The sequence below is a fragment of the Tauraco erythrolophus genome, chromosome 1 (assembly GCF_009769465.1).
Source record: "Tauraco erythrolophus isolate bTauEry1 chromosome 1, bTauEry1.pri, whole genome shotgun sequence".
Classification (NCBI taxonomy): Eukaryota; Metazoa; Chordata; class Aves; order Musophagiformes; family Musophagidae; genus Tauraco; species Tauraco erythrolophus.
The window spans coordinates 2,367,605-2,439,518 of record NC_141465.1 but is presented as its reverse complement, the minus strand read 5'-3'; the positions used below and the strand labels follow the sequence as shown (position 1 = coordinate 2,439,518).

Genomic DNA, 71,914 nt, shown 5'->3' with positions numbered 1-71,914 from the left:
ACTTGCTCCATTTTTAGTGTAATTCTTTGGTTTTGAAGTTGGACGTGGTGTTAACAAGAGCAGTTGAGCCCCAGCATCCATGCTGAGCTATAAATAAGCCATTGAGACACAGAGGAGACAGGATGAGCTGATGTTTATATGTTATTGCTATCATCTCTGGCACAAAAAATAATACAAACATGCATTAGAAAATGTCTTTTTACTGTAACCTGCTTGGCCTTCCCTTTTAAGACACTTTCTGTTCTGCTGAAGTGTTAGCAGCACATAATGTTCTTATTTCCTGAGAGTGGAAACAATGAACTGGAAATGCAGAGTGGAGGAGGAGGGAAGGACCTGAGAACGGAACTGGATGCTCTGCAGGCTCTGCCAGTGGCAATTTCAAATTTTTGGTGGGGCCCCTTAACCCTTTTTCACTACACATGGGCTCCCCATGATACTGCACTGAACTCAGCTAATTGTTCCACCCAGTTACTCCCTTCCAGGTCATCTCTCTCTTCTTTGCAGCCTTGATCTCACTTCTCTTCTTCAAGCTGCCGTTTCTGCCTCATTGCTCTCTCAACTGTCTCCTAGAGAAGAGCCAGTTTTGGGCAATCTGTTTCTCAAAATCAAAGTGAGAGCCTGGTCTAAGCCTTGAGCCAGCATGAATCATTAATGTTGTCCTCTAAATAAATATCTATATATCATAGACAAAAGGTAAAAGGAAATTAGTGTTAAAGACCAAGTCAGATGTTTCTGAGTTTAATAGGACCCTTATAGTCTCTGTTTTTGTCGCTCAGTTCAGCCATTTTAACAGTGAGACCAAGGTACTATGAGGGAAGGAGGCTGAGCCTGAATGAAAATTACAGATTTGGAGACTGGAACTGAAGAGAGGAAAACTGGAGAAATCATCTATTTTCTTAAAGTTTTCCCAGAATAAGTGCTAGGTCTCATAATTCCTGTCTCCGAGTTCTTACTGTGCCTGGAGAGGTCGCTAGCGAGGTAGCTCCCTAGTTGCTTGTTACTGCACAGTGCAGTAACATCTCCTGCAAAAATGCTTATAGGCAAACTATGATTAGTGTTGGTGTGCAATTTTGCAGAGTATTATCAGTGCAGGATTATTTCGTAGTGTTTTAGTGCCTAATGGGAATCTGAGGCTCAAACTCAGGGTGGAACAAATGGAATTCCCATCTAGACGAACAGTGGTCCTATAAGGATGAGAACTGTGTGGTAGTGATACCCGAAAAGTCGGTGAATTGAAATCGAACTTTCCAAGACTCGTTTTGGAGTTTTAGATAGTGGCAATTCTTTATCATGGGGCTGGGTGCACGGGGGATGTCTCCTCCTGGCTGCACCCCCAGTCCCTGGGCAGAACCTTAGTTGCACACTGCCATCATGCATGTTCATAACGTTCACATATTCGTTGTTTTTCTCTTAAACAATTGGTTCATTCTCTCTTGCTTTACATGGAAATTCCTTCACACACTCAGTTCTCTCCTCCGCCCCTTTCTTTTGGGTCTGGGGTATGGTCAGGGCAGGTGGTCCATGAGTCGGTGGTCGCCATCTCCCCCTGCCAGAATTCCCTTTTCCCCATGTCACTGCTGCGCGTGTTCACGGCTCAGAGAAACACGGGAACAAAGTTTATACATTTTCTGGGATGTTCCCTTCAAGGGCAGACAGTTCTGGATAAAGAGTCTCCCTTCTCATCACTCCTGGCAGCTTCAAGGATGCTGATCTCATTATGTTCCTTAGGTGTGTGCAAACCGCCTACTGAACCCTTCATGAAATTCTTACACAAAAATTTTAACCCCTTTATTGTTGGGTAGAACTCTTCTGTGAGCCATTTTCTCTCTCCCTCATAGCTTCCTAGTTCTGTGCATGTATTTCCACATCAAACGTTCTAATTTACATGCTGGAGCTAAAGCTTGTGTATTGTATAGCCTGTTGGAGCAGTTAGCAAAATGTGAGGGAATCAGCTTGACTGAAGACAATTTCTTGTTCCCACTTCCATTCAGGGAGTATGTGATGTTACAGACCACTGTTAGGGCAACCTTATGAACTCAAAACCCCAGTATTTGCAATAGGTGTGGGGGTATAATTGTATGGGAGCTCACTGGTGATGGACTGCATGGAGTGGGCTGGGGAGGAGGTTTGGGCAGGAAGGTCAGGGCAACCAACAAGTCAGTAAAGTGGTTATGCTTTGGTGCTTTTATGCCTGGTTGTTTTACAAAGAAGTGTTCTTCCCTTGCATCTCTTAACATGGATAAAACCAGTGATGATAAATAATGCTAATTACATAGTTTTAGAAATAAAATCTATCTATAAATGCATGCAGCCAACAATTTGAGAACCAAGCTCTATGACAGCCCAAGGCTTTGAAACTAATTCAAATGGAAAAAAAGTGGTTATAATTAACACTTAAATCATGAAGCACGTTCTCTGAAAACCCAGGTTGCCTCCTTGTAGCCACAAAGGAGGTTAATGAAAAGACCAGCACTGAAATGAAGATGATTTAATATTATTAATTCTTTCTGTAGTCTGTTTTGAAATGTCAGTTTCATGGAATGAAAGGCAATTTCAAAACGCAGGGAATTCCCGTAGAAGAGGAACATTATCCTTGACTGTCAGTGCTGCCACTGTCTCCTCATGGACAGTTTGGATACTGGGAATACGAATAGCACACATTTTCTGTAAAACCCTCATAAAGCAAAATTAGAGATGAAGTCAGTAAGTATACTTTTACAAAAAAAAAAAAATGAAGATTCTTTACTGCAGCTGAAGAAAATCTTAATCTCAAAGGGCGTTGCAAACTTTTGTCCACAAAGAACAGTTTAAGAAAAGTGTTCTCAGGTTGTTTTTTTTCCCTTCATTGTATGTTTTGAGTGTTTGTGCACAGATTTCGGTTAATATATTTCTGGACATGCCATGTAAGGCTACTTTCTTAATTTAAAATGGGAAACAGCATTAGTATAAAATATCTGTTTTCTTAGGTGTATCCATACCTTACTTTCATAAGCCACTTTCACTTTTCCCTCCACCTGACCTTTCAGGCCCTTGATTTCTTTTCCAGTGTTCTGACAGCTGCTCTTTTGCAGCTCTTTACTTGGTTTCTCTGTGCAGATTTGCAGATGCTCTTGCAGACTTGGTCAGCAACATCAAGGTTATTTGTCTGATTTGTGGTCTTGATTGTCTGGCTTCTCTATTGTTTTCCATCCATCAGCAATCAGAACTTGGTATCTAACGAAACTTCATTTTCAGATGAAAAAGAAGCAACATCAGCATTGCTGAGTAGATGAGAACATGATTTTGGGGACGTACTCTTAATGTCAGAAATCCTTTGTTTGTGAAAATGTTTCATTTCCCTTTGCTTTTTTAATTCCAAAACAGTATGCATGGTTTTCCTTATTTTCAAACTGGTTCTATCATAAAATTACTGGGAAATTTGAAGTGTTTACTTAAACTTAGCTATTGCCAGTTGTACTGGAGAATGAAATGTCAATTTTCAAAGAATTTTTACTACCAAAGCATTTTTTCACCTAGCAGTTAATAATGTGGCCATCTTCAGGGATACTTGAGTCAAATCCCCGAAACACAAAATTCTGTGCTTCGGATTTTGGAAATACAACCACACTGCTTGAGAAAAGTTTGCTGCTGTGCCCTAGAGCTTGCAAATAACCTTTTTTTTTTTTTTTTCCTCCCTGGAGCCTTAAGTCTTCCTTTTGTACAGTTATAAGTGTACTTGTTAAAGGTAAATCATACCGTTGAAAACTTCATATTTATGTCCACGTAGCTAAAAGTGCATTACAAAGGTCCGTGCACAGTTATACTGGGAGGAGTTTCCTGAGAAGTTAGAGTAAAACTGGTAACAGCAGAGGGAAACCATACCCAGTAGGCACAGCTGTTATCTTCTCTTTCCATCAAAGAAGACAAATGTGATGGGCAGATGCTGATTCTTTATCTCCCTCTTCTTTCTGCAATCTCCTTTATTTACTGTATGAAAATTTGAAGGGAGTAATTTCTGTATCACTCCAAATCCTATTAGTTTTTTTAGGAGAATTTCTGTCAGGCAAGTAGTGGCTAACATACACAACAATGCATTTCTTCACATTTTTCATTCTATAACGTTATTAATATTCTAGAGCTGGGATTTTGCTTCTCGGTGTTAATGTTAGAAACTTGAGTATAATTATCGGTGTTTTTCTGAAAAGTACATGAATCACTACAAAAATTGTCAATGAAGGCGAATCATCTGAGGTAGGAAGAGATTTTCTTTGGGAGCTTTGTTGTACTTAACATGCATGTAATTCAAGTACCTAATGAGTGGGTGGAAGAAAATCTGTATCTTTCATTAATTTATTATTTTTTTCTTTTATTGCAATAGTTTCAAGAGATCAGTGTCCATCTTGTTAGGCATAGCAGAAACGTGGTGGGGAAGCATTGAGAGGGTCTGCAGAAACACAGGGCAGCAGTGAAGGAATTTTGCTTGGGAAGATAAACTAGGGTCACAAGCAACACTGTGAGGCTTCTCCAGCCAAGTGTATGTGTCATGGCAGAGAAGAGAGATTTAAAGGAAAGCAGGGAGGTTCTCAAAACAGATGCTAACGTGGTCGTCTGCATGGGTTGAAATTCAGCAGAGGCTCAGAATGTCCCCAGATACCTTTAAGCTGCACCTAAGGAGTCACCTGGAGGAGGCTGTTTAGCTGGAGATAGCTCCCTTTTTTAATCAGTGCAGAACTTGGATACCTGCTGAAGATGATTCTGCTCAGTCTACTGGCTGGAGAGGTTGTTTGAGTGATTATGCTTCTAATTTGTGCACCCTATCCAAGCCTCAAGGGCTTAATAATTAATGGAATTAATGGAAATTAATGGAAACGAGCATCTCTTCCCTTTAAGGGCTATGGAAGTTCTTAACTTGGATCCCACTAGAAAACGTATAATCAGAGCATGGAAGATCAGCTTCAAGACTCCTGGTGTTTCCATGGTAAACAAGGAAATAAATCCCTTTCTTTGGAGAGCATTCAAAATCAACCTTTGGATTGTCATTGTAAACTTAAAGAATCCCAAAAGACACAGACACAATCCTAATTAGATAATCTGTAAGCAACAAATGATCAAGCCAGCTAGAGGAAGCCTTTAGGAAGTACATTGTTGAGGAAGAATTCCTTTAAGCTCAGTTATAAATTAGCCCTTAGAGCTTCTTTCTCCCAAAATTAAACTAATAAACTGAACGGACCATAAAAAAAAAAAAAAATCCACAAGACTGTGTTACAAATTCCGCGCCTCTTCAGATATTTTTAAAGTATTTTGGAGTCATTCAAAATAATCTCAAATAGTAGCAGAGGATAAAAGGATATACAGCAAGTATTGAAATTATTTATATATTTAATTAAACAGTTATCTATGCTTCTATATGTGCCCTAGTGATAAATTTTTTGAAGAAAAACACATTAACTTCATAGTATTCAACCCCTGAATGATAAATTATGTGTTGCTCCCCCTCTGTTCACTTACTGTTTGGGGTGTAGCAAGATTTCTGTGAAAAGCAGTTGTTGTAATTATTGCCTAAGAAAGAAGACAGGCAGTATGATGTCATGCTCCAAGTGTTGCATGAGCATCAGGTGCCAGCTTTTCACAACAGCGTCGTGAGATTTATCCTAGCGAGATCCATGGCTGTAGCAGCAAGGGCATCTCAGTGGCAATGCAGCAATTATAGGAGAGAATTGGAGGAAGAGGAGGGGGGAAGGCCTCTTTCTTGATGTGTAACACCATCATGGTTCTCTGTTTATCATGAATGAGAAGACATATTAATTCCACTTTTCGTACTCTGCCTAAATGGGAGGAATCAGCGTGCAGCATGAATTAATTGGAATAGTTTATTGACTCTCCCAAACGTTGTAGTCATTTATCTTTTTAATGCTTCTACTGAGAGATAATATTAAGCTGTTATGAGTCATAGTGCAAAACGTGCAAGAGGAAAAAAACCTGTGCCTGCAAAGGTACGGCATTTCTATTTCAATAGAAGTTGAAATTGCAACCATGTCAGATTCAACTTCTATTAGTAGAACAGTTTAAAATACATAAAAAAGTACTTTGTTGCACAGGGATAGATATATTTTCAAATCCGTTGCAAGTTCAAAACAGGGATTAGATAAATTCATAAGCAGATACTAGAGGGAATGGATTGGGTATACCCTCTAGCACCCCTAGTCTTGTATTTGAGGATGCTGGAGGAACCGTAGAGGAGTGGACCTCACAGAGGTCAGGCTTGCAAGCTGTCTCCAAATAGCACCTCTTCCTGGCACTGGAGACACAAGGAAAACTTGGGTTAGATGGACATTGTTCTGCTTCAGTGTTCTTTCTTATGTTTCGAAATGTAGTTTGCACTAAAGCACAAAGAATTGTTATTCTTTTGACCACACATTCAAAAATACAAGTGTTCTTCCAATAAGGGAGGCTGTCGGGGGCTCTTGCTTAAGAACTGACAAGTTTTATATTGTGTTGGCAGCCTCATTCTTTCCATTTGCCTCCGTGCTTTCCTGGGAATGAGGTACTTGGACCAATATTAGAGCTGGGATTTCTACAAAGTAGTGCAGGATGGAGCATCCTCTCTGCAGTGGATCAAGCTCCCGTCTGCTTTCAGGGAAGAGAATATTGGAACTGACCTTAGGTCTCCTGTAGGAATTGGGGACTATGGAACTAATAGTTCTTCCTGATGCCTCTGGTTTGCTCTAATTTCACAGAACTCAAAGAAGCAACTCCATTTCATTCATAGAGAGGAGGAAAGAACCTGACAGGCATTCATCTTTTCTCCAGGAGGCTTGTGCAGTGCCTGAACAATCCTAGCTTCTTAATCCTAAAAGCATGGCTGAATTCCTCTTGCAGGACCCGACAGGTGCATGGTTCAGATGAATGCTTAACTGCTGTTTGATGTCAGATTCTGCAGGTGGTACCTGTCAGAGGGGAACAGGGTCAATGTGCAGTACTTTTTGATCCGTGGCTATTCTGTACACTAAGCTAGAATTTGCTTCAGTAAAGGTCTGTCTAAAGATTTATGGGTGGAATCAAAAGGATTAGAAAATAAGGGGTTTTTTTTAAAAGCTTAGGTCCAGCAGAACTTGGGGCCAACGGAGAATTAATATGGTTTATCTAGTTGTCACTGTTCTTGATCAGTCTCAGAGTGCCAGGCAAACCCAAAAGAAAAAAAAACCAGTCCATTCTAAGGAGATCCCTCTAAAGTTTGTCGTGTGCATGACCACCTCCATCAAGACTCAAGGCATATGAGTCCTTAATGAGTATTAATTAAGAGTACTCTAAGTGACTACACAAACCTAGAAGCAAATCTGCTTCCCTTCTGATAAAACACATGTGCATTGAGGGAAGAGAATTTTGAATTGATATTGGCATGTTTAGCAACACTAGTGCCCTGTGGCTCTTCAGGTGTCATCATTTACAGTGCTTGAACTTTGAGGGAATCCTTTATTTGCGTAAGGAGACTGCTGCAGAGGTGCTGGCTGCATGAAATCCTTCATGTTTGTCACAGTGCAGATACAAGATGGGCACACAGCAGCCCCCTTTGTGACAGAAATCTAACAAGCACAGGCCTGTACAAGTGTCATTCGTCCTGGTACATATGGGACCACTATCACTGTCTGTCCTGTAGCACCTGGAGACTGTACAGAAGCGTTCCCACTTCAAGGCTGAGTTCAGAAAAAGTGAGAAATTACAGCACTGGCTCTGTCTGGTGAGAAGCTAGTTAAGCCTGGCATGCTTTGTTTCACATTCCAGGCTTTCCACATGAAATGGTTTGTGTTTGCAGTCTTATTTGGGATGATCTTTGAGATGCTGGGGAAGAGCTGACTCTCTTCTGTTGAGTTATACAACAGAAGAGAGCAAGGGAGATTCTGACTATATGTAAAGAAGAAAAATAATCCCTGGTAGTTGTTATCCCTGGAACAGCTGCCCAAAAAGCTGAGGAGTCTCCATCCTTGGTGATGTTCAAAACTCGACAAGTTTCTTGAAGCTTCTGCCTCACTGGTTGTTCAGAAACTAGGATCCTTGAAAATACTGGTGATGATGGTATTCATCTCTGTTATTGGGTTCTTGAACTTAATTAAATTTTGGTAATCCAGATACCACAGTGATGGTGCCAAAGTAAACAATCATGGTAACATTGGTGAATAACTTAAGCAGATAACCTGGAGAGTTCCATCTTCTGCCTCTTGGAGCTTGGTACTAAAGCAAAGGCAATATATAACTGGTCTTTCCTGACTGCTTGGGATCGTCACTGTTCTATAGGCTTGAATCATTGAAAGACATTTGGATCCTCAGGACCTGTCATGCTTTTCAGATGCTTTATGATTTTCAGGACTTCCAAGAGGTTAGAGATCATTCTACTAGCCAAGCAAGTATTTGCCAAAAAGAATCCTTCGTGGAGGGGTTGGCATACGACAGATTGGCAGCTGGTACGTTGGTGGCAAGTTCTACGTAGCTGGAAGAGAGAGGACACGAAGGGGTATTTAAGGAAGTTTGTTGAAGGATCCTGTGCAGGGAAGGTGTATTCCTTTGAATTTGGATTTGAAAGGGAATGGGGGATAGTGGATTCTGTAGCAAGGAGAGGTAATCTGTCTGAAAGCGGTTTTGGAAGAAGTAACAAGCTGAGAAGTCCATGGAAAGGTGCTTGTGTGGACAAGTGGAGAGGGTGGTTTAAAAGTTGGGATGGTTTGAGGTTTCTGTTTAAGTATTTTGGTGTAGGGAAGAAATAGTAGGAGAACCAAAGAAGGATGAGTGTCTTTGCATGTAGTCCAATTCTGCACACATCAAGTGCTGGGGGAAAGGGCAGGGCACTGGTTAGCAATTTAGGGGCTTGGTACTCTTTAGTTCAGAGAGGCTACTGCTTCCCTCCTACTCCCCTTTAAATGCTTCCATAATGTTCTTCTCTATCCTTCATTGTGGAGTAAGCATTTTTCATTGAGGTATGGAAGTTTGGTTGGGTTTTTTTTTTTGAACTGCTAAATCAAAACTGGCTTTTTAGCTTAGCCACAGTTTGTTTCAGGGAAAAATAATTTTCCAGTCTAACCCAGATAAAAGCTGTCTGATGCCTCATGAAGAGCAGTGCAACGTTGCTGAGACACAGGGTCTACCAGAGTAAGCTGAGCAGATGTTGCAAGAGAGATGTGCAGGTAGGGAGGGAAGAAGAAATATTATTTCCCTTGGAGCCAGAAATGATTTTGTGTCTGGTTCTTGCTAGCAGGGTTTTTTTCTTAGTTATATCTGTTTTGTGGTAGCAAACTTATTTCCTCCTTACATATTACCTAATTTCCAGACTTTGGCTGGAGATCCAGCAGCCAGAGCGTATTTGGGTTCTCTTTCCTGCTCTGCCACTCGTTAGGTTGTATGACATTGAGAAAGTCTGAGTTGTGGGCTGTTTTCCAGCCTCCTGTAACTCAATGCAATCTCATTGACTGAAGTGAAAGTTGTCTTCAGTTTATTTGACCTCTGTCTCTGCATTTATTTGCCTTCAAAATGAATGTTTAAAAGTCCCCATCTCTCAGGAGCTGACTGGCCTACAAAAAAGACTTAGATGTTCTAATGTTATAGGTTGACTGGCAGTGGGAACGATGAGTATTTATGTGTCCATGTAGAGTGGTCATGCAGACTTGATTCCAGTGTGCCCAGTCTTATTTTTTGTGGCTCAGGCAGAGTCTTCAGCCCTGTTCTTTGAGAACACTGCTGTGTGCTTGGCTGTTTATTTCTGTAAAGAAGAGTTTTCTGATCGCTCAGCCTGGATTTTTCTCCTTTTTACAGCTTCATCCAGTGGTGTTTTTCTTCTGTGGTGTATATATGCTTCCTAAGCTGACATGCAGTACCTGTATTACACCTGTCCTGCCATTTAATCTTCATTTTTCCTCGGTTATACTTATTTTTCTCTTTCCTCATAAATCATGAGTCAAAATTTTTGCTTCTTCCTGAGGTCCCTTTAGTTCCCTTAAGTTTTAGTGATGCCTTTGATTCATCTGTGTTTGGTGCTCGAAGTTCTCATTAGAGGCAACGTAAGAGAGAACTATTCCATCCCATTGTGTAATTTCTCTCCCCCTTTAGTGAAGCGAATCAGATTGCACTCCATTGCCTTTTCTCGTACTCCCCAGGATGCTTTTTCCTCTGCTATGCTGAAATTGCTCAAATACCCTATTGCTAGGTTTTCAGATAATTGCAGTGAGGCTGCCCCTTTTAATTACATACAACTCCCCTCTATTTTGGGGAAGTTATTGAGCCATTTCTCTCTATTGCCTGAGACATTTTTCTTTCTCCTTAGCTACGCTTCACTGTCTCGCTGAAGACATTGTGCACAGCATTGAAAATACTTCAAAGAGCATCTAAAGAAATAAAACATACTGGCTTTTTGCATGTAACCTACATATTGCCATGATGTTTCTCTAGTGGGCTAAGAATTGGGCAGATGGAGCCAGAAATACCTTGCTTAGCAAAATTATTGTGCTGAACTGATCTAGTGCAGTGCTGGATTAGGCTAAATGCTGCTCCCTGACTGTAAAATAAGCCTTTATGTCAGGTTCTCAATGATGGCAGTGGAGTTTTGTTTGGGTTTTTTCCCCACTGAAGATAATAAATTTGGACTTGTGTGCTTTTCCTGGCTGTAACACAGGTTTCCTATTTAACCTTAAATATCACAATGTTTGCATCCTCACCTACAACGTATTAAGGGGAAAAATACTGTCCAGCTTCAGTAGCCTTGTGCAGTCAGATGCTTAAGGGGAGAAATGCCTGCATCTGGAATGACACAAGTGTGTCAGCAGTGCGGATTTGTGTTGTCATAAATGGCAAAAACTCTCCTGTCTTGGCTTCTGCCCTGCAGAGTCCTGAAAAGGCAGAGTGGAATTATAAGAAGGAGGATTTGGAAAGCATAGAGGGGAAATGGAATGGAGACCTTCCAAGGGACATCGCCAAAGATGCAAAGGGTCAGGACTTAAGTAGGAATACAGCCTGTGTTGTAGGACAGATTAGCACTGATCTGGGATCTCACCGATGCCATGAATGTCTCAGAATCTGTGTCTGCTGTCAGTGTACAAAACAACTGGGACTGAAATCTTGAGGGGTGGGAGATGTGGGTAAATGGTAAATACTAGTTCGGTGCTGCTCTTTCTCACTCGTGTCTCGGAAGTAGTAAGTGATGGAGTGGCTGTATAAAAACTGCCAGTTCTGTGTTATTGTGACCTCATTTCTGTTTCCACCTGCTCTTTTTTCTTAAACAGTATTTCTGTGTGAAGGCCTCTGGGCTTTCATTTGGGAAGATATTAACACGCTCCAAGAAATCTCTGACCGTTTCAAGGGAGTGATGTGTGGGATTTGGAGATGATGGTATCTACAAAGAATCTTAATGGATTCTAAAGCTGGCACCAGTGCAAGAAGAATGACGGGAATGGGTTGGCTCTGGATGGTCTGCTTCTTTCATCTAGTCACCTCGCTAGAAGGTAAGAAAAGATTTTATATATTGCAACAACTTAACAAAATTTTCTCTAGGGGGAAAAAAAAGTGTACTCTCCCGTATGCTTATCCTAGTCCAGATGAGCTTTGAGTGTATGTCTTTCCATTTGATGGTTGATCACTATCTCCTGAGATGTAAAAAGATATTAGTATTGTTTCTAGTGGGACAGGCAAATCCTGTTATGAAGGGCCATTAATGGACATTTCTAGTAGCTATCTCAGAAGTGATAGTCTAAAAAAATAAACTTTTGCCTGGGGAATAAGCTCCTTGGTTTTGCTTTGCATGTATTTGATGCTTGTGTTGCTATTCTTGCACCGTGTTTGTGAAACTATCTCTCCATGTTTATTGTGTTCTACAAGGCAGCATCCAGTGGGCTGAAATTGGGAATTTTTGTCTCTGCCATCTGAACAACTTGCCTCGTGTAACAGGCACGGAGAGGATGCTTTGCATTAACAAGAAGAGGCAGTTTGTGCTGAGCCAGCAGAGGAGAGGAGGGAAAGAGTGGTGAAGACAGGAAAGAGAAAAGGTGGGATGGGGAAAAGAAAAGCCGAGAAAATGGGAGAAGAAAGAACAGATGATAGGAGGGAGGGTGAGGAGAGCAGGAGATAAGATGGGAGAGAGTTAGAGAAGGGCAGAGGTATTGTAAACATTCCTGTTGTTCGTTCCAAGAAATATCCTTGCAGCGACATGTGCTCAATGAACTGCACTGCTTTGTGATGAATGTTCATCTCTTGCTTATGTCAAAGCCTCTGAAAAAGGAGAGGAGGGAGAGAGAGAATCAAAGGGAGAGGGAGGGAAAGGAGAATTGTGTGAGATTTAAGAAAAAGTGGAGATGGGAAGAAAAAAATACTGATTTTTTTTTTTTCTTATTAATAATGAAGAGGAAAGCTTGTTAAAGCATCCCTTCTCTTAATAGGAGGGGAATGGAGTGGAAGGGAGTTCAGAGAGGAAATAATTGATGTAAGATGATAATACAAATTCTTAAATCTCTGCAACTCTGTCAATTGCTGATTTAAAAATGATTTTATAAAGTACTGTGTTATTTCTTGGTGTAACTGGGGGAGAGAAAATGTCCATATTCTCCACAAAAACTCAGTGATGCCTGTAGGAACTGGCACTTTTGGAATTCAGTGGTCACTCCTGTGAGTTTGTAGAGATAAAGGAATTTAGAAGGTGCCATGTGATACAACTTCACAGATTGCTTTGTGGAATTGCCTGGATTAAAATAGGGCAGTAAAATTCTGCCTATGGAGATGAAGCAGTAAAGGTGCCCATGAGCAATGAATTCTCAATTCAGAGTCAGGGGAGTCACCACCTTGCGTTGTGACCATACTACATGGTCCTAGGATTGCACTCCAAAGCTGATTTACACCTCAGAGGGAAGTATTTTTGGTGTGGTCAAAGTCAAAGAAAAATTATGCATTAGGGGAAGGAAAGTCTGATGATAACTCTGTAGAAAGTTTTGCTTTGCTACGGAGTTATCCATAAGGAATTTATCCGTAAGTTATCCATATGGAGTTATCCATAAGGAGGCTCCGGGGTGACCTTATAGTGGTCTTCCAGTACCTCAAGGGGGCCTACAAGAAAGATGGGGAGAGGCTGTTCAGGAGGGCCTGTTGTGATAGGACAAGGGGTAATGGTTTTAAAATAGAGGGAGGTAGATTCAGGTTGGATATTAGGAAAAAAATGTTTTACCATGAGAGTTGTAGAACACTGGAACAGGTTGCCTGGAGAGGTGGTGGATGCTCCATCCCTGGAGACATTCAAGGCCAGGCTGGACGAGGCCCTGAGCAACCTGATCTAGTTGGAGATATCCCTGTTCCTTGCAGGGGGGTTGGACTAGATGACCTTTGAAGGTCCCTTCCAGCCCTAACCATTCTATGATTCTATGAATTAAAAAGGCCCTTGGCCATTTTGTTGACTCGTTATATGTAGTAGAAACTTGAACTTTAGGTTTCAGATTTAAGGTGAAAAATATAGGTAACATCTAGTTTGGTCTTTAGTTTTTGTGAGGTTTCTTAGAAGTTTTACGTGGTGTCTAAAATACGGCTGACCTCTATCTGAAAAGGATTGACTGAGTGGAAAAATCAATCCAGGTAATTTTTCTTTGAAGTGTTCCTCAGGCATCTGAGTTAGATTTAAACAGTCGGAATGTAAATCACTTTTTTTGTCTCAAACTAAGGTTGGTTTGAAATTTCCTAACAGGGGAAAACCAATATGGATAAAACCTTAATGTAAATGGTTAAGAAAAGAAGGAGAAGCTGTAGAGAGGGGAATTAAAAGTAGCTGAAGTATTCAAACCATCTTTCTATGTGCTGTGAAGAGAGCAAATATTTTTTTATGCAGAATGCTTTTCAGATATAAGGAAGGCAGCATCTGTTTGTAGGACCTAATGAGACTTAAAACCCCTTAATGACTCAGAAGTGAAGAAGTTCTCGTAAGGAACTGAAAATCTTTTTGTTGTTATTGTTGTTAATGCATAAAAAATAACCATTAGGCTGAAATTATTTAGTACAGATCTGGTATTTGGACACACTGGTTTCACTAGGAATGAGCATGTCTGTCCAAAATTTTCCAGACACGATTTTTAGACTAGAAAAAACCTGCATGGGAAGCAGGATTGAAAAAATGTTTGGGAAACAGAAGACATTTGTAAACTTGTTATTTCAGCTTTATAAAAGGAAACAAGATTGCACAAAAGTTTCATTAGATGGCATTTATGGCCTTGTAAGAATTTTTTGAGGTTTTAGTTTGGGGAGTGTTATTTTTGACCTACATGCTGGGTGAAAAAATAGATATCTCTTTTTTTTCCATCTCAAAAACACGTAAAGAAATACATGGATTTTTTTTTTTTCTGTGAGTATGTATGTAATTACTGCCTACAGTTTCCCATTCCACGTTAACCATGTAGGTTAACCTTTCAGATTGTAAGAGTTAGTGAAGCAGAGAATTTGAGAATGCCTGATGGGCTACAGGCAACATAGCTGAGAGCAAGTGATAACTTGCTCATGAAATAGCTCTTACTAAGGCACAGAGCTGAATTTTCGGTGGAATATTTGTTTTAGTATGACTGAATTATAAATACTTGCAGCTGTAAGCACAAGTGGAGTTCATTTTTTCAGAACTCATTAAATATGTTCCAAAGGAATGATGCGTTCTGCGTGTGAGTGACTGCATTTATTTTACAACAAACTCTCCAGCCTGCAGAATGGCTGGACAGCCTTTCTAAATATCTTCTGGAAGTTCAAGATATAGAGAGGATAATTCTTCTGCTTTTTTTATTTTTGCATTAAAAGTGTCTCCTTGGCAAAAGGGAATATGCAAGGAAAAGGTGGTGAGGTTGGGAATTCTTATGTCACTTTTCCTCTACCTTTTCTATTAGCTGGTTGTCATCTTGGATTGTTGAAAATAGTGTATTGATTGCTCAAATTGGCTTGACTTTGAGTTGGAGGAAAACTATACATTCCTCAAAGGTATTCATCAGAGTAAAAAATACCATTGCCTGCCTTTTGTTGTATTATATGTATTAAAAAAATATTTAAATGGATGTTATTTTACTTCAGGGGGAAAAAAAAAGTAAAATTAATGTTTTACTTCAGTTCCTTGTGATTCACATGAGTTATTAAAATCTTAGCAAAGATTTTCTTTTATGTCCTTCCCAGTTCTTTCCTCACACTTCTCTGCATGACGTAATCTTTGCCACATGCTTGGAAAGCCCAGGGCAGAGGAATTAGAAGACAGTAGACATGAAGAAGGTGAACGGGACTGGTCTGGTGTGCAGCTTGCTTATAAGGGCAGGGGTGTCTGGGTTATCCCGTTGATCAGTCTCAGCAGCTGCTCTAGATTTTTGTTCCATAATAAATTATTCTGTAGTCCCTCTGCTAGGACATCCCTATTCCTAGGAGTGTACCGTAGCCCTGTGTTGGAACTGTTCCCAGCTGGAGGCCAGTTTTACAGTAGAGGCTATTCATGCTGCAACTAATACTGTTTATATTCGAAGCTAATTAAAGCTTCAAAGAAAAGGAACGGCATTCTTGTAGTGTATGGTATCTGGGACTTTGAGTATATGCTTCAGTGAAACCTTAGAAGACCCAAGCTCACTTTTCGATGTTTATGAAACAAAAAATAAGCAGGAAAACATAGATAAACTTGAAAAATCACACTGTACTGTCGTCAACAGTAGCCACCTTTATAGCAGTGGCAGCTGGAGAAGTTCTAGACTCAATAGTGGGTGTTTTGCAGAATGAAGCTCTTAAACTGTGGAAAAATACATATTATATTCTACTGCTAGGAAAGTTGTAGATGATAATTTCATTTGAATGCGTATGCAAAGTTGAAACTAAGCATTTAATGTGTTTTTTTTATTATTATTATTTATTTCCTGATGTCTGCATTTCCTGACGTCAGCAGAGGAATTGTGCAACGTGCTAATCCTGGCAGTTTCACTAGAGCTTTAACTAAAGAACAAGGGAGGTAAATAGAAAAATACAGAGTCATTCCTAAAGCTCAAAAGCTGTGCTACCTTGCAAATAGCTATTTCCATATCCTAGACCATTTGGCTGTCATTCCTCTTTCACAGACGGTACATAACTCCTGGTTGGAGAGAGAATTCCGCCGTGTGGATGACAACTTTGATGTTCTGGTAGTGTCAGCATTTTGCTCTGACATAGCAAGTAGTTAAAAGTATTACATGTCATGGTACTCACTAAATACATAATCCCATTGGCTCCAAATAGCTTTTTTTATTAATTGCATATGAGTGCAGAAGTAATACAGGAACATTCATTGCAGGAATGACCTCATAATATAGATTTATCCAAGAAAAAAATCAAACTAATTTGTCTCATATAGGTTGGTTTTGTGTATATTCTTTTATATTAGGAGGCATGTTTTGTAACTCTGTAGCTTGTTCTTTCACTTCAAGTCATAGCTGAACTGTAAAAAAGACATTTTTTTTGTTTAAAAAATAACAGCAATCTTTGCATGGAGTAGTTATGAACAAGTGGGATTTTTTTGGCTATTTTTGGTTTTTTTTTACTTGTTTCATCAACTCATTCTTGAAAAATAAAATACTTATTACAGTTGCACGTGTCACTAGCCATTGACATATTATTTACTCCACCACGATAGCTGTTTAGTTTTGGAAGAAGTTGTGTTGTATTTAAAGCTTCCCAAAGGTTTCACTTTATTGTGTCTCCAAGGAGTAGCCCACATATATAAATATATTTATTCAGTTGCGTGGTAAAAGGCTCGTCTCCCCACACTCAAGGGATCACAGAGGAACAGTGAAAGGCAGGAGAACCCGAATAATTTAACAGAGAAATAAGCACCGTGACCCAGCTTCTCCCAGGGCTGTCACAGGAGTGTGACCAGCCCGTTGAGTGGGAATGGAACCCGTTCAGATAAGTCAATGGAAGTGCTCTCTGGAGCACCTTGCAGATGGAGGGGGGTTACTGCCCACAGGGTTACTGTGGGGTTTTTAGTGGGAGGAACCACAGGTGGAGAAAGGTGGTTTTGAGGAGGATTAAGTGTGGGGAAAATAGGGAGATAAGGGGCCAGTGATGTGTAAACAGCCTGCTGGTCCATACAGCCAGTGTGGTGGTTTTAACCCTGCTGGCAACCAAACACCACGCAGCCACTTGCTCACCCTCCTCCACTCCAGAGGACAGGGGAGATAAGTAGAGGGGTAAAGGTAAGAAGACTCCTGGGTTGAGATAAGAACGATTTAATAATTGAAATAAATTAAAATAAATAATAATAATGATAATAGTAGAAAATACGAACGAGTGATGCACAGTGCAACTGCTCACCACCTGCTGACCAACGCCCAGCCCGGCCCCAGCTAGCAATTCCCGGAGGAGAGAAATCCCGAAACCACAATCCCAAAAGACAGAGAGAGAAAAATTCCTGGCTAACCCTCATTTATATATTGAGCAGGATGTTGCATGGTATGGAATAGCCCATTGGCCAATGGGATCAGTTGCTCTGGCTGTGTTCACTCGCAGCTTCTTGTGCACCTGCACACTAGCAAAGCACGGGAAGTCGAAAAGTCCTTAATTTCTTAGCAAAGACTGAAAACATCAGTGGATGATCAGCATTCTTCTCATACAAAATCCCATACTGTTGCTCCAAAACCTGGGATCCGTTATATGGTGTGCAATACGCCTATCCACACACAGAGTGGAGGTGTTTTCTTTTATTACATATATATGGGTGCCTCTTCCAAGACAGCACACCAAAGTTCCAAATCAGCAATTATTTATACACAGAACATTAATAGATTCATTATTATAATACATACACATTGTTATTCTATTAAATGATTGGTTAAAATTGCTTTGCCTAGGGTGCAAATTAGAACACAGGCTTGGTTTCCTACTTTTGTTGTTCTCTTTTGAGTAGGTGGTCAATGAGTCAGTGGTCATGGTCTCCCCCTGTCAGAATTACCTTCCCATTACCTTGGCAGTTTCAGTAATTTTTTCTGGTTTGCTGGCCACACTTGGTATTTATCACCCAGGGAAACTTGGTTCATTAAAGAAATCACATTGTTCAGTACAAATCACGTTGCCAGGTAGTCTGCTATCCACTTTTCTATTCTGGGTAAATCATTAGCTTGTTCTGAAGGATGGGGCTTTACAGAGGTTGATTTGAAAGGACTGGTTATTAAGAACATTTTTAACTATTTTGATTTCAGTGTTAACAATACTAAATCCAAAACACGGCGGTATTCTAGCTACTAAGAAGAAAACTGACTCTATCCCAGTTGAAACCAGGACTACCTATCAAGCCTTGACCTGCACCTGATTGCCACAGTCTATCCTATCTTCTTATCAAATTCAATTTTTCACTTAATTCCCTGGGTGAGGGGGCTTTATTTTGTGTGCCTGGGTGTATATGTGGGTGTTTAAATGCCAGCAACTGGAATTGAACCACAGGTCATAGGGGCCCATGTGTCAGTGCTGCCAGCAACTGGAGAGACTGGAATGGATGAAAATCGACTGCCAGGAACTCGAACTGGACCACAGGTCATAAGATGTGTGTCTGTGATGCCAGCAACTGGAGTGAGTGAGCTTATATGAGTAACTCTGTGATCTCTAGCAAATACCAACCCAGACTAGCTGGTTAGTAGAGTGATTGGTTTGGGAAGTCAGGGAGACACCAGAGAGGCTGGGGGATGAACGAGATACCTGTTTGTATGTGCATGTCTCTGGAGGAGCTATCTACTGAGGGAATCAGGAGGTCTAGGCCAACTGTTGGGAAGCCCATGAGTTCTGGAGGTTCTTTGGGAGTCCTGTCTGGTTGTTGTGTATCTCTGTGCAACCAGAGACAAGATGATCCAAGGGCCAGCTCCTGGGAAGACTGAGTGTCTAAGGCCAGTTACTGGAGGGGTCCATAGCATGTGTGTTTCTGCATGTGTTTGTATGTGTGTGGAGAAATCTTTTGGCTGCTGCAGCATCCTGTGAAGGTTCTTTCCCTATGCAGGTTAACTAAAACACCTGTGGCTCGTTACACTGGGAAAGTTACCTTGAAACAGGTGCTGTAGCATTCAGCCAATCACTCTGGGAGATGGATGGTCAAGTGACCAATAGCCTTGACCCATCTAGCAAACCATGTGACTCCTGACTATTTAAGGCAGGGTGTTTACTTCTAAGGGTGAGGCATTTCCTCCTGAGTCTTGGAGGAGTGTGGGCCTTCCTTAGAGTAAGCCTGAAGCCTTCGCATTAGAGCATTGGTCTACTTGGAGCCACCTGAAGCCTTCCAGCTGCGACAACTGGTGACCCCGACGTGATCCAGCCGCAACTAAGATCTGAAGGTACGTGCTTCCGTACACGGGGCTCCAAGGGACGAACTGCAAATTAGAATGATGGGACAAAGCTCCACAAAAGAAAGCATGATGTTTTCCATTCTCAAACCTGCAATGACAGTCGCAGGGGCTAAAATAAGTGATGAAGCTCTCTGTGAGCTGTTAGATTGGGCGGCAGAGCATGAATGCCTGACCGACCTCAACACCCCCTTTAGCTCTGAAGCGTGGAAGCAGCTAGGGGATAAGCTAATCTATGAAACAGTATTTGGACGAAAGAACCTGACTGGTCTGCTACGTATTTGGGGAACTGTATATGATGTAATGCAGACATGGACGTAGAAAGGAAGGAAAAAGTATTGCCAGATTCTGATGAATCCACAAGTGAAGTTTCTGAAGGGGACGATGAATTATCTGAAAGGGGACTGACCACGGGTAGTGCACCAGTTGTGCCCCCGCTGTCCTCAGATATGGAGAAAGTTGTGGGGACTGCACAGAAGCTTTACCCCTCCCTGCGAGATTATGTCCAACCCAAGTGTCCTCCTTGTGATTTTTTGCGGGAATGCTCCTCCGGACAAGACAAAGCATCGGAGCGTCCCCCACCCTTCGCCCCAACAGCCTCCCCTTCTTCTGCATCTCAACCGGCTACTTCAGCCATTACAGCAGAATGTGTTCTTCCTACTGCTCCGCCATTGGCCCCTCAACCAGACCAGGCACCACAAGGACAGTTCCCAGGCATGGCACCCTGGTTTACTGCAACCTCATGTCCTGCGGCATCACCCATAGCGCCCGGCTATCTGCCACGGGCACAAATGGAGCAACCCCGAACAACGCATTTCATAATACAGCAGGTTATGGCAGGTTTGCAAGGAATGTCGCAACAACTAACGGCATTGATGGAAATGTTGCGGCAGGTTATTGCTGCCGAATCTGTACCGGGACAACCTGGGCTGGCCGTGCCAACCGGCCCAGCAACGACCCCGGAAGTGGCGCCAAGTATGCCACTGACAACAGCAGTGGCACCTTCACAGACAGTGGTGCCGACACAAGTTTCCGCAACCCAGACTGCATCTCCATGGACTGTTCCACAACCGGCCACAGCCTCCGCCTTTACACGACCCGTTGGCCCAGCGTCTGCATCCTGTCAGAAGCCATTGGACACACCCCTGCCTGATAATGTTTCATCACTGCAGGAAGCCGTGGCGACAGTCAGACAACAACAAACATGGCCAGCCCACAACCTGTCCCTGGACGCTTCCCGAATGCAAGGTGACTGTGCGCTCCAAAAAATTCAAAACGGTTCTGGGAAGAAGTCAAGAGGCGGGCTCTGGAGGCTGGCGACTGGGATCTAATAGAAAAAGTTGGGTTGCCTGAAAAGGGGTCTGAGCAGATTGTTCAGGGAAGTAATGAACGAACAGAGGATCTTATCCAAGCCTTCCCAGTACAAAAGGCGCTTCCTAACTCAGGTCAAATTGACAAACACGAAACCATCGCCTGGAAGGTAGTCCAAGACCTGCAAACCAAGGTAGCACAATACGGTTTAGACTCTCCTCAGGTCATGCAGATCATCAGGATATTAAATACTGACCTACTCTCCCCATTCGACATTAAACATCTAGGTCAGGTATTATTTCAACCAGTACAATATACAGGTCTTCGAGGCCAACTGGAGAAGAATGGCTGAGAGAGCTGCAGCCGGAAACATGCAATTACCCCCAACTGACCCCAGATACGGAGCTCCAACAGATGCTCTACTGGGAGCCAATGCTTTTCGCTGACCCCGATTTTCAAGCTACATGGCACCCCCAAGTTCTTGAGCAAGCCCAAAAGATCGGCGTGGGAGCTCTATTAAAGGGCATAGATATGGCTGCCCCAAAAACGCGGTATGTGAAGATTTATCAGGGGCAGAAAGAACACTTTTTATCTTTCGTAGAGAAAGTTGCTGCAGCCCTCGAAAAACAGGTCGAAGATGAAAACCTGAGACAACTACTATGTAAGCAGCTGGCAAAAGACAATGCCAATGAAGAATGTAGAAAAATCATAAATTCCATGCCAGGGGAGCCTACACTAACAGAAATGATCGAAGCATGCTCTAAGCTAGAATCTGAAAGCTATAAGTCTGCTCTGGCCACAATATCCTACGTTGCCTTTGCGATGGTTAGCAAACAAACCCATCTGGCAACCCCAGTGGCCCCTACCAAAAGAAAAATTAGTCGCCCTTCATCAACTAGTTAAGGAACAATTACAACAGGGACACCTTGAACCTTCTACCAGTCCCTGGAATACACCTGTCTTCGTAATTAAGAAGAAATCAGGAAAATGGAGATTGCTACAAGATCTCCGAAAAATCAATGCAGTAATGGAAAGCATGGGGGCATTGCAGCCTGGTATGCCCTCACCCACCATGATTCCAGCAGGGTGGGAAATCTTGATCATTGACTTGAAGGACTGTTTTTTCACGATCCCCTTACATCCTAATGACAAACCAAAATTTGCCTTTACTGTACCTGCGGTTAACAACGCTGAACCTGCAAAGAGATATCAATGGAAGGTCCTACCTCAGGGCATGAAGAACAGCCCGACTATCTGTCAATGGTACGTTGCTCAAGCTTTGTCCGGAATCCGTAAGCAGTTCCCTGAAGCATACTGCTACCATTACATGGATGATATCCTGGTAGCAGCATCCACCCAGGACGAGCTGCTGAAGATACAGCCTCGGCTACTCACTGCTCTGCATTCTTATGGATTGCAAGTGGCTCCGGAGAAAGTTCAACAGCATCCTCCTTGGAGATATTTAGGAGTCAAAATTTTGGACCAAACTATACAACACCAAGAGGTGCAATTCTCGAGTTCTATTAAGACCTTGAATGACGCTCAGAAACTGTTGGGCGTCATCAATTGGTTACGTCCCTATCTAGGGCTAACCACGGCGCAACTTGCGCCGCTCTTCAATATTTTAAAGGGGGACCCTGAGTTGAATTCACCTCGAAAATTGACTCCTGAAGCGCGACGGGCACTAGAGGAGGTTCAACAGGCCATTTCTGCTCGTCAGGTTTACCGAATAGATCCCTCCATTGATATTACCGTTTTTATTACCACTCCAGATTCTCATCCAACAGGTATCATTGGCCAATGGAACAAACAGTGGTCTGACCCCTTGCATATTCTGGAATGGGTCTTTTTGCCGCACCAACCAAAAAAGACAGCATCTACATTATTTGAATTAATTGCTTGTCTGATAATCAAATGCCGTCAGCGCTGTCTACAATTGGTGGCAGCAGATCCTGCAATAATTGTTCTGCCAGTACAGCAGGAATACTTTGAGTGGAGCCTTACTAACAGTGCTCCTCTCCAAAGTGCGCTGGAAAATTTCTCAGGACAAATTGCATATCATCTGCCTAGCCATAAATTGCTGCAATTGGCAAGATCGACAAGCTTTACCTTGCGGCCAAAAAATAGCCGAGTGCCAGTACAAGGACCCACTGTCTTCACTGATGGGTCTGGGAAAACTGGGAAAGCTATTGTTACCTGGAAGGAGGAATCTGAGTGGCAGGTGCTGGAAGGCCATGAGTCAGGCTCAGCCCAGTTGGTTGAACTGAGGGCTGTTGCCATGGCCTTTCAACGGTTCTCGCAGGTACCTTTGAATTTGGTCACCGATTCTGCTTATGTGGCTGATATAACGCAACGCTTAGATTGTTCACTTCTGAAAGAAGTGAATAATGCGGCTCTGTTTTCTCTGTTAAAAACCTTATGGTGTGCAATTCAAGATCGAGTTCACCCATATTACATCCTGCATATCCATAGTCATACTAATTTGCCAGGCTTTATAACGGAAGGCAACGCCAGGGCTGACATGCTAGCTAACCCCGCATGGGTAGCACCTCAGCCCGATAAGATCGCACAAGCCAAGGCATCGCATAATTTCTTCCATCAAAGTGCACATACCCTGCAGAAGCAGTTCCACTTAACGCCCACTGAGGCTCGGGACATTGTCAGCGCTTGCGCTGACTGCCACGGACTTGCGGCACCTCTGCCATCGGGGGTAAACCCCAGAGGCCTAAAGGCCCTGCAGCTTTGGCAGACGGATGTAACGCATGTTCCTGAATTTGGCAGGTTTAAGTATGTGCACGTGTCTATTGACACTTTCTCCTCAGCTATGTGGGCAACTGCTCATACTGGGGAGAAAAGTCGCGATGCCATTGCCCATTGGAAACTCGCTTTTGCGGTCTTGGGCGTGCCTTCTTCTATAAAAACTGATAATGGCCCGGCCTACGTCTCACAGAAGACGCGGCAGTTTTTACAACTATGGGGTGTAAATCATACTTTGGGTATTCCGCATTCTCCTACTGGCCAAGCCATTGTTGAACGCGCTCATGGCACCTTGAAGCGTGTTTTAGAAAAACAAAAAGGGGGAATGCATGGAGAAACCCCACAGAGTCGCCTAGAAAAAGCGTTATACACAATTAACCATCTTACGGTGCCATCAAATTCAAATAATCCCATTATTTTGAATCACTTTCTTTCGTTGCAGTCTTCAGGCGAGACGCACCTGCCCCGAGCGAAAGTCTGGATACGGGACCTACTCACTAAGACGTGGGAAGGCCTGTATGAGCTTATTGCTTGGGGTCGTGGGTATGCTTGCGTTTCCACAGATACTGGGATACGATGGCTGCCCGCAAGATGCGTCCGCCCTGACCTGCAACATCGGAAACAGAACAGGCAACATCCGAACGATGGCCAGGACGGAGATCATCCATCAAATGACCCTCCTAATGGAAATAATGACATCGGCCATCAACCTGTTCCTTCCACGAGCAGAGACTAAATTTCAAGTCTCCGTCGGAGTCAGAATTAATAACTGAATGTACAACTGGTTTGCTAGATGTATCTCCCATGGTATTGCTGAAAAATCTCCCTGCTTGATTCAAATTAATCTTAAAACAAAAAGGGGGAATTGTGGAGAAATCTTTTGGCTGCTGCAGCATCCTGTGAAGGTTCTTTCCCTATGCAGGTTAACTAAAACACCTGTGGCTCGTTACACTGGGAAAGTTACCTTGAAACAGGTGCTGTAGCATTCAGCCAATCACTCTGGGAGATGGATGGTCAAGTGACCAATAGCCTTGACCCATCTAGCAAACCATGTGACTCCTGACTATTTAAGGCAGGGTGTTTACTTCTAAGGGTGAGGCATTTCCTCCTGAGTCTTGGAGGAGTGTGGGCCTTCCTTAGAGTAAGCCTGAAGCCTTCGCATTAGAGCATTGGTCTACTTGGAGCCACCTGAAGCCTTCCAGCTGCGACATATGTGTAAGTGGGGTTCTGTGGAGTGGGGCAGCGCTGCTGACTGTGGGCCTTGGGGGCTCACATGGAGTGCCAGCAACCTAGGAAAACAAGGATCCAGGGCCAGCTGCTGGGCCAACTGCGTGCCTAAGACCAGTTAGTAGAGGATCCATAGTGTGTCTGTGTGTGCGAAGGGATGCATCAGTGAGCGAGGGTGTCTGGATACGAGGAAGAGGAGTGAGGCTGCAAGCTTCAGGTGCGGGTGTCAGCAAATGGGGAGACCACAGATCCAGAGGTCAGCTGCTGGAGACTGGATGTTGAAGGACAGTTATTACAGAGATCCATATTGTGTATAAGTGCATATATATTTCCCACTAACAGACCTTCATCCTGACGAGGCAGAAAGGGGAACAGGATGAGGCCGTTGGTGGTGCTGTTCTTGTTTGCATGACTGCCCGTGTTGATCTCTGGGGCTGGCCATTTGTCTACGTGCAGTGCCTACATGCGTTTGTGTGTGTGCCTGTTGGGAGTACCCACTCAACCTTGACCGAACCTGGGAACATACAGCTGCAGCAGCCTTGCTTTTGTGACCTTACTCAATCTGGCAACCCCTAACAATATTTTTGTACAAGCCCAGAGAACACTTTCTCTTTCCAGCCCTCTTAGAGAGCGTGTGTAGTCTTCCTACTCGTTCATTTTCAAGGCATGGTCATACAAGGCAGAATAAGCCCAGTAATGTTTCAGTTCTTTCGAAGAAGTCTGTGAAGCCAGAGAGCTTTGCTGCTTGGAGCATTCAGCTCTGGATGCTACCTTTTACCCTACTGCACTTTGCCTTATCTACTAATGTACATGTATGTTTGGATATATTCAGAATTCTCCTGGACAAGGCCTTGAGCAACCTACTGTAATTTAGCCTGGCCTTGAGAGGGGTGTTGATGAAGATGACCTCTATACCTCCCTTCCAGCTTGTTTCATTGTGTGATTCTATAGCATGATCATTCTTAGCACCAGCTTCTAATCCCACAGGTAAAGCAATTCTTTCGCTGTCTTCTCAGGGTCAACTTTCTTCTCAGTGGCTGTAGTTTGCCTAGACTTGGGTTGTACAGTTCCCTCTTGCACCCACATAACTCCACTGTTAAGATACTGAGGACAAGTGTTCTTCAATTCAGAAAGTTGTTAGGCCACCTCTGCCTTCATGAAGGTTGTCCAAGGGTCAGCCATCCTTGAGTGAGTTCTCATCTTCTTGCATCAGGGAACTTTTTTGCCTGTAACACAAGCACTAAAGTGCCTTGCTTGAAAGTATAGGCTAACCAAAATCTGAAAATCATTAACATGCCTATTCTGAGCAGCCTGATCTGTGATAGCAACTTCCAACCTCTGCACAGTTGATCTGGATGTTGACATTATAGTGTAGTGCAGCCCAAGAGATTGGTTTGTGGCATGAGTATAGACTGGTACTAGCATAAATCTTTGGGATTTTTTTTCACCCTTTCTGACCTGCAAGAACAGAGGATGCTGAAATGATAGTGTAGTTAATTCTGAGTTTTGTTTTATGAAGAGCAAAACAAATCCATTTGACTCTGCTATAAAAGATGATGGGTTTTTTAGTTTAGGGGAGAGAAATACAGGAGAATCTCTCATCAGTTATTTTTCTCTTCTTCGAACTAGAATAACAGTCTTAATAAGAAACTGGAATCTCATTCCTCAAAATTGTAAGATTAAGCAGCAGTCCAAGAAGAATTGTCATAATTTCATATGTTTAAAAATCTCCAGATTACTCAGATACCTTGATTGTTTCTCATTTTTAATCCAGAGTGGAATATTGTTCTGTTGATACTCTGAGCTCACCTCAGTAAGTGTTGTCTCTAGCAGCAGACTGGCCTGGGCCTGGGTCTGATCTGATCTCGCAAGACCCTTGATTTGGAGCAAGATAGAAAGGGTGTAGGTCATTTTTCTTCCAGATTGTTAAACTCAGCTGAATAGATCATTGCTATCTGGGCTGAAGAGCAGTAGAATACTGGTCTGACCCAGCACACTGAGGATGTGGAATGCTACATCCGTACTAATAAAGTGGCAGAGTGAAGACTGATGTGTAATCACTCATACTGTTAATTAGCATAGTCCTGGGTTTGGCTCATGCCAAGTAACCTTCTCCTAAACTCAGGTACTCTAGGTACTCAGTGAGTTTTTTGCCTCAGTCTTCACTGGCAACAGCTTCAGCTGCACAGCCCAAGTCGCAGAAGGCAAAGGCAGGGACTGGGAGAATGAAGAACTGCCCACTGTAGGAGAAGATCAGGTTCGAGACCATCTAAGGACCCTCGTGAACCCCCCCCGGAGTACTGCGTTCAGCTCTGGGGTCCCCAACACAAGAAGGACATGAAGCTGTTGGAGTGGATCCAGAGGAGGCCACATAGATGATCCGAGGGCTGGAGCACCTCTGCTATGGAGACAGGCTGGGAGAGTTAGGGCTGATCAGCCTGGAGAAGAGAAGGCTCCGGGGAGACCTTCTAGCAGCTTTCCAGTACCTAAAGGGGCTACAAGAAAGCTGGCGAGGGACTTTTGACAAGGGCGTGTAGTGATAGGACAAGAGGTAATGGCTTTAAACTGAAAGAGGGGAGATTTGGGAGATTTCGATTAGTGGAGGGTGTCCCTGCCCATGGCAGGGGGGTTGGAACTAGATGGTCTTTGAGGTCTCTTCCAACCCAAACTATTGTATGATTCTATAAACAGTGCCTAGGCATAGGTCAGAGGTTAGGATTGACCAAGCACCGTTCCTGAGAAATGGTTTGGATGCAACCATGCACTTCTGTGGGCTTGGAGTTTTTAGCCATATCAACATGAACCGTACTGTGCCTATTGTCCTCAGAATTAGAGAGCAATCTAACAGCTCGTTAGATTTGTGAGTGTACGTGCAACTGGTGTGACTGGGGATCTGATTCGAGGCATACAGCCGGTAGGAGAAGGAAAAAAGAAGAAAAATAGTGAGGGACTTTTGACCGTATGTCACCAGATGAGATTTGTGCACACAACATTCCTGTGTACTTTTCTTCTTTTTCTAATGCTTCCTGACCTAAAATATTCACTGTGAGAAGGACAGTTCTGTCTTCTTCAGGCTGCCTGTATCTGTTTGCCTGTGAAATATTCATGTGCTTGATGAAGACTACCTTGCTCACTGGTGAGAAGCCATCTGGTGAGTATGCTTCCTGCTAGTTGTGGCCCAGGCTACTGAGCAAGTCTTCTCTATTTTCTCCCTTCTTCTTTCCTTTCTCACTTTTTATCTGGCTTTCCATGCCCTGATTAACTTTTCTCTTCTTTTATTTTCTCCTAGAGTTTCCATGGACTAGTTGCATTATACTTAGGTAAATGGGAGACTCAGGTCTGATTAGAAAATAAGTTTGTTCTTTGTCAAAAAATGACCTTGTATGTTATTCCAACATATCAAAGCCATGTTTGGGAGCCCAGTGGCAAAGTACTGACATGACAGAGTGCAACCCCTGTGCCAGACTGTGCTATTCAGACAGTGATGTAGACTGGGGAATGCCAAGTCCTTCTGCTGCCAGGACAGCCTAGGGGTAGACCATGCCTCGAGGAGGCATAAACCTTTCACAGATGTTTTTCTGCTCAGAGGAGCCATCTGACCTGAGCTATCTGTGAGTACTGAGCTGCTCAGCATTTCCTGAGGTCTGTAGGTCGTTTCAGTGGGGTTGTGCTTTAGCTGTAACCAGTAGCTCTTTGCAGTTCTGTCAAGCCAGCCCAGATGTTTTGCCCTGCTTTGGAAGCAAGGAACTGCACTGGCTCCTCAGGAAGGCCTAAGGAATATATGCTGTCCTGTAGGATCGTAGGGAACATCAGTTCAGAGACACCAGTGAAGCCTGAGGTCTGGATAAACTTGATCATGTCTGCTTCAGATGTGTCTAGTCTTTCTGTTCTGCAGATTAATGTGGAGTGAATCCCCAGGAGCACCGATAGGGATACTGACGTCAGCAATCCATAATTTGGAAATAGAAACTGTTGAGGGTCTCTCCTGCATAAAACATGGGACAATCATGTCATTAAACCTTTGCAAGGGGAATAACGTATCCTGTTTGTAAATAAGCTGGATGTTGCTGTTGGGTTTTGTTTTTTTCTCTTTGTTTTAGGGTGTGTTTTTTTAAAGAAAGCAACAAGACAGAAAAATGAAAATAAGCAAACAAAAGAGATTGACCTTCCAGAATTTAAGAAAAAGCAGTTGATTTGTACGATGTGTATTAACACATGTAAATACTTATTTGGCAGAGTTTATTCCTTGCCTGATGTCCTCACTAAATATCTACAGAAAAGCTCGCATGCTTCCATACTAGAAACTTCCAGGGTGGTCTGAGCCCTTGCTGTTCACTTCAGGAGAATACTATGTGTATAGCTTGCACTGTCACAATCTCTCATGGATTTCTTTGTGCCTGAACAGAGAAAAACATCTCCAAGAGCAGTCACATCCCATACCTGTCTCCAGTGATAGATTCAATAAGAAGGGAAATGCAGACTGGTGTGGGAATGAGCTGGGCATGTGAAGTTAAGCATGTACCCTACTCCTGAGCAGTATAATGCAAGTGAATATTTAATACTGATTTTCTGGCAAAACTGGGACTTGTGTGCAGGCTTTCGGTCTACTGCCCAGCTCCAGAACAAAGGGAATTCATGACAGGATCAACTGGATCATCATAGAATCATAGAACGGTTAGGGTTGGAAGGGACCTCAAAGATCCTCCAGTTCCAACTCCCCTGCCGTGGGCAGGGACACCCTCCACTACACCAGGTTGCCCAAAACTCATCATAAACTCCCACGGAAATTTGGCTGCGGAGCTGGAAGCAGAAGTGTCTTAGCCTTGTGACCACATTTACACCTGCAAATAAAATGGGCAGCCATGGTCCTGAGGAGACTGGCATGCATTCGTGTAACTCATCTATCTGTCCCACCCTTTCCTTTCCAGAAAGAGGGTGACCACATCTGTACTGCTCATTGTGATGACTCTGCTCCATGCTGTCAGTGTGCTTACACTTGGCCTGGGAAAGTTTTCCTCTGGCCAAAATATTGCCAGGAAACTTGCTGACCATGAATTAGCATGATTATGTGCCCTGTGCCTCTGCCCCTGTCTTGGCCCTACCCAGTTTACTTCTATGGATGTAGCCTATCATATTTAATCTCAAAACATTGATGTGTATTCTGGGTGTGTGGAAGCCCTCTACAAGATATGTCTTTTGGGTTTTTTTCAGAGACAATCTTGTGAGGGACAGATAAGATTTTAGCCAGACTTGAAAAGCATAAAATACCTTTTTTTATTTTATTTTTTAAAATATAAACAGAAATTCTTCTGGATACAACTAGAGAGACCTCAGAGATTGGCTGGACCTCCCACCCTTCTGATGGGGTAAGCATTTCCCTTGTCCTCTTCTGACTGCACCTCTGCTGGGAAGGTGTTCACACAGCTGATGAAGAAAGACGAACTGGAACCAATGAAGCTTGTTTTACAGATTTTGTACATATGAAGAATTTGAGCACAGTACATTGTGAAAAACCAGATTGTTAAGAGAGGAGGATACTGGAAGGGATACTATTGCCATCTCCTTACCCTCTTCCTTCTATCCTCCTTCAGAAATAACTCCTGAGGTCTCCAGCCATCCCTCCACACAAACTAACTAGAACAGAACAGAATATTTCAGTTGGAAGGGACCTTCAACAATTGTCTAGTTCAACTGCCTGATCACTTCAGGGCTGGCCAGAAGTTGAAACATGTCAGTAAGGGCATTGTCCAAATGCCTCTTCAACACTGACAGGCTTGGGGCATAGACCGCCTCTCTAGAAAGCCTGTTTGAGTGTTTGACCAGCCACTTGGTAAAGAAATGTTTCCTGACATGGAGTCTGAGCCTCCTCTGAGGCAGCTTTGAACCATTCCCATGCTTCCCATCACCGGATTCCAGGGAGAAGTGATCAGCACCTCTCTCTCTCTCTTTCCCTCCTCAGGAAGCTGCAGAGAGCAATGAGGTCCCTCCTCAGCCTCCTTTTCTCCAAACTAGACAAACCCAGTGTCCTTGGCTGCTCCTCACAGGACATGCCTTCCAGCCTTTTCACCAGCTTTGTTCCCTCCTCTGGATGCCTTTGAGTATCTTCACATCCTTCTTAACTTGTGGAATCCTACAGCTGCTCACAGAACTCAAGATGAGGTCGCACCAGTGCTGCGTACAAGAGGGTAATCACCTCTTTCACCCAGCTGGTTATACGGTGTTTGATGCACCCCAGGATGAGTTTGCCCTCGTGGCTGCCAGGGCACAGTGCTGACTCACACTGAGCTGCTGTTGACCAGCAACCCCAGACCCCTTTATGCAGGGCTGCTCTCTGGCCAGTCCTCTCCCATTTTATACTTGTGTCTGGCATTCCTCTGTCCCAGGTGCAGAATCCACCATTTATTTTTGCTACATTTCAGCCATTGACGATTGCCCAGTGCTCCAGTCTATCTAGACCTGTCTGCAAGGCCTCTTGTCCCTCAAGAGGGTCAACAGCACCTCCCAGTTTGGTATCATCAGCAAACTTGCTGATGATGCATTCAACTCCTGCATCCAGATAGTTGATAAATATATCGAACAGAACTGACCCTAGAGGAACGTGACTGGTCACCAGCCATATGTAGCCCCATTCACTACAACCCTTTGAGCCCTGCCATGCAACCAGCTCTTCACCCAGTGCACCGTGTACTTGCTCATCCCACAGCTGGACGACTTCTCCAGAAGGATGCTGTGAGGGACAGCATCAATAGCCTTTCTAAAATCCAGAAAATCTGCCTCCATCACTTCCTCTTCATCCACCAGGTGGGTGACCTTGTCATAGAAGGACATCAAATTAGCTAGACAGGACTTTCCCTTTGTGAACCCATGTTGACTGTTCCTGATGATTGCATTGTTCTTTAAATGCTTTTCAATAGTACCCAGTGCGATCTTCTCCATAATTTTTCCAGGTACTGAGGTTAGACTAGCAGGTGTGTAGTTTCCTGTCTCTTCCCTCATGCCCTTCTTGTAAATTGGAATAGCATTGGCTAGTTTCTAGTGAGGAGGGACCTCCTCAGACTCCCAAGACCTTTGGCAGATGATTGGGAGGGGTCCTACTGTAGCGTCCACTAGCTCCTTCAGTACTCTGGTATGAATCCCGTCAGACCCCATGGACTTAGGAACATTCAGCTGATACAACCGGTCCCTTGCAATTTCAGTGTCCACAAATGGAAAGTCACTGTTCCTGCATTTGTGGCTCTCTGACTCAGAGGACTGGGCAGCCCATGGTCTATCAGTATAATTAAAGACTAAGGCAAAAAAAGCATTGAATGCCTCCACTTTTTCTTCATCTCTGTTAGTCAGGTGACCATCTTGAACAAGTATCTGTCCAACGTTTTCTTTAGACCTCCTCTTGCTGTTCTTGTACTTAAAAAAAGCCTTTCTTGTTGTCTGACACAACACTGGCCAGTTTCAACTCAAATTGACTTTTGGCCTTTCGTGTCTTTTATGAACCACAGCTCTGTAGTCTTCCTGCAAAGCCTGACCTTGCTTCCAGAGGTGATACAATTTCTTTTTCCTCTTGAGCTCCACAAGGAGTTCCCTGTTTAGGCAAGATGGTCTTCTGCCCTGCTTGGTTGACTTCCAACATGCTGGAATTGCCTGCTCCTTTGCTTCTAAATGGTGGTTCTTAAAAACTGATCAGCACTCATGGACTCCTAAGCCCTCTGAAGTAAATTCCCAGGGGACACTGCCAAGTAGCTCCCTGAATAGCTTGAAGTTCTCTAGTTTCTAAAGGGTAGAAACTGCTGCCCATTTTTCTCATTGCACCAAAAACTTTAGACTCAACCATTTTGTGATCACTGTGGCCAAGACAGCCACCTACCATTACATCTCCCACAAGTCCTTCTCTATTCACAAATAGCAAGCCAAGGGAGCATCTTTCATATTTGGCTTACTAAGTACTTGTGGTAAGAAGTTTATTTCCCCAAACTTCAGGAATTTCCCAGACTTGCTCATCACAGAGTATGGCATTCTCAGTTGATGTCTGGGAAGTTGAAACCTCCCATAAAGACAAGGGCTACCAATCCAGAGATTCCTCCTGATTTCCTGTAGAATAACTCACCAGTGCTAACATCCTGGCTGGGTGATCAGTAGTAGACATCCACTACAACGTCCTGTTTGTTTTCCATTCCCCTAATCCTCACCCACAAGCTCTCAACCACATCCTCACTAACTGTAAGGGCTGTACAACAGAACCTTTCTCTTATGTACAAGGCAACCATTCTGCCTCCCCTGCCCTGCTTGCCCCTCCTGAATAACTTGTAGCCCTCCATCCCAGCACTCCAATTGTGGGACTCATTCCACCAAGTCTCACTAATACCAATGATATAGCTCTAGGAACTGACCAGTGCTTCCAGTTCATCCTGTTTCTTTCTCATACTGCATGTGTTGGTGTACTAGCGTTCCAGATGTGTTCCTGAGCCCTCCCTGCTCCCAGGAGCAGCATAGATGTTCCCACTAGCATTGCCACCCTCAGGTGATGCCATGACATCCCTAATGCAGGCCCCAGGGAGGCAGCAAACCTCCCTGAAAAGAGGGTCCGGTCTGCAAATGTGTGCGTCCGTTTCGTGCACGAGAGAGTCACCAAAGACCATAACTTGTTGTTTCTTCTCGGCACTGGTCTTAATGCAGGTCTTGCTGCAAGGAGTAGGTTGATCTGACCTGTGCAAAGTGCACAGGTTCCTTCTCTTCTATCTCATTATGGACTTCATCTGTCATACCCAGGGGCTTGTACCTGTTTTGTAAAGCTAGTTGAGAGGGTAAGGAGGAGTTTCTCTTACATCTCTGTGCAGTAACCTGCTTTCACCTCTTCCTGTCCCTCCCTGTGCCTTCCTCCCAGTGCAAAACAGATCCTGGTCCCATCCCCATAGTGGCCATGCAGAGTTGGCTTGTGTGTGTTGGAGATGGCAGAGCACAACGGTAACTGTGATAAAGTTGGGTAGAAGGGACTTCTGCTTTAGTGTTTCCTCCAAAGAACAGTGTCTTGTTTCTTTGTCTCATTCGTTTGTGTTGTGTATCTTGTCTCTGGAGACACGAGATGGGGAAATAGGAAGGAAGAAAGTGTGACTCTGATTTTAAGATTCTCGATGCCATGTGACAGGTTTGCCTGAATTATGTTTTCTGTCACAACAGTTCTCAATCTCAGGCTTTAACAGCTCGTCTTTACCAGGTCATACTTTGTCCTGCCTGGAGTGCTGTCCTGCACGTGCCATCAGGAGGTTCAAGTCTTGTCCTAGACATGGCAAGGAGAAGGGAGGGGAAGAAGAAAGCCTGTCTTGTGTTTTTGGTGCAGTTGAACATCGAATCTGTATTTTTTTTACTATTTTATCTTCCGTTTCTCTCCTGTATATCCATTACAGTGGGACGAGGTGAGTGTCCTGGATGACAAGAAGCGCCAGATCCGGACCTTTGAAGTCTGTAACGTGGCTGAACCAGGTCAGAACAACTGGCTGCGTACTCACTTCATAGAGCGACGCGGAGCCCACCGGGTCCATGTCCGCCTCCGTTTCTCGGTGAGAGACTGTGCCAGCATGCGCACCGTGGCCTCATCTTGCAAGGAGACTTTCACCCTCTACTACCACCAGTCGGAGGCTGACACAGCCTCTCAGGAGCTGCCAGAGTGGCGTGAGGGCCCCTGGATCAAAGTGGACACTATCGCAGCTGATGAAAGCTTTTCCCAGGTCGACAGCACTGGGAAGGTGGTAAAGATGAATGTTAAAGTACGTAGCTTTGGGCCGCTCACCAAGCATGGCTTCTACCTGGCCTTCCAGGACTCAGGAGCCTGCATGTCCCTGGTGGCAGTCCAAGTCTTTTTCTACAAATGCCCAGCTGTGGTGAAAGGATTTGCCTCCTTCCCTGAAACTTTTGCTGGAGGGGAGAGGACCTCACTGGTGGAGTCGCCAGGGACGTGTGTACCAAATGCTGAAGAAGCAAGCATGACTGGGTCTTCAGGTGTTCGGCTACACTGCAATGGAGAAGGGGAGTGGATGGTGGCTATTGGGCGATGCACCTGCAAGGCTGGGTACCAGCCTGTTGATGAACAAGCCTGCCAAGGTGAGAGACCCTTTTCCCCCACCCCCTTACGCACTCACTTCTTCGCTGGTTCTCTGTATTAGTAGTATTTAGTATTTGCCAAAAGCTCACAGAGCCAGGAGGTGAAATCATTTCTCGCAGGGAATGCTTATGAAAAAAAAACGAAAAGGGAAGTGGGGACAAGGTCATGGGACAAGGAACAGGCAGCAGGGATCTATGAGCCTGACTTGGTAAGAAAAAGCAGTCATAATGGTATTATCGTTACCCCTAATGTGCTCTCTGTTTGTTTGTTTTTTTTGTGAAATGCTTGTAGGAGGAGGTAGAATAAATTATGTATCACCCAGTAATGGTGTTGGGCCAAAATATGGCCAAGCCTGAACACTAGTCTGATGTCATGATTGTCTTCCTATCTCAAACTTAAGACACTCCATTAGACCAAACTGCTGATGCTGGTTACATAATTTTGTGTATAATATTCTGGTGCTTCCTTGGTCTGCATCTACTGAAGTTCTCTCAGCAATGTAAAATGTTGCTGCATCACACTTAGTATTCTGAAAAATTAAATGTATTGTGGAACCCAGTTTTGGCTGCAGGCACAATTTTAAAGCTGGATTGTAATTTATTCAAGTAAGAGTTTGAGTGAGACATGGAGAATACAAATACTCTGGTTAACACCAGGTGCAAATGCGATGGATAGTTAATGGTTGTCCATATGTTAACTTAAATTCCTGTTTCATGAAGTGATTGGAGTAACGCGAAATAACTTTATTAAAACGCAGTTCATTGTGCTGGAGACTTATTAAACAATTAATATTGGTAGTTTTCTTGTCTACCTCAGTAGCATGACTAGTTTATGACCCAGGTGAACTTCCAGTCAATAATTTAGTATCAGATAGTACTCGAAAAATATGGGAATTAGGCTTGGCAAATAAAAATAGGGATTTTTGAAGAACCTATGTTCCCTTTTTTGTAGCATTCAATGAAAGTTGGTACTCCCTTGCAGCCTCATTATCACAGAAGCTGGAGATAGATGAAAATGGTAAATATTTTAAGGAATAATTGAAATAACAACAGTCTGTCAAACTAAAAACCACTGTTCCCATCATTCACTTGCTGAGATTCCATGAGCAGCTTAGAATAGCCAAAGACAACCAAATAATGAACGTTAATGTTAGAAGGTATTTTTTTCTCCTCATGTTTCTCGTAAACTCCTCTGGCTTGATCACCATTCCTGATCTTTTCTCCTGCCAAGAGTATGTTGCTGTCCTGTCTGAATGGAACCATGTTCAGCTAGTGTAGTTAGTCCCTTTACTTGACGTTTGTTTGCATGGAATCCTTTCCAGGACTTCTCTGTATGTTCTTCCTTCTTCCTAAGAACAGAAGCACACTGTTGCTACGATGTTCTACATGAAATACAGAACAAAAGCAATAGCCCAAGGGCAGATTTCTACTGATGATCCTACAGAGACCTCTTCTTAATAATATCTTCTTCTTAATAATAATTAAGAATGAACCAAGGATAGGAAGGAGAAGCAAATTTCCTTCTTACACTTTAGCAGAAGAGAGTGTGTGCATTGCCTTCCCTCTCACCATATGGAAGCCTGTGGAGCTATTCCTGGACCAGCTGTTACCTCTTTATTCAGAACAAAGAATCTGACAAGAACCATTCTGAGCAGATAGATAGCAAGCCCTTTTTTTTACCCTGCCCCCTACCGTGAGCTAAGATACTTCCTTTCAGTAGTTTCATAAGACTAACTGCTGTTTCTTACTACATGGCCGATTTCTCCAGCTAAGGAGAAGAGTGAAACAACATCCTTTAGTAAGCTCTGTAGGTGATGTGGGATGTAGCATGGGGAGGGATTCATTTTCGACTTTATCCAAGTAGACTTTTTCTCACGCTGAACAGTCAGAAAAGAGAATGGCAGTTTACAAAGGAAAAAGGGAGGTTGGGTCCTTAGCTCTTGTTCTTTCTGTAGATGTATATGCATAGGAGGCCTTGCCTTGCAAGGTTTCCTGCAATTCTAGATCAACCTAGAGCCCTACTGCTTCACCATGCCTTGCTTCTCACTCTGGCTGCTCCCGTCTTACTCAGAACAAGATGCGAGATACACAGCAACAGTGGAAAATCACTTCCTATCACCATAAGCTAGTCGTAGACTTGCTTCTGGGGGAAAAAAAGGAGTGTTTTATCTAAAAGTTACTTAGATTTTTCTCTTCTGTTGTGTCTTCTGCATGCTAATTCTGCCATTTTTCTTGCATTTTAAGAGAGCAATGTCTAAATGGCGTTTCTACAATATTATTGATTATTAAATCCTTTCCATCGTCCTGCCCTCTGTAACTGCCAAACTCCATCCCTCTTTCCAGTTGATTCAGACCAGGGCTTACTGTAGCAGTGCCTCCCATTATCCAGTTAAAGCAAGTGGCATGGTCCATACCAGTTATCTTCTCTTTTAATCTCCATGCTGGTTACGCTTTGCCTAGAGTCATTCTCATTTGAAGCCCTCTGTAGATCTGCACATCCAGTGTTCCCTAGGCCTGGAATTCAGCTGTGTCCATTCATCCTTCCCAGTCTGAGTCCGATGCCAGCTTTGACACTCTGCTCATTTTTGATGCTCCCACATCTCGTACTCATTCTTGCTGCCCCGCAGTACACCTGGGAGCAGAACTCACACACAAGCAACAGACCGCTTGTCTCAGTCAAGCAGAGAGGAATTTTATGCTCTTCTAAGCATCTTCCTATGTCCCAACTCGCTTCCAAATCATAACTGGGTACAAAAAGTCAGAGCATCACCTGTATTGCATTCCCTGAAAACTCTGCTGGGGGTCCGTAAAGCTCTGTTGAAGTTTCCGACTGCCCGTCTCGGTCCCTCTCCCCTTTCCGTATTTTGTTTTGCTCTTGGAATATTTCCTCTTGTTGTCCAAGTGAGCTTTTCAATGCCTCTTTCTTTCTCTTAACCTCTTAGATTCTTGGTCTGTCCCCTCCCCATTTTCATTTTCTTTGTACCCTTCCTCCCCACTCTGTGATTCCAGCACTTCTCTATGCTGGTTTTGGTATTTGTCATTGTTAGAAGCCTGTCAGAAACTGCTCCTCTGGCCTCCTGGGTGGGACATATCTCCAGGGAGCAGTCAGGTGAAGAGGGGCAACAGAAGAGCGAGTGTTGTAGTGGGGAGCTGAGGAAAATTGGGTCAGTGTCCCTGAGATGAGCTGTGCCCCGCTGAACGGTTGTGGCACACTGGGAATGTGCCAAGATATGAAAAATGACTGAGGCAAGCTGAGAGAAAAGCACTTTTACACTCCGAACTCTGCCTTCTCCTTTCCTAGTAACCTTGACTCGATGGGAAGTGGCAGCTCGCTCCGCCCCTGGAGGTGCCAGCTCTGCAACCCTCTGTCTTTGCACTGGATATTGTGAATCAATGAGAGCTAAATCTGTGTTTTCTTGGAAAGTACTGGTGCCTGGAGGATGATCAAGTTGCACTACCCTCAGTGGCAAGGCCTGTGGATTAACTGGTGGTGGCATTTTGTGGGAAGTTGTTCTGCAGGCACACAGTGAATATGTTTCAGGAGAAGCCATGCTTGTTCAGGCTTTCTCTGGGATGGTCCCAAAATGATAATATTCACTAAAGCAAAAGATGCTCCTCCTAGTGATGGTGGGCTTGCTTCAGCTTGGGTATTTGTTATGACCGTCTCCAGTGAACACAGTTGTCAGCTGTGGAGTTTGCAGGATCACAGCAAGCGGGTACGATGCCATGATCTGCATTAAGAAGGGCAAGTAACATGAAAACTGAAAAATCTCGTGATGTGAAAAAAGGGATCCTTCAGAAAGAAATGGGAGATGGATTCTGTCTCTGTGTGGAAAGACAGCCCTGGGCTCACTGTAACTGCTGGAATAAAAGGAAGTGGCTTTTGCCTATTTAGATTGCCAGGGGATTTTTTTTCTCTTTCATCCCAACTTGACCTTAGATATACTATTTATAGAGCGAGTGGACTGAGGCAATGCCAGGAAAAGCTCCATGTCATGGGAACAATTATTGTTGCCATCTGTGGGCTGAAGTCCTGAGTGCAGTGAGCTAGGATACCTTAGGCAGTTTTGGAAAGGGATAAATGTGCTTGTGAATGTAAGCAGCGACCTGACTGGGTGCAGAGGCAGGGTTCAGGTTTTGGGTGGAAGCAGAAGGTGTGTGATAGCTGCAGGTCTCTGCCTCTGGAAGCTGTTCTTTAGCTACATGGAAGGCAGTTAGTGTCAACTGTAGTCAGTCCAGCCCTATTGGCCAAAATTGCAAATGTAAAATGTAAGTAACTGTGAATTTTAGGTCATAGTCTTTTTCTTTTCTTTCTTTTTCTCTTTTTTTGACAACTATCTTTTCATTAGGAAGGGGAGAGAGACGTGAATCATGTTTAGTTGCTGCAAATCAGCTTTTCTTACGGTGTGCTGCATGATTTTCATTCTGCTGTTTTTCTTCTGGAAGTAGAAATATCCACGGGCAGGATGGGAGTTTCAAAGCATGATCCTTTCTCTGTATCTGCATCTGCCCTGGAAACACCAGCATGAGATTGTAGGTTTATGTAGTCATTAATATCTTTTCACTAGACAATACAAAAATATGATTTCCTAAGCGTGTCTCTGCGTGCTTAGACAGTGCCTCTAAGCTCCTCCCAGGTGACCTGTCCCTGCTGCCAACTCCTCTGTGCTTCGTTTTTATGTTTGAGTGAGGTAGGAGCCCCTTGTTCAAACATGCAGGCCTCCTGGCGTTTTTACCTGAATTCCTGCTTGTTGATGTGGACCGCGTTTGCACCCGGAGGAGGTAATTCTTGCACGTTAACTATCTTTTTTGGGGCCATTCTTCCCTCTAGGGCCTTATCCCATGGGATTCCTCCAAGCAGATCCCCAAAGAGGTTGAAGTGTAGTGTTCTGAGCTTGCTTTTTTTGTTGCTCCTCCAGCAGATAGTAGAATGGTTGAAGTCCCTCTTGAGGATCAGTGCCTCCGAACGTTAGGCTACTTCTAGACGTCAGCTCTCAGCTCTGTTCAGTTTTTCATATTAAGACCATCTGAGACACCCTGGTGTAGCTGAGACGTACTCAGGGCCAGCAGATATGACATAGTAACAGTAGAAGACCCAGCACCTACTGGAATGCCATCTGGATGAGAGAGAGAATGGATACCAGGGGCCTCTCAAGTATATGGGCAACTGAATTGCTCCTTGGGTCTTTGCTTTAGAGTGAGCTGGATTGCTTATTAGGTTCCACTGATTGTATTGACTAGGGCTGGGATTCAGCTGCCTGTTGTGGATACCTGCACAGAATATGGACTATATGTCCCATGCCAGAGATGTTCCTGGTCTGCTGAGGATGGCACTTGGCTGTGCTCTGCGTAAGTGGGGATCGCCATGTGCTGTTACACTAGTCTGCTTTCATAGAATGGTTTGGGTTGGAAGGGACCTCAAAGATCATCTAGTCCAACTCCACTGCCATGGGCAGGAACAACCTCCACTACACCAGGTTGCCCAAAGCCTCATCCAACCTGGCCTGGAACACTTCCAGGGATGGAGCAGCCACAACTTCTCTGGGCAACCTGTGCCAGTGCCTCACCACCCTCAGAGTGAAAAATTTCTTCCTTAGATCCGATCTAAATCTGCTCTCTTTGAGTTTAAAGCCATTTCCCCTTGTCCTATCTTGATTTTTTTCTTACAGTGAGACTTCTTAGCTCCCTTCTCTCTGTGCTGTGGTAACTTAACATTTTAGAGGGGTTTTTTTTTGCATAGAAACCAAATTAGCTCTCACACTTGGTGCCTTTTTTGTATTTGAGTCATCTTGTAAAAATGATACATCTTAATGGAGACTTTAACTCACTGTTTGTACCCCTCTTTCATCTGTTTCTTTGGGTCGCTGAGGAGGAACGTGGTAGCCAAAGTGGCAGAAATTCCACCTCTTCTCCCAGAAGCAAGAGAGCATGTGAGGACAGAGAAATATTACTGAAATCTGTTTTGTTGCTGAAACAGCTGCAGTGGAATTTTATTTGTCCAGTTTACTCAGGTGTAGTGGAGTGCTGGTAAATGAGCCTGTGTGGCTGCTTCACACTCTGCTGATGTTGAGTACAGGACGAGGGAATATTGGACTTGGAGACATCACGAGTGTTATGAGTCTGCTACTTTGCTCTCAGTGGCAACTGTATCCCAAAATCCCTTCAGAAACAGGGCAGGTTCCCTCTGAAATGTGGTTAAAATTTTTATTTTATCTGCTGCTCGTATTGGAAGTTTTTCTCCCAAGCCTGCTGCTTTAGTTGGTGGAAGCATTCTTCTTATTTAAACCTGTTATTTGCCCTAAAGTTACCCATTTTCATGCTGACGCTGATCTTCAGCATAAATTCACAATTCTTCATTCACTGACTTTTACAGTTTGGTGGTTACATTCGAGAAGAGGTGCTGCCTCAATGAGTGGGAGGGAGAACAGGGAGCAAGAAGCCACCCAAGTGTGAGGGCATGAAAAGCCATGCTAGGGGAGATGGCAGTGACCTGCCTTTGCCTACGATGTAGGCTTGTGGTGGCAGGCACAATGCATGGATGAAGAAATCAGATTTTGTGAGGCAAATATGAAAGAATAGCTGTAAGTATTTGATCTCTAGTATTTTTCATGAGTACCTTTTCCAAAGTGTTGTCTCTGTAGTATCTGTGGTATGAGTAGGAAACACTGTTATCCATTAGGAGACGCCGTGTTCTTATACAAAGATTTTTATTCTTGCTGTGTTGGTTGGTTGGTTCATTTTTATAAGCAGCTGTTGAATGCTTCTTTTCACTTGGGGTGACCGTCCACAGCATTAATGAAATCTTGCATGACCTTTTAAGCAATAGACTTGCTCTGCCTGATACAAACTGGCTTTCTTCACTGAGGTGGTGGTGCTACTGACATGTTCACTCCGTTATGTAAAACCTACAACATTGCACTTTTGCTTGTCTAACTCATCAACAGTGTGCCATTCCTGCAGCCCTCGTCCCCGCATCCCCAGGCTCAACAGCAAAGTGCCGGGAGGCTTCAAAGCATCACGTAAAAATGTTTGTTCGTTTCAACGCAACCGTATTTATTTTAAAATAGATTTTATTTACTAAATACTGGACAAATTCTTCTTCATTCACAGCTTTGTCTAGCTTTCCATATGATTTGCAGTTGGGCTAGTCCACCTGAATTCTCTTAGCGCTATCCTTTTAGGGTAAATATGTTTTGACACTGCAGGGATAAAGTCTGGATCCTCTTCAGATTTCCTTTTAGCATCACGTAGACTGCAGGCATTACCTCTATCTGTTAGTTTTCACTACTGTGACTAGCAGCAAGATCATTGTCCCACTTGATGTCAGGCTCTAGTGAATGGAGAAATGAACGGAATGAAGAAAAAGAACCGTTCTCTAGAGATGACTTTGACAAGTGGAATGAACGTCCAATTAGTTCTAAGCCTTATAGAATCATAGAATCATAGAATGTTTTGAGTTGGAAGGGACCTCAAAGACCATCCAGTTCCAACCCCGCTGCCATGGGCAGGGACACCTTCCACTACACCAGGTTGCCCAAAGCCTCATCCAACCTGGCCTTGACAAAAGCTCGAGAAGGGGTTTGATGCAAGAAAAAATGGATGAGAGAAAATGACTTCTAATAATAAATAAAGACATTCGCATTCGGTTCAGCATTCTCAGATTTGAAATAAATGAATGAATATGGCTGAAAGTGGTAAATTTTGGTTGAATGACTATGCAGTGATTGGATGAGAACTTCCCGTTCAAAACACTCATAGTTTCAGTACTTGGCATTTGCCAAGAAATGTGAAAATTATATTCTGCATCTGTGGCTGTTAGCAGAGCCTTAAATTGAAGGAAAGGGATATAAGTCATAAAGTAGACAAAATCTTACTTTTTTGTCCATAGGAACATAGGGACAGATCTTTCCATATGACAATAGTTGGACTTTCTGATGGATAAAGGCCTGAAGGCAAAGGCAGTTGTTCTTTTCTTACTATCATCCATCATATGCAAAATTACAAGCTCTTCTTCCTTCCTTTCCATCTGGCAATGTGTTGCACACTGAATGTTGTCGTTTCCTGTGTTCTCCTATCTAATAGCTGTCAGTCAGAGTTACTGAAGTCCCTTCGATGGTCTGACCCATTCCAGGACTTACCACTTTTATCCCAGTATATGGGGAGGTTGCTTTGCAGCCAAGAAGACTTCTGACAGAAAAGAGGAAGTAGGAGCCCAGGATGCTCTTGCGGCCCAGAAGGCCAACCGCATCCTGGGCTGCATCAAGAGGAGCGTGGCCAGCAGGTCGAGGGAGGTGATTCTCCCCCTCTACTCTGCCCTCGTGAGACCTCACTTGGAGTATTGCATCCAGTTCTGGAGCCCCCAACATAAGAAGGACATGGACCAGTTGGAGAGGGTCCAGAGGAGGACCACGAAGATGATAAGAGGGCTGGAGCACCTTTCCTATGAGGACAGGCTGAAAGAGTTGGGGCTGTTCAGCCTGGAGAAGAGGAGGCTCCGGGGTGACCTTATAGCGGTCTTCCAGTACCTCAAGGGGGCCTACAAGAAAGACGGGGAGAGGCTGTTCAGGAGGGCCTGTTGTGTGATAGGACAAGGGGTAATGGTTTTAAAATAGAGGGAGGTAGATTCAGATTGGATATTAGGAAAAAATGTTTTACCATGAGAGTTGTAGAACACTGGAACAGGTTGCCCAGAGAGGTGGTGGATGCTCCCTCCCTGGAGACGTTCAAGGCCAGGTTGGACGAGACCCTGAGCAACCTGATCTAGTTGGAGATATCCCTGTTCCTTGCAGGGGGATTGGACTAGATGACCTTTGAAGGTCCCTTCCAGCCGTAACCATTCTATGATTCTATGATGGCAGTCATAAAGCTGAGGTGACTCCACAGATCTTATTGTCTGGACTGCAGCTGTAACCTTTTCAGCTTTGTAAAAGTTTGCATACCTGCAGCCACACAGTAGATATCAAAAATTCTGCAGTGGGCTTTGAAAAGCCAAAGCAAAGGGAAGTGAACACATAGGAGAAGAAGGTTATTTGCCAGGAAAGATGCATCAATGGCCACTCAGCACCTATGTGGGTCAGAAACATCTCCAAATAATTGTTATTGGAGGTGGAATCCTCTAAGTACAGTAAGTAATGGCCAGATGGAATAATTCTGCAGCTTCTACTGTGCTGTTCCATTTTGGAACATTCATTAGATACTCTAATTTCATATTAACACAATATTCTTCTCTTACACATTTTTTTATATAAGTTTTTGCTATCCACAGTCCTTGGATTGTTCTGCACTAATGGCTGGGACTAGTTCTTCTCTTGAGTGTGTCCCTTGTGTCTTTTGATATCAAACGCTCATTTGGGATCCATCTGAAAGTTTCCCATTATCTGTAAATGCTCTTTATTGTGAAGTTAACGAACCAAATGTCAGTCCACAATTGAGCTTACACCTGATCTTGTTAGTCCATAAGATCCAAAAGATCTGTACCTATAGAAAACTTACATAAAACTTACATAAAAATTGTAAAAGCTTTATCCTAGCACTTCAGTGTAAGATCCAAGCACCTTCCAGTATTTTTGCCAAACCTAGAATGTGTCATACTCTATCCATATTCTTGTTATTTTTTCATTTTCTTTTCCTGTAGAATGGATTTCGATCCTTGTTTCATCTTTTTGCATGGGCATGTTCCTGGGCATTTGCAGATTAAATTCAACTAAGTCAACAGGCTTTCATCCATTATTGGGAAGTTTCCAGACCTGCAGGAAAACAATAGAACTGCCAATCTGAGTGCCTGCTCCTAATTTGCATGCAAAATCAGCCATGGTAGCTTATATTATTTCAAGCAATGAAGCTGTTGAAGGCAGCAGAAAAGAATCCCTTTTTGGGATTGGGTGGGGAGGAGATGTGGATAATACCTGTAACTGTTATGGCTATTTCCAGATAGATCACATGACTTGTGCTCTTTGGCTTCTCCAATGCTAAAGCTCTTCGAGTGAGTGATGAAAAGACAATTATTTCAGATGGCCAAAGCTGTCTCTAGACTGGTTTTCTTTCATCTGCCAGTGAATCAATTTAAGCATCTATTGTGTAGAATAATTTGAAATGACAACTATATGTTCCATAAAGCAATAAAACCAGTAGTAGCTACTCCATGTCATAACTTCTCCCTACAGCAGCAGCATGAGTCAAATGTAAATAAGATTGCATTGTTTCTGGAGTCTGAATTAATGGGTTTCCTGGTTTTGCCTCTCTCATTTTCCTCCTCTTAGCCTGTCCCCTTGGTTTCTTTAAAGTATCTGTGGGGGATGACCCCTGCCATCTATGCCCTGCCCACAGCCACGCTCCACTGCCAGGTTCCAGTGAATGTGTGTGTCAGAACCGCTACTATCGTTCTGCTTCGGACAATTCTGATGCTCCCTGCACTGGTGAGTATTTGGATGGAGTGTTTGAAAGCAAGAATGGGAAGCAATATGCCTGAATGATTTGGGGAGTTGCCATTCACCTCTTCTCATGACCTCTGAAATAACCCAAAGCTTCCCTTTGCTCCTCCAGTCGCCTGCAGGGTATGTCGTAGATCAGAAGGCAGAATGTTCCCAAATGGTTTTTACAGTGTCTATACATCAGTGAAACTGTGTTTTGAGGATACTGGGGTGCTGCAATACTGGATGCTCAGAAATGAAAAAAATTCACATTTTAGATGACTCGTGCAACCTCAGATAAGTCCATTGCAAGTATGCATAAGGTGCAGCTTTCGATAAGAGAATAATATACTAACTTCTCACGAACTGCTAAACTCATTTCATACACGGGGTAAACACTGCTTGTTCAAGGAGTTAGCCAATACTTTCTTCCCTTTATCATTGGAAGTGTGAAGACCATATTTACTGCACAGAATTCAAATTCTGCAAATTTTATTTATGGGAAAATAATTTTTTCATTGGCTTCTTTGTGGTTCTCATCAGTCACGACTCTTCACAGTTGTTAATAGGTCAAGAAAGAATAATTAGATGCAGAAAACGAAATAGGGTGGGTGATTAGCACTCAAAAATATAGTTTAAATAATATATCAGACATCACCCTTGAACTCTGGGGAAGTGATAGGGGAAAAAAATTAACTTCCTAAAATATCTTGCAAACACTTTGTGGCTCTGAAGTTAAACACTCAGAAATTAGGAAATGGGATTGTGGTTTTTTTCTGTAATCCCTTGCTTCCTATACTGCACAGAATCCATCTTCAGCAGCATCAAGCAATCGTTACTTCACAGGGATTATTTTTCCCGAGCAGTCGTCTATCCTTTGCATTGGCTGTGATAAGAATCCTCAGGGAAAACTAGTATGTGATCATGCAATTAAAGAGTATCCCACAATGCAAATGCTGAATGGCCCAGTTAAAATCGCAAAAGAAAACTTATTTCTGACATTTCTTGATGTAGTAATGCTTCATGTTGTCAGTAATACGTTTTTTAAAGTGTCTTCTGTTTTTTCCAGCATAATTTAGTTTTTTGACAACACCGGAAATGTGGGTCCCCAGGGACATATAGCTACTGGAATACTCAGATACTCCAGCAATGAACTAGATTTCAGCTGGAGAGATGCCCCACAAAAACCTCCTCCACCTGAGCTAACAGAGGGTGTCATCCTTTATATTGGATGCATTAAACAGAGAAGAGGCTTTTCCCATAGTTTTTGCTGGGATTTGTTGACTATAGATTAATGGTGAGAATGAGGATTCTTGGATTTCATTCCAGCCTTCGGAGGGAAATGTTCTGTAAACCATGTTTACCTTGCCGTTACTGACCTCAGCCTCCCTGTCCTGCCCTTCCAGTCTTGCTTGGTGTCTATGCCCAGGTTTAGGGGTGCAACACCCCTGCCCATTTTCACCTGGCTGAACTTTTCACTTCCTAGCTCCACTGTCTTGTCCCATCCTCATCCCCGTGCCGTCTTCTTACCCTCTACATTTTCATCCTTCTCTTCGCTGAATTTGAAAGGTCAAAGGCTTGGAATTTCCCTAAACACTGATTGTTATTTTAGAGAAAAGTCAAAGTCACACCTTTGAAACAAAGACCCTTCTTGTTCATTTTGTTTCTCTAAAACGTGATGGCACGGCTGCTCCTGTATGTAAGTTGTATGTTTGACGTGGCAAAGAATATGTTTTTCTTAGACTCGTTCCGAGAAACAAGTAGAGAAGAGTAAGAACAAGAGGAAAAAGTAACTTTTTCTTTTTGTTCTTTTCCCCCTGCTTTGTCTTCTCACCCCCCCACCCCCCTCCCATTCTCTCCTGGGATTTTGATCTTTCATTCTGTCTTCTAGGCATCCCCTCTGCTCCCCGTGACCTTAGCTATGAAATTGTTGGCTCCAATGTGCTCCTGACCTGGCGCCTCCCCAAGGATCTGGGTGGCCGCAAGGACGTTTTCTTCAATGTCATCTGCAAAGTGTGCCCAGCAGGGTCCTCGGGGCCGTGCGTGCGCTGCGGGGACAGCGTGCAGTTCGAACCACGCCAGGTGGGCCTGACCGAAAGCCGCGTGCAAGTCTCCAACCTCTTGGCCCGCGTGCAGTACACCTTTGAGATCCAGGCTGTCAACTTGGTGACCGAATTGAGTTCCGAAGCGCCCCATTATGCCACCATCAATGTTAGCACCAGCCAGTCAGGTGAGAAGACCCCTGCATCTGAGTCCCAAAATTTCCAGTTCTCTCTCTCGTTTGATTTGCTTCTATCTTTTGAATCCTGGAGCTTTGTCTTCTTACTTGTGTGTTGTCTCGTCTTGCCCTGCTAGTTCCATGATTTTACTTCCATCCTTCTCATTCCTGCTTTCTCTGAATGGTCTTTCTCCTCTCTTGGCAGAACAACTGAGTTTAGCAGCTGATGAGGTTGTATATGGAGAAGAGTTGCTAGGGCAGAAGCTGCCCTGGAGAAGATGGCAGTGGGAGATGTAGTTCTGTTGGTCAGGCAAAGCATATCCCTTCAGTGTGCAAGACAGGAGACATGCTCAGGGTTTGATGGGGATTTTGTGAGCCTCAGCTTGCCACAGCAGCTCTTAGAGAACACTTCTTCGTTTCCTCTTCACCGTCTCTATCTCCTACTCTTCTCCATTTCATCATCTTGTACTTCAATCAGTCTTTCTAGCATTTTTCACTTGTTCACTTTTCTTTTTTGTCTTTCTATGTTTTGAGATACTCTGTTTTTCCATCCTTTCTTGTTCCTGTACAACACCTTCCCTTTTCCTCATTTCAGTTGATGCTCTAGTGCACTTTAACGAGCGGCATTGGGTGCCTTGCTGCATATCAAAGTAGGGAAGTGCAAAATAGAGAGACAGATAGGCGCTGTCTAAAGATGAAGATACAGTTAAAGATACAGATAGATGCTGTATGACAAGAATGTATATGATTATATTTACTCCTCACCTAAATATACATGACCCTGGGATGGCATGTGTTAATACCGTGCAGTCCCGTGGATTATAAAAGGATATGAAAACTACATTTTTTTGCAATTCATAGAATCATAGAATCATAGAATGGTTAGGGCTGGAAGGGACCTTCAAAGGTCATCTAGTCCAACCCCCCTGCAAGGAACAGGGATATCTCCAACTAGATCTTCCTGAAGAGGTGCTAAATGGAATTTTGACAAAGGATCCAGCAGAATCACCATTACTATTTTACTGAAATTGCTCTGGGTTCTTCTACATGCTATGTGTTTTGTGTTTTCTTCTGTCTTGTCCTTGTCTCTTCAACCTTGCTGTTCTGGTAAGTGGTCTTGGAATATTATTCTTCTGTCAATAGGAACCAAAGATTATTTTTTTTTTGGCCTTTTGATAGAAATACTAAAATATGTTGTACAGTTGTATCAAAGGTGTGATCCTTGTAACTAGGAACTAAACCACAGCATGGCTGAACTAAAATACTAATGACTTGTGGAGGAAAAGGAAGAAGAGAGATGAAGGAATTGAAGAGTAAGTCAGACTGATGAATAGCATACAAAAGGCTTATATATGTGGAGGAAAATGGAGAACAGCATCAAGTAAATTCTGATTTTCTGTAAATATTATATACAAGGACTGGAGCTGGAGAGAGCCACATGCCACAGGCATGCAGTTTTGTTAAATGTCAACAATAAGAGGCTGGGCATGTGTTGTTCTTTACAAGCATGTACGAGCTGCTATGAAGAGGAATTGTACACAGCTTGTTTAAGAGGATTAATGAGGAGTAAAGTGATGAGGAGGAGATGGAGGGGGAACAATTTGAACTGAGTGGCAGAAAATGTCTGTAAACATTTAGAGATGGGTAAATGTTGAACTCAAACAATTCCGCAGTGTAGTTTTGGAAACCCCTGAAAAACCAGGCTTTGATAAAGCTCAAGAGAAATGCTGCGAAACCAGATGTGGCATCATGAGCTTGATTAAATCACATCTTTTCATTTCTCCTTCTATGCTGTGGAAGGAAAGGGAGTATATATACACCCCGAGTAATTTCCTACTGTTAGCAGGTGCCAGGGGTTTGACAACATCTGTTTCTTCCCTCTGAAACGTTACCTGGCAGGCATTGAGTAGCAGAGCATGTAGAGGATATTTGGTCCCCTTAAGCCTCACTGGCTGCAAGTGGGTGATCAGGTTTTTTACAGCAGAAGATGTGGCTGGGTAATTTGTGTGGTAATTTCAGGCAGCTCCTTTGGCTTCTGCTGGAGACAGGTGGGTGTTCTATCAACATCTTAAAGAATTCACTGTCTTCATGCTTGTCGTCTCAGCCTTCTTCATCTATATCTGAGGTAATTTCATTGAGTAGCTGCTTCCTTTTCCTGCCTGGAATCACCAAATCTACCTTCTTCTTTTGCTTCTGTTGTACTTTTCTGACCACTCCTATTCGTGCAAGTGTCTCTTGGTGTCTCTGAGTGTGTTGGATGTCTCTCACTGAGGTGTGTCCCTTGTTCAGTGAAGCAGTTTCAGGGGAGGCCAACTCTCTGAAACAGCAATGTGTACTGAATGGCTTCTTTTTGTGTTGTGTTTTGTGTTTTTTTTTTCCCCTTGCTCTTCCTCAAGATCATTAGGAGTGAGCTTGAGATGAGCTGCCCTCGATTCGTAGTGACAGCTCATACTAACAAGTCCCTGCTTCCTCCATCACGTGGCCAGGCTCGTGTACACCACCTCCTTTCAGTCCCTTCAGCAGCCTTTCACTTTAGCATGGCTTATTGTTGTTGTGTTATTATAACAATTATTATTATTACTATTATTATTATACAAGCAGAGAGAGACATTTCAGGATCTTAGGTTCGGAAAGAGACAAAGAGGGGACAGGAAGGCTTGAAGGGTGTAAAAAAAGCAAATTGGAGAAAGATAAGCTTTCAGAATAAATGTCCATAGCAAAAATTTTCTATCCATTGAATTAAAGGTGACCAAAGAAACACCCTCCAGCCCTGACAGTTTCTGAATATTTTACTTACTTATATTTCAGTAAGAGTTCTCTTGCTTCTTCCAGTTGCTGATAAAAAAATCCTCCTTCCCACCCTCTGCCCCTTTGCCAGAGATATTTTAGGAAATATTCTGTGCTGGAACAGTTCTACTTTTATTTTTCTTTTTCACCTGCTACCTATTTGCACTTCATTTTTGTCTCCAAAACACTGTTCTTCTAAGAGTTCGCTTACCCCTAGCAGTCTGCTAGCCCTGCTTCAAAGTGTGATAGGATCCTTTGGTTATACAATCCCATTTTTCTCTGGTAGCCTGATTATGATGCTCCTACTCTTCAGTGACTATGCATTTTAAGACAAAATAAGAAGGGCTGGCACTGCAAAACTTCCTTTAATATGGTAGGACTTAACCTTCTATAGCAAAAAGCATCTGCAGCCTGTTGTGGGTAGTAATAATAAAACCTGTTTGGATAGTAATAGTATGATATGCAAATATGACATGCAAATTAGAAGGAAAAACTGTCCAGAGATGAGATAAGAGAGACAGAAATTGCTCTAAGCTCAGGTTTAAGTGCTAAGGGTGAATACCTAAAGAAGTGTCAGGTTGTATAGGAAGGTGTTGGGAGGCTGTTGCAGATAGCATGAACTGCATGAGGAAAGGCTATCACGGAATTGTAGTGGAGTTTTGCTTCTTCACAGAGGGGAACCTGACACAAAGAAAGCAAAGAACGTAAAATCCAACTGTATTATTAAAAAAATACATGTTAATTTGACTAAAATTTTAATCACTATTTTAACATCTTCAAGTGTACTTATCAGGGTAAACAAATAACGTCTTCTCATGTCTCAGGACAGAATTCCAGTTTTCATTTCTTTCTCTGTGCACAGCTGTTACATTTTTTTTTCCCTACTCTTTCCACTGAAGCATGTAGTAATATCTCTTGCCAGAGACATGCTACTGAACTTATTCATTCAGGCAGTTGTTACATTCCTAGAAAGAAGAGGAAGAGATAAAGAAAGCAGAGACTCAAATGTTGGAGCAAATATATGCAGACTTTTAAAAGCAAGTAGTTTTTTTTAAAAAAAAAATTCAATACAGACATTGTGAGAGCTGATAGAGATACGTGAGGGTAAAGGTTGTGTGACCAGATTGCCTTGTACTGGTAAAAAGAGACGTAGCAGCCTTCTGCATCAGTTGGATTCAGAGCAGTGGGACCTGGCAATACGCAAAATCTGTATTTGGAACTGCAGAAATGAAAGCTAGAGTCTGAAGGCTGGTGTAAGAGGCCGAATGGGGACAAGGACAGTTACAGGTAGTGCCAGGAAATTTAAGACGACCTGACAGAAGATTTTCAGGTGAAATGGTGGGAGAAGAGGAAAAGAATTAAATGCCAAGTATGATTATGAGGTTATGAAGGGAAATGGTTGAGTTGCTTGAAGATGTTTGCTTTTCCAAAGAGAGATAAAAGAGTCCAGTAGACCTAGTTGGCAACAGCAGGGGCACAGGCAAGGCATTTTCTTGATCAAAACAGGAAAAGAATAAACAGAGAGGTGTAAAAAGCTACATACAATGTGTTTTGCCAGGCTAAAACCAGCAAGTAAAGCAAGTGGAATGTGACCTCTGTGCTCATTGTCCTCTGAATGAACTACATGAATTTTCAAAGTTACAAGCTGTTAGTTTATTTACAATCTAATTGCCAACCCTGAGCACTGCCAAAGGTCCTTAGGAATTTAACTGCATTGCTTTCTTCTTACTTAGGAACAACAAAGATGCTCTTAAGGTTTAATTTTTTCTTAAGTGACATTTGTCAACTTTGTTGTCTTCAGCAGATTTGCCCAGTTATGACTGAGACTTATTATTGATTTCTGTGGTACTCCACAAAAAGAAACCATTCCAGTTTGTCTTTACTACACCCTGTCTCTGCAGCATGAGCAGAGAATCAATGTGCTTGTTTCCACATTTCAGGTTTCAGCAACTGCTTAAATGAAGACAGAATCTTTTGGGGCAAGTAGAAATAGGAGGTGCACAGTAAAACATGGCACCTTGTGGCATAAAGGATTTTTTCCTGGTTTATTAAGCATGAGTGGAAGCCATACACAAAAAGTCGTAATGGTAGAGGTAAGGGAAGTGAAATCACTATCTAATTTGCCTTTCTAAAGCACTCTTCATCTGCACAAAGTACAAGGTACTTTGGTGGTACAGAAGACCACCCAAGGTACTTTTAAAGGATTTTAATGTAATTAGAGAAAGGGTCAGAACTAAATTGAAGTCTGTGAAAAGGACATAGGACATTTTCAAAACAAAGATATTAAACACATAAAGAAGGGAATTTCCATGCTATCTTCAGACTGGTCTTCCTTGAAGATGAGTCTGAGTGCCAGCTTAGGTCTTTGTGCTGTTGGCAAAAGATAACCTCTTGAAAACTGATAGTACATATGAACATCAGAATGGATATATTTAAAATATAGGTCAGATGTTGCTAGTTGACTTGGAGTATTCATTCCAGGTAAGGGAAAAATTGTGGATTGGGAAGAAATGAGAAGGGTGGGAAGAATAACTGTTGAAGGTGGGAAGGAGAAGAATGAAAACAGGTGGGAGGGCAGGAAGGGAGGGAGGTTTATCTCTGATCATTCTGCAAAATGTTCATTCGAAACTGGAAGGAAGTGGGCTCTTCCCTGGCGGTGTAGCTGTGTGTTTAGGTTTACATCTCTCCCTCTGTGTACTTTATGTCTTATCAGAAGGAAGTTAAACTTTTCACAACATTAAATGCCTTCAGAACAGTTGAATCGTGCCTCTAGGATGACAAAAAAAAAGCAAAACTACCCCAAATTGTAGCTTGGATTAACCTAATGTTAGCTCAGTGAACAGTGTTTGAAATCATTAATCATATTATCTTCAAGATAATATTTTGTTTCCTTCCTACGGATTTAATGAGTATCTGCTTAGTGAGAAGTAATGGCAATTACACAAGTCTCAAATTCTCAAACTGAACTTCAGACTTTTAGAATAGCCAATCAAAAGAATTCTAAAATCGGTAGACACAAGTTCTTGCTTCCTTTCTGGTTTAGATTCATGCTTCCAAAGTCCTCTTTTATGTTTGATGTCCAGATCCTTGCTTTGTACATGAGGGTAAGTTGACATTTTCCCACCGTAATTATTATTTAACACAGACTATAAGCACTTAATATCATAATGGAATCAAGAGAGGCAACAGCTCCATCTGAGTAGTACACTGGGCTGTCCTGCTCACCAAAAGATAGAAAGTTAGCAAGCTATTTAAGAACAGAGAGAAAAACTGTATGTGATGCTCACACACTTAACAGTGACTTTTAGGTGGTGGCTCCAGGCAGTAGTGCTAGTTAGAAGCCCATTCAGACTCAATTTCTGTGGTTCAGTGGCCCGCAGAGAGACTGAGAGTCTCAAATACAGTGGTAGTGGTGACATCTGGGCAATGGTCCTGACAGAGGTTGGCCTGAGATCCAGGAGCTAGTATGAAGGTGACCTGTACTAGGTGGGCTAGTGTTAAGTGGGCCTGTGAGAACCTCATGAAGTTCAACAAGGCCAAGTGCAAGATCCTGCACGTGAGTCGGGGCAATCCCAAGCACAAGTACAGGCTGGGTGGAGAATGGATTGAGAGCAGCCCTGAGGAGAAGGAGAAGGACTTGGGGGTGCTGGTGGATGAGAAGCTCAACAGCAGCCGGCACCGTGCGCTGGCAGCCCAGAAAGCCAACTGTGCCCTGGGCTGCGTCCAAAGCAGCGTGGGCAGCAGGTCAAGGGAGGGGATTCTGCCCCTCTGCTCTGCTCTCGTGAGACCCCACCTGGAATACTGTGTTCAGCTCTGGGGTCCCCAACACAAGAAGGACATGTAGCTGCTGGAGCGGTTCCAGAGGAGGCCACGATGATGATCCAAGGGCTGGAGCACCTCTGCTCTGGAGACAGGCTGAGAGAGTTGGGGCTCTTCAGCCTGGAGAAGAGAAGACTCCGGGGTGATCTTATTGCAGTCTTCCAGTACTTACGGGGAGCCTACAGTAAAGCTGGAGAGGGACTTTTTACAAGGGCGTGTAGTGATAGGACACAGGGCAATGGCTTTAAGCTGAAAGAGGGGAGATTTAGATTAGATATAAGGAAGAAATTTTTCACTCTGAGGGTGGTGAGGCACTGGCACAGGTTGTCCAGAGAAGCTGTAGATGCCCCATCCCTGGCAGTGTTCCAGGCCAGGTTGGATGGGGCTTTGGGCAACCTGGTGTAGTGGAGGGTGTCCCTGCCCATGGCAGGAGGGTTGGAACTGGATGATCTTTGAGGTCCCTTCCAACCCAAACCATTCTGTGATTCTATGAACACAAGGCTGCATATCGGGCTTTGAAAATGAGATGCTTTCATTCTCTATGGTCTGCAGCAAAACTGGGACCACTGAGCTGAGGAATGCTTCAAAGTCTGTTCCTTATCTCATCAATGTTCTCATCTGCCTCCGCCTTCTGGTTTGCAACTGTGGTCTGGTAGTGAAAGGCCTCCATTACTCTGATAGTCCACACTTGATTTTTTGCCCCAGGCAAAAAGTTATAATCTGGAGGAGAAGCAGAAGAGAGGTAGTGTGCTCTGCTTTTGCTCTGACCACTATCAGATAGTTTATCCAGGTGTGACCCTACAACAAGTTCAGTGGCAGCAAACACCTTGTCATCTTGCATGTAAAATTTGCAAATCTGAAGTTCAGAATAATGTCCCAGCTACAATATAGATAACTTCATAATTCCTGTCCATGATGAGTTGGATGTGGATTTCTTCATTTTCTTTCTTTCTAAGTTGTCAGTGACCATATCTCCCAGTAAAATGGAACTGTGATTAGATGTCTTCTGGTTATTTTCTAAAGTACTTCATAATGCAAATTAAGGGAAATTAAAGGAAGAGCTGACCTAACTTATTAACTCATCATAATGAGTATTTAATTATAGTTCATGGTTAAGCTTACCCCTTTGCAATGTCTCCTTCCTCTCTTCTATTCCAGTCCCCTCTGCCGTCCCTATGATGCATCAGGTGAGTCGTACTACAGGTAGCATCACACTATCATGGCCACAGCCAGACCAGCCCAATGGGATCATCCTGGATTATCAGCTACGCTACTTCGACAAGGTGAGCAGAAAGTGATGCAGTGCCGAGTGTTGTATAGCTGTTATGCAAAAGGGAACAGTGAACTTTTCTGTCTGGAGGATGTGCCCCTGGATCAGGACGGATAAGGTAGAGAAAAAGGCTTCAAGCATGAGAGAAGAACAAGCTGAAGCAAAGCCAGAAGTTCGCAATATATGCTTCATCTAACATCACTCCATCTGCATTTCCCAACTTGGAATCATCTAGGGACAATTATAGAATCATAGAATGATTTGGGTTGGAAGGGACCTCAAAGATCATCTAGTTCCAACTCCTCTGCCATGGGCAGGGACACCTTCCACTAGATAAGGTTGTTCAAAGCCTCATCCAGCCTGGCCTTGAACACTTGCAGGGATGGGGCAGCCACAGCTTCTCTGGGCAATCTGTGTCAGTGCCTCACCACCCTCATTGTAAAGATTTTCTTCTTTATCTCTAATCTAAATCTATGATCTTTGAGTTTAAAGTCATTACTCTTTGTCCTATCACTACACGCCTTTGTAAAAAGTCCCTCTCCAACTTTCTTGTAGGCCCCTTTAAGTACTGGAAGGCTGCTAGAAAGTCTCCCCAGAGCTGCCTTCTCTCCATGCTGAACAACCTCAACTATCTCAGCCTGTCTTCATAGGAGAGGTGCTCCAGCCCTCCTCTGGTCTCGTTTCAACAGATCCATATCCTTCTTATGTTGGGGAACCCAGGGCTGAATGCAGTACTGAAGGTGAGGTCTCATGAGAGCAGAGTAGAGGGGCAGAATCACCTCCCTTGACCTGTTGGCCATGCTTCTCGCTTTCTGGTTGGCATTCTGGGCTGCCAGCACACATTGCCGGCTCATGTTGAGCTTCTCATCAACCAACACTCCCAAGTCCTTCTGTTCACCATCCATTCTCCATCCAACCTGTATTTGTGCTTGGGATTGCCCCAACAATCCACCAACACTGTAACCCTGTCGTAGAAGGCCGCCAAATTTGTCAGGCACCATTTGCCCTAGTAAAGCCATGCTGTCTGTCACCAGTCACCTACTTTTTTCCCATGTACTTCAGCATAGTTGCCGGGAGGATCTGCTCCATGATCTTGCTGGGCACAGAGGTGAGACTGACTGGCCTGTGGTTCCCTTGGTCTTCCTTTTTTTCCTTATTAAAACTGGGGGCTATGTTTCCCCTTTTCCAATTGTTGGGAACATCATCGGACTGCCACGACTTCTCGAATATGATAGACGATGGCTTGGCAACTTCCTCTGCCAGTTCCGTCAGGACTCACGGATGCATCTCATCAGGTCCCATGGACTTGTGCACCTTCAGGTTCCTTAGATGATCTCAAACCTGATCTTCTCCTACAGTGGGCAGTTCTTCACTCTCCCAGTCCCTGCCTTTGCCTCTGTGACTTGGGCTGTGCAGCTGGAGCACTTGCCAGTGAAGACTGAGGCAAAAAAGTCATTGAGTCCCTCAGCCTGCTCCATACCCCAGGTAACCAGGTCTCCCATTTTCTTCCAGAGAGGGCCCACATTTTCCCTAGTCCTCCTTTTATGACCAACATACTTACAGAAGTTTTTCCTGTTGCCCTTGATGTCCCTGGCCAGATTTAATTCTATCAGGGCTTTAGCTTTCCTAACCTGATCCGTGGCTGCTTGGGCAATTTCTCTCTATTCTATACCTGTCCTTGCTTCCACCCACTGTAGGCTTCCCTTTTGTGCTTGAGTTTGTCCAGGAGCTCCTTGTTGATCCATGCAGGCCTCCTGGCGTTTCTGCCCAACTTCCTCTTTGCAAATAAAAAGAGAGAAGACCCTTGTAGCTAAGCTAAAAAGCTGTGGCTAACAACCTAGTAGGTTTATCACCAGCTGACGTAGGGAGCAGTGTAAGGAGCTGAAGTTTCCAAATATGTGTGTTGGAGTTGGACTCACTGCAACATTCTGCCATGTGTTTGTGGAGGGAAGCCCTGTGTATGCCTGGACGGACATCTCTTAGAAATTTGGGGAGGAGGAATGCACTCTTTCATTCACTAAGTGGTGAATATCCCTTACCTGTTTATGTGCTGGAATTACAAGGTGGCAAATACAAAGTTGTTCTCCGTTCATATCTTTCATGACTCATAATCCAACTGATTTGACGGGAAGAGGTGCGTAGGGCTGTTTGGACAAGCTCCCGTTCCACATTCTTGATCTTTTACGTAACTATTTTTGCAGGATTGTGCAGGGCTACTGTTTTTGTAGCAGTAAAGGGGCCTGCTATTTGTAACAACATGTCTAGCAGCTTCCTGGATACGGCATCACATGTCTTCTTGCTCTGGATTCTCCTAGGAGAATACATGCGTTTGGAGCTTGGAAAGCAAAATTTGGAGCCTGTAGAAAGCAGGACAGGCTAGGGCTTTTTTTTACAGATATGCTTAGCAAGGAACCTCAGGACAAGGTAGTTCTGCCTCTCACTTTTGTTTAGGTCGGGATTGCGAGCCGTTGGCAGAGCTTTGTGGGAAGCCCAGGCCTAAGGGAATGAAAAGCAGCAGTGAGGAACAACGAGTAGTGTGTGAGGAAGGCAGGTCTGGAATGGCAGTTGTGGTTGGGAGGCTCTGCAATGGATTCAAAGAATATTGGGCCAACGTGGAAACTTAGCATTCCGTGACGAGGAGCGCCGGTGGTGTTGGCAGAAGTCTTACATTCCTATTTGGTCACTGGCATTGACAGGCAGAAGATGAGGATAATTCATTCACCTTGACCAGCGAAACCAACATGGCCACTGTGTCAAATCTGAGCCCAGGCAAGATCTATGCCTTCCAAGTACGAGCTCGAACAGCAGTGGGCTATGGCCCGTACAGCGGAAAGATGTATTTTCAGACTTTAACGGGAGGTAAGTGCTACTGGTTTGTACTCAGATCTTCTCATGACCATCCTTCACTTGTGCGTGTCGCTCGGTGTATCCTTGGAGGACTGCTACCAGACACTCCTACTCAACTTGTATTTCGGTATATCAGGATTTACACGTGCAGATTTGTTCATGCAAAGAAGCTTCGTGCTGGCAGAGCATTTCGTTTACCCTCCTGCCATATTCCACAGTCCTGCTCCTTGTTGCCTCTGACCAGCCGGAACGGCGGGTCAGTAGAACTCCATGTAGGAGGGTGTTGCAGCACTGCTGTAGGTTGGTCTCCAGCTGTCACAGGACATCTCATAGCTGGATGCTCTGTGAGTCTTAAAGACAGGACATACACCCAGAAGCTTGCCTTCCAGCAGTGTCGCCATCCATTCATGGAGAGAGCAACATATTTCCTTGGGGTATATTTTGGTCTGGATCAAGGATACTGAAGTGTGTCACCTCCAAGCTAAATGAATAGGGGACAATGGGATCAAAGCCTGAGTGTAGAGCTAGCCTATACTTTAGTGGCTAGTCAGGTGTCAGTGGCCCAGGGGAAGGAAAAGTGGATTCAGAGGGAGCACTGGCTTTCCAGAAGTATGAAGGAAGGCCCTGGAGAAGCGCAATAACTGAAGGGGTAAAGAGGTAACCAAGTCAAGCGTTTGTTGGACTGTCATGACTAGCCTGGGAAGCAAAGGGCTGGTGGAGATGGAATTATGGGTAAGACCTAGTTGAGTAGAAGGGAGACTCTAACAGTTCCTGTCCTCTGCATTTGTGTGTGTGTATGCATGTGTCTTCCTTGCTAGGGGAGCGCTCGGAGATGGTGCAGGACCGACTGCCGCTTATCGTGGGCTCAGCACTCGGTGGTCTAGCCTTCTTGGTAATTGCTGCCATTGCCATCCTTGCCATCATCTTCAAGAGGTGAATTCCTTGACTGCAGAAAGTGTAACTTTCTTACCGCTGCTATGTAACCCCATCCCAAGGAAACAGCGTGATCTACATTTATCCAGATGTCCTTGAGATGCCATTTTCCAATTAAGGAAAGATCCTACCCCATTACTCCTATCTGAGGAGCCTCTCCTTTGGTAAACTGCTCTTATACTTGGCTGATATTTGGCTAGTTAGCAATATGAACACAAGGGAAGCATTTTAAAGCTGGTGCTCAAAAGGTATTTAAGTGCATCACTGTAAAGAAGGGGCTGTAAATTCCATTTTAGGCAAGCAAGTGGGGAATGAAACAATGCAGTGAAGAAGGACTGGTGGAATAATATTTAGATCCACTTATTTAGAAGGTGCTAAATACCCTTTAACTAAGGACCAAGAGACAATAGCTCATTTGCTGAAGAATAAAATCTGTACAACCTCTGGAACACTGACTCATAAAATGTAGGTTAAAGAAAGCAAAAACTACTTCTGGTTTTGGAAAGAAAAAAGGGGCAGATAAGAAAATATAGAGGCAAAAAAGGAGGACAGAAATTTTGAAGAGAAAGAGGGGAAAGTAAGCATCTCCACTTTTGCAGAGGTACAAAAGTAAACAATGAAGGGGTTGTTATTGGAAAAAAAGAAGCAGTCATTACCTGCTTCTTGAATTTACTGAGGTTTGAACTTAATCCTCTAGATGTCAGTAATGAATTTCTGTATCTTTGCTTTACTCTGCCTCTGCACAAGATGGACTTTTTGGCTTTTTCTGTTGACCTAAAAAAATGTATAAACTACTTAACTTTGAAAGTGACATCTAGGGTTAGTTACTTCTTTTTTGTTCTTTTCCCTTTTCTACATTTGTTTTCTCCTTCTGTGCATATTCTCCTTTAATATTTTTTGTTCTCTTGTTCTGGAAGGAAAAGAATTATCAAATATTGTTATATTGCGTTGTTGACTCCTTTTGTAGCTTTGAACTGCTAAAAATATAATTTCTTGTTACAGCTGGAAATGTGATATTATGTGCACAACTCAGTAAAGCATTTTTTTTTTCAAAAAAAAAAAAACCACAAACCTAGAATAAATTAATATTACGAAAACTGTGTTGGTGAAAGACATTAATGGGTTTCTGTGAATGTATCTATGTAAAAAGTGGAGATCATAAGAAAGAGATTCGTTTATACTTGAAAGATCATGTGCAATTAATAGTTGTTCAGAAAAAGTGGAGATACCCAATTTCTATTTTAAATTTGGCCTTGAAATTTCCTACGTCCTTGAAGATGTAGGAAATGAGGAACATCACATGAAATGCGTAGTTTTTTAAAAGATTGGATATATGTAGAGTCAAAGGCAATGATTTTAACTTGTTTTTGTAAATTGTTGGTACGCATTTTCCAGGTAACATACAATGTGAAACACCTATTTTAGCTAATTATTGGGGTTTTTTTTTAATGATGGCAAGCCATTAGTATGTCAGTTAACCTACAAAAAAAGACCATGAATGTAAATCTGACTTTCAGATGCAACAGCAGCATTAGAGCTCTTAGGTATAGGTCCTCTGTAAAGCCAATTTCTTTCCAGAACAGATTTTGAAGGCAGAACTGTCTATTCTTAGCAGAATTTAAAGGGATAAAGCTGACAAGTAAGAATAATACACGAAGTAACCTGTTAGAATGACAGAATTGGTTATGTTAGTAAAGAAAAGTAACGTGATGTTTCAGGATACTCTGTCTTCAGATGCTGATTGAAGGTCTTGCGTGTGAGTTGACACAAGTCCATGCATACAGCAGGGATACTACAGGATTCCACACGGTTTGATTTACAATCTGGTCTAATTAATACGATTTAGAAAAGATTGTAAACTAGCATGGATTGTACATTTTTTTGGAAAAGGAATATGAAAACTGTTGGGAGCAAAGGAACTGACTTGAAAATGGAAACTATGTTTAAAGCAAACCGAGAATGGGATGAAACTTATAACACGACTAAATTATGTGGGGAAAAATTGCTTGAATCACACACATTTAAGAGGAGAATGAAATTTGAGAAATGCCTGTGCATTGCATGCATGCAGTGAATATTACAATGGTAAAGACCATATCTGTTTTGATCTGCACATGCAAAAATCACATCATGGAACAGATTTCTGTCCCTCTGGCTCAGTATGGTCGGTTTTAGTACTGTACTTACGAAAAGAATAGTCAAAGTAAATGTTGTTAAGAGACTGGGAGGAAAAATAAAGAAGAATTAATCATTGGGGGAAATTTATACAAATTAAGCATTAGAGTAAATGGCTCTTAGAATATTTTTTAAGAACGTGAAAGGCATCACAGGAGATGCCTTAGATTAGTATTGAAAACAATAGTTTGTCATAATTAAATGAAATTAAAATGCAAATTTAGCCTGAATAGCAGGAAAACTTCCAAGACAGTAATATATTGTAATTTTTTTTTTTTCAGGGTAGTGCTAGAGGCCTTATCATTTGTCATATCCAAAGTGGGGATGCAAACAGTGGTGTGAAAACCACCACAATAGGAAACAAGCATGCGCTGGTTACCGAGAGACGGGCAGGATTTTAACACCCGTCTTCTATCTCTAAATTCAAGGATTTTCTGAGTCTTGCATTGAGAAGCCTACCTCAATATCCTGTGTGAGAGACTCCTGTGTGTGTTTTGACTTGACTTTTCTTTATGTCCTGCAGTAAAAGGCGAGAGACTCCATATACAGACCGCCTGCAGCAGTACATCAGTGCACGAGGTAAGTGTTCTTGAGCAACAGATGGCAAGGGCCTGTCTCTTTTTGAAGACTCATTCACACCCAGGCCTCTCAGGGTTTGATTCTGGTGATGTTCTGGGCTGTCTCCTCCACTGCAGGACTTGGAGTGAAGTATTACATTGATCCTTCAACCTATGAAGACCCCAATGAAGCTATTCGGGAATTTGCCAAGGAGATTGATGTGTCCTTCATCAAGATTGAAGAGGTCATTGGATCAGGTAGTGTGAGAATCTGCTGGTTTTGAAGTACCTTTTTGTTCACCTTGAGACCTGGCACACTACTGGCCTGAAACGGACCCAACCATGGTACTTGAAGTGTCTCAGGATAGCTAACCTTCTTTTTTACCAAAATTCATTTTAACCTACTTACCTTTAGATGCTGGCTCCAAACCAACTTTAAAACGCCATTGGAATACCCATAGCTCCTCATTTGAACCCTGAAGATGTAGTCTCCAACCTGACCGAATTCAGAGCCTTCATCAAGACTTCTACCTTAATCCAAACAGTCCTAGTAACCTTGTTTCCAAGCACCGTCTGGAGTCTTCCACAGTAGAATGTTATAGTGCACCTGACTAAAATTCTTTGCCGTGTTTCCTTACTTGAAGTGTGTTTCTTCCCTTCCTGACAGGAGAGTTTGGAGAGGTGTGCTTTGGGCGCCTGAAACACCCAGGGAAGCGGGAGTACACAGTAGCCATTAAGACCCTGAAGTCAGGTTACACGGATGAACAGCGGCGGGAGTTCCTGAGTGAGGCCAGCATCATGGGGCAATTTGAGCATCCCAATGTCATCCACCTGGAGGGGGTGGTCACCAAAAGCCGACCAGTCATGATTGTCACAGAGTTCATGGAGAACGGATCGTTGGATTCCTTCCTCAGGGTACCACAACCAGAGTCTCAAACAACTGTTACCTCTTCATCTTGCTGTGTGCCAGTCTCAGATCTGATAATTTTGCCTGTCCTTCCTCTTCACTCCTGTCTTTATAAGTCCTCAGTTGCCCTCTTCATGTGCAATAGAAATAATAGCAAATTACCAAAGTAAGTGTTTTTGGGCCGACATGGTGAAAATATTCCAAAAGCTCACCCATCATGTAAAATTTCTTCATTATTTTAGACTTCTCCAGCTCAAATAATTAATGGTGAAAAGTACTAAATTTTTGACCTTTGTACACAGCCTTCGAGTTCCTTATGTGCATGCTCCAAAGTTTGCCTTTCTGATAATGTTTTTCAGACTTTATTCCACTGAATGTTTTCAAGTTTCAACACTGTAAGGAAGTAATGAAACTCGTAGTTATTTTTGGATGCAGAATTTCCAGTGTTTTTCCTAGTAATGAGACATAAATACAGACATATTTGTACTATAGATGCTTTACTTCTTGTTTTCACTGATTCATAGGCTAATTAAACCACAAATGCTTTGGCAGATGGGTTTTGAAGAGTACAAGAACCCATTGTGTAGAATTGCATAGAACCTGTTGTAAAGCTCTTAAAACAGTACGAGCAGACGTGTCTGCTCCCGTTCATTTAGCCATCTTGGTAGTTAATGAGACTAAGGTGTACAATGCAAAGGAGGATATGGCCACAAGATGAGATTTGTCTTCAGGAAAAGATCACCAGTGGCTGACTTCATTTGAGATTCATTGCCTTAAGCTCACCCTCCTTTCTTATTTGCTGTCCCTGAACCTTCAGATTTTGGCCGAAGTTAAGATGTATGTTCTCTGACTTCATAAATCCACCTTGTTACCTGGCTTTTTGTTAGTCTTCCCTGTTGGCTTCATGTCCTGTGGTCATAAAAGCCTGTGTTTGCCTCCTCGCTTGCAGCAGAAGGAGGGACAGTTCAGTGTGTTACAGCTGGTGGGAATGCTACGGGGGATCGCCGCTGGCATGCGCTACCTTTCGGACATGAACTACGTGCATCGCGACCTGGCAGCACGTAACATCTTGGTCAACAGTAACCTTGTGTGCAAGGTGTCTGACTTTGGCTTGTCCCGCTTTCTGGAGGATGACGCTTCGAATCCCACCTATACCGGCGCTCTGGTGAGTTACTGCTATGGAATGGGTTACTGCAGTGCTGCCAGCTAGAATTTTTTTCCGGTGTTCCTCCTTGATTTGGTGCACCCCTTTCAGTCCATCTTGAGAACAGAGAGACCAGTGGGGTATAGCCTTCTATCTTGTGGGCTATCTGTTCCAAACCAGTAAAAAACAAGAATAACTGAGTGTCTGATCCACTCTGCTGTGTGAAATGGAGTCTCAGTGCCATTCTTTGTGGAGTGATGATGAACAGGATAAGCTCATAACCTGATGTAGGTGTTATCTTTCCCCTTTCATTAGCTTCTTACAGGAAGTATAAAGGACTGAAGGAGAGATTTAAGTCCTGTACTACCACCCTTTGAGGAAGGGCTTGTTTTCTTCCTACAGAAAGATAACTGGCATAAGTATACTTATGGGCTTGCAACCAACCATCCAATGAACTTGCTGCCCATGACGTTCTGACACCTGTCATACATACCACAAAAGGGGTGGGAGTATGACAGGTGGGTTGAAACTACCATTTGGTATGCAGGGAACGAAGAAGAATTCAGTCACTGAAAAGTGAAACAAGTTTTAGCTGTGTGTGTTTTGAAGAGCAAGCGCCTGAACGATATGTTGTCTGGCAGTCGGAGAGGAAGTCAGAGAAGATGGAGAGAGGAAAGAGTAAATATTAACCACTCAGTGTTATCTGTCCTTGGTGTTGCAGTTTGGGATTGTTTAAATGGCTTTAGATGTCCAAATGATTATGACTTTCAGGAGGATTTTTCTACCTGCCACCTCTTAAATGCTGCAGAGAAGAGCTGTGAAAGTTAAAATCTTATCACGTCGTGGAATTTGTAGCAGCAAGGAGGCATGATGCTGTTTTTTCATTTGTATTTGTCAATAAAACAAGATGGAAACCTTGAAGATAGTTTGAATTTAAACCAACAATGTCTACAAGACAGTGACAGCTTGAACTGGCACCCCATGCTCAGAGTTGTGTTGTGCTGTGCTGCTGGCATCTGATCAGTTCAGTGATGTCATTTTCACAAGTAGTCCTTGTCTCACTAACGTTCTGGTTGCTCTCTGGCTGCTTTCTAGGGCTGCAAAATCCCCGTCCGTTGGACTGCCCCTGAAGCTGTCCAGTATCGCAAGTTCACCTCCTCCAGTGATGTCTGGAGCTATGGCATTGTCATGTGGGAGGTGATGTCCTATGGTGAGAGGCCTTACTGGGACATGTCCAATCAAGATGTAAGTTTTAGAAGTGGTGAGAATGTACATCTGCCTCTCTGCTCTGGATCGATTCAAGCAGAAGAAAGTCATACACCACCAAGTAATGGAAGCCTGTTTGTCTTTTTGCAGATGTGATAAAGCTTTGTTCTTCTTTTCCTGCAGGTAATTAATGCCATTGACCAGGACTACCGCCTGCCACCACCCCCAGACTGCCCAACTGTTTTGCACCTGCTAATGCTTGACTGCTGGCAGAAGGAGCGGGTCCAGAGACCCAAATTTGAGCAAATAGTCAGTGCGCTAGATAAAATGATCCGCAAGCCATCTGTCCTCAAAGCCACTGGCACTGGGAGCAGCAGGTGAGATGAAGATTTAGTGCAAAATAACAGGGCTCGTCTCTCAGTAGGCATCATGAGGAAAAGCAAGCAGTAAATCAGGCTATATAGTCTTTTTTCCAGTCCTCTCATCTGAGACTGGGAACAAATAGGAAGGGAAAAAAAGTGAGGAGGAGGGTTGGAAGAAGAACTGTATATCCTGATTCACTTAATGGGTGATGAGAAGTTGTGAGTGCTGAATGTGAAGGGAGATAAAACTCTTGATGAGGTGCACTGAGGATGAGCAAGTGAGGAATCTTAGGGAGTGATGGGAAGGACACTTCTGGGTGCAGCTACACAAGGTATTCTGTGATCACACAATACTGTAGCTTGCATCCCATAATTTCCCAACTGCATTTTGCATCCTTATGGAACCAGAGGCAGGAGGTCAGCAAAGAAGTTTCTGGGGGGGTAAATGGCACCAAGATTAGGTGGCTCTTGGGCTGATGGAATTACATCCTGCTGGCCTGGAGGGTTTTTCATTGTGGCTATAAACCTTGTCTCACTAGAATGTGCTCCACAGTTAGGGGAGAGGAAAAGTGCCTAATCATGCCCAGTTTACTAAAAACATCACATAAAGAGAGTTAATAGCTTTGGAACAAATTCAGATGATGGGGAAAAGAGCAGATGTTGTGTATAAGTAGTAATTTCTTTGGCCTTTTACTGCTGTGCTTTTATCTTATGAGTGTTGGAGCTGGAACAACACACTCATTGTCTCGTAGGTTACTTTCTGATCCGAGGAGTGTATCTAGGAGAGTGAGAGGTATGAGGTCTCATCTCAGCCTCAGAAGCCTCCTCACTGCAACTCTCTGCCCAGCTAGTAGATCTAGACACAGAAAGTGTGGAAAGATCTAGGACAAGAAGAGAATGTGCTTGAGAGAGTATAAACTGGGAAGGATCAATTTCTTGGGTTGGGTTGATTGTTTTCAGGCAGAAGAGGGAACACAGGTAGCCTAGAAACAGGGCATCAAGGTGGGACTTTAAGAATCAGGGCATGAAGAATAAATACCATTGTTCTCATCCATTCTGTGCTCTTCAGAGTGTTGCATTCTCTCCCTCTCATGACTAGTGTGGTCAGCTGGTGTTGATGACTTGGGTTTTTAGAACCTCCCTCTTTTGCAGACCATCTCAGCCTCTCCTGAGCAACTGTCCTCCAGATTTCCCTTCACTCAGCAACGCCCATGAGTGGCTGGATGCTATCAAGATGGGCCGTTACAAGGAGAATTTTGACCAGGCTGGTCTGATTACATTCGATGTCATATCACGCATGACTCTGGAGTAAGTAGAGGGGCAGGGAGCAGAAGATACCAGACACTGAATTTTCCATGCAGAAAGTGAAAGCAGTCTGAGAATTATTACTATTCAAATATTATTATTCAAGGGAGAATACATATTTAGTATATTTAGGATATTTATTATATTTAGTATATGGAGAATATACTATATGGAGAATATTTAGTATATGGAGAATACATACACATGAAAAAGGAGAGGGAAGCCACAGTGAAGTAGCTACTCTTTCTTACATCTTACTAGGACCTCTGACCACCCTCCATACTGCTGTACATTTGTGATCTGTTTCTGTGGGCACTGGTACTGATCCCGTGTAGACTACAAAACGTATTTTCAGTGTTGCAGAACGACTGTTACATCAGAATATTCACGACAGCTGCCACAGGTAGTAACCACTTTTAAGGAGATGTGTAGAACCAGCCATACCATATACTGGATTGAAGTGTTATGTAAAAGACGGGAGGCAGGAAAAGTAACATTCTTAGAATCATAGAAAGGTTTGGGTTGGAAGGGACCTTTGAAGATCATGCCATGAGCAGGGACGCCTTCCACTAGATCAGGTTGCTCAAAGCCCTGCCCAACCTGACCTTGAATGTTTCCAGGGATAGGCCAGCCACAACTTCTCTGGGCAACCTGTTCCTGTGTCTCACCACCCTTCCTTATATCCAATCTAAACCTATTGTCCTTCAGTTTAAACCCATTGTTCTTGTCCTGTCACTATAAGCCCTGATAAAAAGTCTGTCTCCGTCTTTCTTGAAAGGCTGCAAGAAGGTCTCTCCAGAGCCTTCTCTTCTCCAGGCTGAACAACCCCAGCTCTCTCAGCCTTTCTTCATAGGAGAGCAGTTCCAGCCCTCTGATCATTTTTATGGCCCACTTCTACTGCTTCTTTTTGTATCATAACCTACTAAGTTCTGCCAACACCCCCTCCACCCACCCACATTTGCCAAGCAAAAGCAGAAGCCTTGTCAACTATTTCTCAAAGATACACAAAGACATATCCATACACATTGATTTGGATCTAGAGGGAAATGGACTGGGATTGTTCACAACAAGAAGCTCATTTTAACACCTTCCACATCCTCTATTCTCTTGCAGAGATATCCAGCATATTGGCATCACCCTCGTTGGTCACCAGAAAAAGATTCTAAACAGCATCCAGCTCATGCGAGTCCATTTGAATCAGCTTGAACCAGTTGAAGTGTGATGTTTACACCATCCTTATTCCACTAGTCTCAAACTCTGGAAGGGTTCTGGGGGAATTTGGAGGGATTTTCACTGTAAGAAAAAGAGATGTCAGTACGCTACTTGAAGACTTCATGCACCCAGACAGTGCACACTACCTGTCCTGTTCCATGAACAAAAAGAAAGCCTTGCCGTGATTTGAAAGCGGAGTTAAATAGCTGGTGGCATTTAAAAGTGGCTGACATCATACTCTGGGAATGGATTGGGGAAGGGAAAGTTATAATAACATGGGGAGGAGATGGAATAATAGCTTGGACAGATCACAAGCACCTGTTGCCTCTTCTCTGCCAACAAAAGGTATCAGACAACATTACAAAGCCATCATCAGGCACTATCTGTGGCTGGGAGCCCAGCAAACCTACAAAGACATAATAAAGACAACAAAAAAATACCATTTTGTTCAAAAAGAATGCCATCATGGTATGAGAGATTATTACTCAGATGGAGATGTGCATCAGGCTATCACTTGGCATGCCAGCTTGGTCCAGAACTCAGGTTCCAGTTGATGCACAGTATATGGTAAGCAGTAAGACATGTCACCTGGTAAAGAGGTTGAGAATAAAGGGCTCAAAATCCCTTTTGAGCCCAAAATTTGTGAGAATTGCAACAGAATGGAACAGTAAGGATTCCTAGAATCCGTCCTGCTGGATCTGCAAGTGTAGAGGGAAACAAATAGGTTCTGGTCCTCACAAGCCCGTTCTTGAGAGGAAAGGCATAAGGTGTTACATTCTTAAATTCTGAGCACCCAGAACTTTGTTTTGTTCTCTTCTGATCCCTTTCAGACATTGAAGAGCGTGACAAAAAAATCGGAAGCCCTTTGCTGCTGAAAAATACTTGCTCATTTTCTCACCCTAACCAGCTACATCAATGAGCGCGGCTGGTTGAATATTGTTTCTGAAGAAAATGCAGACCTGCAGTAATCAACTCCAAGTAGACAATTGGAACAAGGGAGGTGAAACTGTCTCACAAGTTCTTGTCAAGAGTGATCAGGGAAGGGTACCAGTCCCACAAGTCACTTCAGTCCTTAAAAAAAGAATAACAATGCCCTCTTGGGATCAACTATGGGTAGAGGTGCATGAGAATGGCCAGAATGACGGCTTGTGTCTTCTTCAAACAGACTAGTACCTGCTTAAGGAAGGATCTGCTTTGAGGATGAGCAGAGCTGCAGGGCAGTAGCTCTGTATCTATCCCTATGCAGGAGTATGAAAACATGAAGCAGAGCTTGAGAGGAAAACTCATAAACTATGCACTTGTCCACCTCACCAACACATAGGAAAGGAAATGGAAATGGCCTTGCTAAGCAAGACCCCTATGAAGACTTTACAGAAAAAGATATTTTCTTTGTGTCTAGAGAGAAAATAACTCTAGCTGTTCTGATCTATGTCCATCTGTTGGCTCATTGTGAACTAGTTAAGAATTTACTGCATTTCTCCATCTGTCAAAGTTAGAATAGCACAACTTCTTCAGATACTACTCCTGTATGGATTTAAGGATTCCTCTAGTCAACCCAACAATTGAAGACTGAGAAGCAACGTTTGATAGTTATTGAAGAGTCCCCAATATGATAGGAGGTGCTCCAGAATAGTTGTACCAGAATAGCCAACGCGGTTCAGATGCTTTATTACGCCATTACAGCAACATTTTTGTGAATTGTTTTTGGTTGAAGAGGGTGAATAGCAGTGCATTCTGTCAAGATGTAAAAAAGTCAATACAAAAACAATACGAGGAAACCAGAATAAAACATTTACAGCAGTACAAAGAGAGTGTGAAGATCAAAAAAACCCAACATCTCAGAATAGAGGAGTCCAACTATAGAAAATTTGAGTCTGTTGTAGAAACAAGGAGTTTCTGCAAACTTGTGATACAAATCCACATACATGCTGACTGACTGTCAGCTCCACCTGCAGCATCTGAGTCTCAACAAGTGTACTCTTCAGAAAGCATTGAGATGTTGAGGGGAATCTGTAGCCTCTGACATCTTCTTATGTATTCACCAGAGGACAGCAATGCATGTATGCATATTCATATATGAGTGCATTCTAGAACTTCTGTGGGCCATTTGGGGAAACATGGCAGGCTGTGTTTTCCATGCCTTGGGTGGTCAAGATTAATGGAGAAGTTAGTGATCTTATAGTTCAAATCCTATGGCCTCTTTTCAGCCTAGCGGAAACTTAGATGTAGAAAATAAATTATCTCCCTTCGTACAATGGGAGACAAAATGAGAGTCTGAATCTCATACCAGTGACAACAAGGTTTGATGGCCCTTTATGGGGAGTCGCAGTGAAATGAACTGCTTGGTGGTAGTTCAGACAGTAGGACATTTACTTTTGCATATGAAGTCTATGGCAAAGTTGTTTTCATAGTCAGAAGAAAAGGATTTACTTGCTATACCAAGGCAGGCAAGTAGTGATTAGACATCGTAGATCTCTTCTTCCACCTGTTCTAAGTCAGGGTTGAAATGATTGTTTCAAGGAGTCAAGTGTCAAGATGTGGCTAGAACTGCAAAGGGACATGCTTGGGGTCACAGACAGAGTGCAAAAGGGTAACTTTTCTGTAAGAAGTCTCTCCATTCTCTTGATTCCCAGGGCATTCCCTATTTTCATAGTATCGTAGAATCATAGAATGGCATAGGCTGGAAGGGACCTCAGAGATCATCTAATCCAACCTCCCTGTCATGGTAAGTTCTTCCATGATTTAGGAGGCAAAGGTTCTCATGTCACAATGCATCATGTGTTATTTGTCATCATGTTGGTCCCCAACTCTGCAAGCATGGAGGAAAGACAATCATGGCAAAAGCATTAGAAATATCCTGACCTCACTTTTCTCAATCATGTGAAAGCAGAAATCTTACATTGTTTCCACAGACGTCATCTGGGATGTCTTGCAGTATATGAACACCCTCAACAGGTGGGGATGAGAATCAGGAGAGAAAGGAGTAAGGTTCATCTAGGCACTTGATATCTGTCCTTCACCTGAAGAGTGAGAAACAATGCAAAAAAGTCTTACAGAGCCATATTCTTTGCCAGGGAAACAATGGGAGATGATAAGTTATTGCCCACATTTGCTCCATATGTTATCTATAACGTGCAGTACGTAAGAAGACTGAGTAAATTAAATACACAGGTACCAATGCACAGACCTTCATGAGAGCATTAGGCATTTGTATAAAAACTCAGAAGAGTCGTACCTACAGTTGGAAAGAATATATTGCAAAGACTAATAGCTCTTCTGCTTAAACATCAACTTTTCACCATCTGGAAACAGGAAGAAACTTCACCTTAAGGCACGCTGTTTTGTAATTATTCCTCATGAGGTTCCTTTTCGGTGTCTGTTGCTGGACAGTCTCCCAGACAGACAATTGGGTCTGCACCAGTATGTCAGTTTAATGTATCGTGCTGCCAAAGAGCACATCGGACAAGCAAGTTCTCACCTATGCTGCTTCGGCAGCCAAGTGGAATTCTCAGCCAGGAGCTGCGTGTCTGTGCACCCCCTGCCTCGCTAAGCCGGGGCATGTTTGTGGCAAAATCAGGCCATGCTCACCCAGAGCATTCCAAGACAAGCACGTAGGCTGAGATGTTTGCGCTCATGCCTGAAATGATGTTGAGGAGAGGCTCAATGACTCTGTGACTTCCGCAGCGATTTCTGTATTTGGCACCCACGTATCCTCAGCGCATGTGCAGATGATACGGCTTGCAGTCGCTGGGGGTTTTGTTTGTTTGTTGGTTTTTTAAAATTCAAGGATGTAATCTTAGTGCCTACTTTGACAGCACTATCTTAAAGCTAGTTGAGGGTGCACAAGCTGCTTGATGCTACTGAAAGAGAGCTGAATCTCTTTGTTTAGTACAAATATCTTCAGCACCTGGGACTGTCTAGAAAGAAAGAAGGTGCTGTAGCTTCCTCAGTCACAGACAATTCACATGTTGTTGAGCCGAATCAAACCTCTGGGTGTGGTGGGAAATGATAAGCAACACCAAGGAACTTAACTTTAAAAATCAAACCAAGGTAGAGCTGTTCCTACCACTGGATCTTC

At 43.2% G+C, this 71,914-nt stretch overlaps 1 protein-coding gene across 1 annotated transcript; it reads left to right on the top strand.

Annotated features, from left to right (window-relative positions):
- The first annotated feature begins 11,368 nt into the window (after positions 1-11,368).
- On the top strand, positions 11,369-67,846 carry EPHB6 (EPH receptor B6). The gene is made up of 16 exons (XM_086614848.1): positions 11,369-11,462; positions 29,895-29,959; positions 33,992-34,685; positions 44,945-45,100; positions 46,986-47,324; positions 55,077-55,201; positions 57,885-58,047; positions 58,854-58,968; positions 61,667-61,722; positions 61,839-61,958; positions 62,368-62,615; positions 63,557-63,772; positions 64,847-64,996; positions 65,141-65,334; positions 66,472-66,627; positions 67,738-67,846. The coding sequence occupies exons 1-16, from the start codon at positions 11,369-11,371 to the stop codon at positions 67,844-67,846; spliced, it is 3,000 nt and encodes a 999-aa protein (XP_086470974.1).
- The last annotated feature ends 4,068 nt before the right edge of the window (positions 67,847-71,914 follow it).

Coding starts and splice junctions, on each gene's coding strand:
- EPHB6 (XM_086614848.1), top strand. CDS start 11,369: ATGGATTCTAAAGCTGGCACCAGTGCAAGAAGAATGACGGGAATGGGT. Junction 58,048..58,853: donor TTTTCAGACTTTAACGGGAG/GTAAGTGCTACT, acceptor CTTCCTTGCTAG/GGGAGCGCTCGGAGATGGTG. Junction 58,969..61,666: donor CTTGCCATCATCTTCAAGAG/GTGAATTCCTTG, acceptor TATGTCCTGCAG/TAAAAGGCGAGAGACTCCAT.